This window comes from Bos grunniens, chromosome 9, assembly GCF_055505025.1.
Source record: "Bos grunniens cultivar Pamir isolate PY7600 chromosome 9, Bosgru_T2T1.0, whole genome shotgun sequence".
Classification (NCBI taxonomy): domain Eukaryota; kingdom Metazoa; phylum Chordata; class Mammalia; order Artiodactyla; family Bovidae; genus Bos; species Bos grunniens.
Window position 1 is genome coordinate 15,395,960 of NC_141173.1, and position 72,089 is coordinate 15,468,048.

General features: G+C 39.6%; 1 long non-coding RNA gene across 1 annotated transcript; it reads left to right on the forward strand.

The window, feature by feature from the left end:
* The first annotated feature begins 13,477 nt into the window (after positions 1 to 13,477).
* LOC147365614 (uncharacterized) lies at positions 13,478 to 23,647 on the forward strand. Its single transcript, XR_015132292.1, has 2 exons — positions 13,478 to 13,650; positions 23,339 to 23,647. It is a non-coding gene; the product is annotated as an uncharacterized LOC147365614 (long non-coding RNA).
* The last annotated feature ends 48,442 nt before the right edge of the window (positions 23,648 to 72,089 follow it).

Below are 72,089 nucleotides of genomic sequence, written 5' to 3' on the forward strand. Positions count from 1 at the left end.
CTTTACAGAGCTAGAACAAATAATTTCACAATTTGTATGGAAATACAAAAAACCTCGAATAGCCAAAGCGATCTTGAGAAAGAAGAATGGAACTGGAGGAATCAACCTACCTGACTTCAGGCTCTACTACAAAGCCACAGTTATCAAGACAGTATGGTACTGGCACAAAGACAGAAATATTGATCAATGGAATAAAATAGAAAGCCCAGAGATAAATCCACGCACATATGGACACCTTATCTTTGACAAAGGAGGCAAGAATATACAATGGATTAAAGACATCTCTTTAACAAGTGGTGCTGGGAAATCTGGTCAACCACTTGTAAAAGAATGAAACTAGAACACTTTCTAACACCATACACAAAAATAAACTCAAAATGGATTAAAGATCTAAACTTAAGACCAGAAACTATAAAACTCCTAGAAGAGAACATAGGCAAAACACTCTCTGACATACATCACAGCAGGATCCTCTATGACCCACCTCCCAGAATATTGGAAATAAAAGCAAAAATAAACAAATGAGACCTAATTAACCTTAAAAGCTTCTGCACATCAAAGGAAACTATTAGCAAGGTGAAAAGACAGCCTTCAGAATGGGAGAAAATAATAGCAAATGAAGCAACTGACAAACAACTAATCTCAAAAATATACAAGCTCAACTCCTACAGCTCAACTCCAGAAAAATAAACGACCCAATCAAAAAATGGGCCAAAGAACTAAATAGACATTTCTCCAAAGAAGACATACAGATGGCTAACAAACACATGAAAAGATGCTCAACATCACTCATTATCAGAGAAATGCAAATCAAAACCACTATGAGGTACCATTTCACACCAGTCAGAATGGCTGCGATCCAAAAGTCTACAAATAATAAATGCTGGAGAGGGTGTGGAGAAAAGGGAACCCTCTTACACTGTTGGTGGGAATGCAAACTAGTACAGCCACTATGGAGAACAGTGTGGAGATTCCTTAACAAACTGGAAATAGAACTGCCTTATGATCCAGCAATCCCACTGCTGGGCATACACACTGAGGAAACCAGAAGGGAAAGAGACACGTGTACCCCAATGTTCATTGCAGCACTGTTTATAATAGCCAGGACATGGAAGCAACCTAGATGTCCATCAGCAGATGAATGGATAAGAAAGCAGTGGTACATATACACAATGGAGTATTACTCAGCCATTAAAAAGAATACATTTGAATCAGTTCTAATGAGGTGGATGAAACTGGAGCCTATTATACAGAGTGAAGTAAGCCAGAAGGAAAAACACCAATACAGTATACTAACGCATATATATGGAATTTAGAAAGATGGTAACAATAACCCGGTGTACGAGACAGCAAAAGAGACACTGATGTATAGAACAGTCTTATGGACTCTGTGGGAGAGGGAGAGGGTGGGAAGATTTGGGAGAATGGCATTGAAACATGTAAAATATCATGTAAGAAACGAGTTGCCAGTCCAGGTTCGATGCACGATACTGGATGCTTGGGGCTAGTGCACTGGGACGACCCAGAGGGATGGTATGGGGAGGGAGGAGGGAGGAGGGTTCAGGATGGGGAACACATGTATACCTGTGGCAGATTCATTTTGATATTTGGCAAAACTAATACAATTATGTAAAGTTTAAAAATAAAATTAGAAAAAAAAAAAAAAAAAAGATCCTGGAAGTGCAAATACACATTGATTGAAAGTGTTATTATAAGGCATAAAATTACCAGAGAAATAAAAATAGAAAAAATAAAAATTAAAGTGTAGAAAAATGACAAAAATGTTGTATAGACATATAGGATGTGTTGTTTAACAATGGAAATATTTATGAAGAATAAAGAAGAACATCTGCATGCAAGAGTTGGGTTGTGCCTGTCCAGTGACTTTAAACCAGGTAAACTAAACATGAGTTCCATGAGGACAGAGACCATGTCTGACTCTCCAGTTTTATCTACCATGTCTGGCACATGTGCTGCAAATGTTTGTTGGTTAAGTTAATTAGTCAACCGAAGACAAGGAAATGTACTTGGTCAAATAAAGACATTGTATTTTTTAAATGTATATTTAGAGAATCAGTATCAATGTTTCTTGAAGACTGAAGGGAAAGCTCAAAGGCTGAGCCTGATGGAAGCGCTACCACCCACAGATTATTACTACCACCCTAGAACTGGCCATTGTGGATTTTATTAGAATAATTAATTTAGTGGGTTCATGACCCTTTAAAGTCATCAGAAGAGAGTGTGTGACAGGGTGGTGTTACTTGTAAGGAGCATCCTGCTTCAGTGGTTTTGCAAAGTAGGAAAATCGTTGATTTTTTTAAAGATTCCTGAAAAAAAATTGCCAACCAGAATGATGGAACTTCACTGGTTTATGAATAAGCCAAGAAAATGCATCTACCTGTCTTCATAAGTCCTCATCCCAGGAAGAGAATGAAATCTTAACCTTGCAATCTAGTGACATCTCAACATCTTCCACTACAAGAGACACTTTCCTGTGACTCTATCTCTTTCGAATAATGTCTCAGTCATTCAAATTTCCCACACTCCCCTTCAAGATGGATCTGGGTTAAAGCAAAGGGATAGGAGGCTCACATGCCTTCATTGTGGAGGAAAGGCAGTAGCTCTCGTCCGTCTAGTGGGACCTCTGTCCATCGTGCTGTCCCCAGACAGCCTGGCATCAGCTCCCGGCTGGCCTTCAGGGAGCTGTGTTCTCTTGTAGGCCTACTGTAGCTCTCGCCTGCAGTTCTGTCTCTTGGAAGGTCTGCCTCTGATTTCTACTCTATTCTATCCTTCCTTAATAAGTCTGCCTTTCTCCACTCCTGGAGAAACAACCAATCTCCTATGATAAGCCCTTCTGGCAAGTTCACCAAACTTTTAAGTATATTCTGCTTCCTCGGGAGAGTATGTCAGAATTTCTGGGTCCCCTCCATGAGGCCAGAATGCAAGATCAGCTTGAGAACTCCCAGTTAGACTTGTTTATCTAGACCTTTTTGTCTGCTTATTGCTACTCTAATGGGAACCATACTACCCCTCCGCCACGTTCTCTTCAGACAAAACACTCAGGCAGATTCTTTCTAGGGTCCCAAAATAGGAGTAACTTAATATTCCTCTGGTGGTTCAGTGGTAAAGAATCTGTCTGCCAATGCAGGAGACATGGGTTCAATCCCTGGGTCAGGAAGATCCCCAGGAGAAGGAAATGGCAACCCATTCCAGTATTCTTACCTAGGAAATCCCATGGACAGAGGAGTCTAGCCAGCTACAGTCCATTGGAGTCACAGAAGAAGTCAGACATGATTTAGCAACTAAACAACAATAGATATTCTCTGCTTTAGGTTTTTCTCTTAAACTAAACAACACAATGTGTTCCCTAAGATCTGGGGCTGGAGTCAGAAATCTTGTCACTTACCTGATATACATTTGCCCCTTTCCACAATCACTAGGAGAAACTGTTTGCTCTTCCTTTCTGGGTGAAACTCTGTCTATATCTTACCTTACTTTTTTTGGAGAAAGGACTGCTTGTCTCAGTCTTCATGGCAAAAAGTTATCCTTTCTTTACAATGAGAATATTTTTAAAAAATTTTTAATTGAAGGATAATTGCTTTACAGAATTTCATGGTTTTCTGTCATACATCAACAAGAATCAGCCATAGGTACACCCATGTCCCCTCCCTCCCAGATCTCCCTCCCATCTCCCTCCCCACCCCACCTGTTGCAGAGCCCCTGTCTGAGTTTCCTGAATCACACAGCAAATTCCTATTGGCTATATATCTTACACATGGTATTGTAAGTATCTATGTTACTCTCTCCATACATCTCCCCTTCTCCCTCCACTCCTCCCCCCGTGTCCATAGGTCTATTTTCTATGTCTGTTTCTCCATTGCTGCCCTGAAAATAAATTAATTGGTGCTATTTCTTCAGATTTCATATATATGTGTCAGTACATGATGTTTATGTTTCTCTTTCTGACTTACTTCACTCTGTATAATAGGCTCTAGTTTTGTCCACCTCATTAGAACAGATTCAAATGCATTCCTTTGTATGGCTGAGTAGTATTCCATTGTATACATGTACCACAGCTTCTTTATCCATTCATCTGTCAATGAACATCTAGGTTGCTTCCGTGTTCCGGCTATTTCAAATAGTGCTGCAGTGAACAACGGGGTACATGTCTCTTTTTCAGTTTTGATTTCCTCAGGGTGTATGCCTAGGAGTTGGAATCCCGGGTCATATGGTGGTTTTATTCCTAGCTTTTTAAGGAGTCTCCGTACCATCTTCCATAGTGGCTGTATCGGTTTACATTCCCACCAGCAATGCAAGAGGGTTCCCTTTTCTCCACACCCTCTCCAGCATTTATTGTTTGTAGACATTTCGATGATGGCCATTCTGACTGGCATGAGGTGGTACCTCACTGTGGTTTTGATTTGTATTTCTCTAATAATGAGTGATGTTGAACATCTTTTCATGTGCTTGTTAGCCATCTTTGGAGAAAGTGCGTCTTTGGAGAAATGTCTCTTCAGGTCCCTTTCCCACTTTTTGATTGGGTTGTTTGCTTTTCTGGTGTTGAGTTGTATGAGCTGCTTGTATATTTTGGAAATACAATGAGGAAATGTTTTGATCTGAAATCAGCCAATTAAAGATAAGAATTGAAAGAGACACGTGTACCCCAATGTTCATCACAGCACTGTTTATAATAGCCAGGACATGGAAGCAACCTAGATGTCCATCGGCAGATGAATGGATAAGAAAGCTGTGGTACATATACACAATGGAATATTACTCAGCCATTTAAAAGAATACATTTGAATCAGTTCTAATGAGGTGGATGAAACTGGAGCCTATTATACAGAGTGAAGAAAGTCAGAAAGAAAAACACCAATACTAATTAGTATACTAATGCATATATATGGAATTTAGAAAGATGGTAACAATGACCCTATATGTGAGACAGCAAAAGAGACTCAGATGAATAGCATAATAGATAATATACATTGAAACATGTATATTATCATATGTGAAACAGATTGCCAGTCCAGGTTTGATGCATGAGATGAGGTGCTTGGGGCTGGTGCACTGGGATGACCCTGAGGGATGGGATGGGGAGGGAGGTGGGAGGAGGGGTTCAAGATGGGGGACACATGTACACCTGTGGCAGATTCATGTCAATGTATGGCAAAACCCACTATAATATTGTAAAATAATTAGCCTCGAATTAAAATAAATAAATTTTAAAAAAAGATAAATAAAGGGTTAATATCCAAAATATACAAAAAACTCATACAATGCATTTTTTTTAAATAGACTAAAAATGTGCGGAGACCCTAAATAAACATTTTCCAAAGAAGATATACAGATGGCCAGCAGGCACATGAAAAGATGCTTAGCATCACTAACCACCAGGAAAATGCAAATCAAAACCACAATGACATACCACTCTCATCTCTCAAAGTGGCCATTTTAAGAAGACACCAAAATACAAGTGCTGGTAAGGATGTAGGGAAAATAGGAACCCTCATGGACTGTAGTAGGAATGTAAATTGGCACAACCACTACGGAAAACAGTATTCAGGTTCTCCAAAAACTTAAAAATAAAACTAACATATTATCCAGCAAGTCCATCTCTGGGTAATTTTCCAAAATAAAACAAAAACACTAATTGAAATAGATACATGCACCCCTATGTTCATTAGCATTATTTATAATAGCAAAGGCATGGAAACAACCTAAGTAACCATCAAAAGATGAATGGATAAAGGAGATGTGGTAAGGAGATGAATGGATAAAGGAGATGTGGTAAGGAGATGAATGGATAAAGGAGATCTTTCCCAGCATAAGGAATATATTCAATAATAATTTAATGTCTTTGAATGGTGATAAAAGTGGTCAAAATGTCCAGACTCCTGGTTATACAGTAAATAAATACTAGGAGTGTAATGTATAAAATTTATATAATTAACACTGTTTTATATATTGAGGTTGTTAAGAGAGTAAATCCTGAGTTCTCATCACAAGAGAAACATTTTTCTTTTATTTTTAATTTATATGAGATTATGGATGTTCACTAAACTTATTGTGATAATCAATTCATGATGCATGTAAATCAAATCATTATGTTGTACACCTTAAACTTTTACAGTGCTGTATGTCAAGTATATCTCAATAAAGCTTCAAGGGAAAAAATCTAGTTTATATAGTTCTTATGAAGACTGAACAAATTATGGACAAAATTTTAAAGCAGAGTTCTCAGAGATATTAAGCATTCAATACATAAATGTTAATGACTCTAATCATTAACAATATTAACAAATAAAATCATTACATATAACAAAATATTAACAACTATAAAAAGATCTTCATAAAGAAATTTTTAAATTACTTGAAACTAGGAATTACAAAAGACATACATTTATTAATTATCTGAAAATATTATCCCCACTTTTCCAGTTTTAGAAGTCAAGAAAAAAATCAGTCCTACTTGACACAAAAACTATCTTTAGAAGAAAGCTTCCTATAGCCAGGAGGAGATTATCTGTGAGAAACATATAGTAGATATATGAACTATTTATAAGTACCATAAAACCTTAGATTATATTAGATTGTATGTTACCAGAAGTAATATATAATCTAAGTCAATGGACATGAATTTGAACAAACTCCAGGAGATGATGAAGGACAGGGAAGCCTGGCAAGCTGGAGTCCATGGGGTCACAAAGAGTCAGACATGACCTAGTGAACAAATAACAATATAATCTAAATAGTATTCAATTGCTGAATGCGACATTGCAAAATTAGGAATTTGGCTATCTTTTATTACAATTAGCCTGTATAAATGTTTTCAGTTGTGTCCTAGATAAGCTCTATTTAGCTAAACATAAAGAAATGAAGAAAAGTTCAAAACTTGTGTTGTTATATATGCCAGTTTTAATATTTGGACAGAAAAATATATGTATAGCAATAAACCATCACATTTTGTAACTGTTTACAAATTAAATCATTGGCAGCTAGGGGAAGAATAATAAATTGTACCATTACTGAGAAATAATTTAAAATAACAAAATTCTTAGCCTCTTACAACACAGAAAAAATTAAACCAATAAGGGAAATTATTTAACTCTCAGGAACTGATTATAACCTTTCTATATACAACTTGAAAACTATTGATTTCACCTTTACATTTCTAAGTAAAAGTTTTTCATGTTTCTGTTTTATTTTCATTGTGTGTATTAGACTAAGGTGTATGATGTGTGTATATAAGATGTAGTTTCTAATAAAAATAGTCTTTTATTATTTTAAACAATCTCTCTCTCTTTGGCATGCCGAAAGAGTAACCTTCACTGGAAGTGGAAGTTGCTCAGCTGTGTCCAGCTCTTCATGACCCCATGGACTGTAGCCTGCCAGGCTATCAAATAAGGCCTATTTCACATCTAATCTATAAAGAGCTGGGCTAGAGGATGGAAGCGTTAAGATGATTAAGACACAGTATTATTACCCAGTTATGGAAATATGAAATACAATTTTAAAGTATTTTAATATAAAAGAGCTAAAGGTGACATACATGTGAAACTCATCACTGATGAATGCTCTGGTGAACCCCAGTTGGGTGTTCTGATGCAGAGCAGGAGGTACTGGATTATGGAGGAAGGAAGCTGGTCTTTGAGATCCAATGGGTTGGTATTCTTCCCTGTTCTGCAATTTACTCAACATAAGAACTAGGGTAGATCACTTCATGTCTGTGGGTCTGTCTGTTTGTTTACACAATGGAATGATAACATTCATCAGGGGTTATGTAAGGACTATTAGATGTCGTCATTAAAGGCTATCACAGTTAAACTGGCATAGATGATACATCACTTCTCTCCCCAAAGACCCCATACATGTTATATTATCTATCTTCCCTTCCCATGGATACATAGAGCTGTATTTGGTCCTCTGAATCTGCTTATTCTCTTTGAAAGCATTGTGTAGCTCATTTGTTCTAGACGATACTTGTTTCTTGGGAATCGAGAAGAACAGGACAGAGTGCACTATGGAGAATCAGAGGTTGGAGAACCTCTATGCCAGCATTATACAGAACATATTACAATGCTTTTCTATGGTACTTAACCACATAGTAACCACACACATTGCATTGCAGATGGCAGAGTAGAAGGACCTGCACTCATCTCCTGTGAGAACTCCAAAATTGCAACCCACTGCTGGACAACTGTCAACAGGAGAATGTTGGAGCCCACCAAAGAAAGATACCCCACATCCAAGGGCAAAGGAGAAGCCCCAGGAAGATGGTAGGAGAGATGAAATCAGGTTTAGAATCAAACCCCATACCCGCCAGAGACACTGGGAGGGCTCAAACAAACCTTGTGTGCACCAGAACCCAGAGGCCCCACAGAGACTGAGACAGAGCTGTGTTTGTGTGTCTCCCACAGAGGTATGAGTCAGCAGTGGCCTGCCGCAAGGGCAGGGGCTCTGGGTGCAGTAGACCTGAGTATGGCATAAGCCCTCTTGGAGGAAATTGCCATTAACCCCACCATAGAGCCACCAGAACATACACATGACTGGGGAAATGGACTCTTGGAGGGCACAAATAGAATCTTGTGTGTGCCAGGACCCAGGAAAAAGGAGCAGTGACCACACAAGAGACCGGCCCAGACCTGCCATGAGTGTCCAGGAGTCTCTGGTGGAGGCATGGGTCAGCGGTGGCCTGCTGCAGGGTCAGGGGCACTGAGTTCAGCAGTACATATACGGGACCTTTTGAAGGAGTTCACCTTTGTCTTCATTACCTCCACTTTCCCTCAAGTCAAACAAAAGGGAGGGGACACAGCCCCACCCATCAACAGAAAATTGGATTAAAGATTTACTGAGCATGCCCTCCCTGTCCACCAGCCAAGACCCAGTCAGTCTCTCCCATCAGGAAGCTTCCAAAAGCCTCTTGCCCTTATCCATCAGAGGGCAGATAGAATGAAAACCACAATCACAGAAAACTAACCAAACTGATCACATGGACCACAGCCTTGTCTAACTCAATGAAACTCTGAGCCATGCCAAGTAGGGACACCCAACACGGACAGGTCACGGTGGAGAGTTCTGACAAAACATGGTCCACTGGAGAAAAGAATGGCAAACCACTTCAGTATTCTTGGCTTGAGAACCCCATGAAGAGTATGAAAAGGCAAAAAGATAGGACACTGAAAGATGAACTCCCCAGGTTGGTAGGTGCCCAAAATGCTACTGGAGATCAGTGGAGAAATAACTCCAGACAGAATGAAGAGATGGAACAAAAGCAAAAACAACACCCTGTCGTGGATGTGACTGGTGATGGAAATAAAGTCCGACGCTGTAAAGAGCAATATTGCAATCCCTGAAATGTTAAGTCCATGAATCAAGATGGAGAAGCTCTATACAGTATTGCCAAATTCAGACTAATTGAAGTAAGTAGGGAAAACCACTAGACCATTCAGGTATAACCTAAATCAAATCCCTTACAATTATACAGTAGAAGTAAAGTGAAGTGAAGTCACTCAGTCGTGTCCGACTCTTTGTGACTGCATGGACTGTAGCCTACCAGGCTCCTCCGTTCATGGAATTTTCCAAGCAAGAATACTGGAGTGGGTTGCCATTTCCTTCTCCAGGAGCTCTTCCCAACCCAGGGATCGAACCCAGGTCTCCTGCATTGTAGACAGACACTTTACTGTCTGAGCCACCAGAAGTGACAAATAGATTCAAGGGATTAGATCTGATAGACAGAGTGCCTGAAGAACTATGGACGGAGGTTCATGACATTGTACAGGGGGCAGTGATCAAGACCATCCCCAAGAAAAAGAAATGCAAAGGGGCAAAACGGTTGTCTGAGGAGGCCTTACAAAAAGGCCTGAAGCTGAAAAAAGAAGAGAAGGGAAAGGCAAAGGAGAAAAGGAAAGATATACCCATTTGAATGCAGAGTTCCAAAGAATAGCAAGGAGAGATGAGAAAGGCTTCCTCAGTGGTCAGTGCAAAGAAATACAAGAAAACAATACAGTGGAAAAGACTAGAGATCTGTTCAAGAAAATTAAAGATACCAAGGGAACATTTCATGCAAAGATGGGCACAATAAAGGACAGAAATGGTATGGACCTAACAGAAGCAGAAGATATTAAGAGGTGGCAAGAATACACAGAAGAACTATACAAAAAAAGATCTTAATGACTTAGATAACCATGATGGTATGATCACTCACCTAGAGTCAGACATCCTGGAACGCAAAGTCAAGTGGGCCTTAGGAAGCATCACTACAAACAAAGCTAGTGGAGGTGATGGAATTCCAGTTGAGCTATTTCAAATTCTAAAAGATTATGCTGTAAAAGTGCTACGTACAATATGCCAGCAAATTGGAAAACTCAGCAGTGGCCACAGGACTGGAAAAGGTCAGTTTTCATTCCAATCCCAAAGAAAGGCAATGCCAAAGAATGTTCAAACTACCACACAATTGCACTCATCTCACACACTAGTAAAGTAATGCTCCAAATTCTCCAAGCTAGGATTCAACAGTACGTGAACGATGAACTTCCTGATGTTCAAGCTGGTTTTAGAAAAGGCAGAGGAAAAATTGCCAACATCCACTGATCAAATTGCCAACATCCTCTGGATCATGGAAAAAGCAAGAGAGTTCCAGAAAAACATCTATTTCTGCTTTATTGACTAAATCAAAGCCTTTGACCGTGTATTTCACAACAAAGTGTGGAAAATTCTTTAAGAGGTAAGTATACCAGACCACCTGACCTGCCTCCTGAGAAATCTGTATGCAGGTCAGGAAGCAACAGTTAGAACCAGACCTGGAACAACAGACTGGCTCCAAATTGGGAAAGGAGTACAGCAAGGTTATATATTGTCACTCTGCTTATTTAACTTATATGCAGAGTATATCATGCAAAATGCCAGGCTGGATGAAGCACGAGCTGGAATCAAGACTGCCAAGAGAAATGTCAATAACCTCAGATATGCAGATGACACCACCCTTATGGCAGAAAGAAAAGAAGTAAAGAGCCTCTTGACGAAAGTGAAAGAGGAGAGTGAAAAGTTGGCTTAAAACTCAACATTCAGAAAACTAAGATCATGGCATCCAGTCCCATCAGTTCAGTTCAGTTGAGTTCAGTCGCTCAGTCGTGTCCGACTCTTCGGGACCCCATGAATTGCAGCACACCAGGCCTCCCTGTCCATCACCAACTCCCGGAGATCACTCAGACTCACATCCATCGAGTCAGTGATGCCATCCAGCCATCTCATCCTCTGTCACCCTCTTCTCCTCCTGCCCCCAATCCCTCCCAGCATCAGAGTCTTTTCCAATGAGTCAACTGTTGCATGAGGTGGCCAAAGTACTGGAGTTTCAGCTTCAGCATCATTCCCTCCAAAGAAATCCCAGGACTGATCTCCTTCAGAATGGACTGGTTGGATCTCCTTGCAGCCCAAGGGACTCTCAAGAGTCTTCTGCAACACCACAGTTCAAAAGCATCAATTCTTCGGTGCTCAGCCTTCTTCACAGTCCAACTCTCACACTCATACATGACCACAGGAAAAAACATAGCCTTGATTAGACGAACCTCTGTTGGCAAAGTAATATCTCTGCTTTTGAATATGCTATCTAGGTTGGTCATAACTTTCCTTCCAAGGAGTAAGTGTCTTTTAATTTCATGGCTGCAGTCACCATCTGCAGTGATTTTGGAGCCCAAAAAAATAAAGTCTGACACTGTTTCCACTGTTTCCCATCTATTTCCCATGAAGTGATGGGACCGGATGCCATGATCTTCGTTTTCTGAATGTTGAGCTTTAAGCCAACTTTTTCACCATCACTCCATGGCAAATAGATGGGGAAAGGGTGGAAGCAGTGACAGATTTTATTTTCTTGGGCTCCAAAATCACTGCAGATGGTGACTGTAGCCATGAAATTAAAAGACGCTTGCTCCATGGAAGAAAATCTATGACCAACATAGACAGCATATTAAAAAGCAGAGATGTTACTTTGCCAACAAAGGTCTGTCTACTCAAAGCTATGGTTTTTCCAGTAGTCATGTATGGATGTGAGAGTTGGACTATAAAGAAAGCTGAGCATCAAAGAATTGATGCTTTTGAACTGTGCTGTTGGAGAAGACTCTTGAGAGTCCCTTGACTGCAAGGATATCCAAGCAATCAATCCTAAAGGAAATCAGTCCTGAATATTCTTTGGAAGGACTGATGCTGAATCTGAAACTCCAATACTTTGGCCCCTGGTACAAAGAACTGACTCTGGAAAAGACCCTGATGCTGGGAAAGACTGAAGGTGGAAGGAGAAGGGGACAACAGAGGATGAGATGGCTGGATGGCATCACCGACTCGTTGGACATGAGTTTGAGCAAGCTCCGGGAGTTGGTGATAGACCGGGAGGCCTGGCGTGCTGCTGTCCATGGGGTCGCAGAGTCAGATACAACTGAGTGACTGAGTTCACACACAGGTTACAAACTTTAATCTGTTAAACTATTTCAGATGAAGAATTTAACATTATTTTGTCCTTTCCTTTGCATGTTTTATATGGAATCTGTTCCCTTCTGTTTTTCCCATCTGGGGACTTGGTTAATTCAGTAAGTACATTTGGTTTTTTGAACTGCCTTGTTCACATTTGGTTTAGTCATATAAAAATGTCAGAAAAAAAAATAGATGACTATGTAAAAATACCTAGTGTTTAATAATAATAGTCAAGTAATAAATTAACAATTGATTGATATTTATAATTTTTCACCAGGCTCCCAAAATGATCCATTTGTAAAATTATGGACAAATAGCACTTAAATACACTGAACAAAATTCACTTTAATAAAAACCAAATCCAAGTGAAAACAAAGATCCAGAACCTTAAGCCCAGAATAACATCAAGTACTGCCATTTGAGAATGTCCCTCTTTTTTTTTTTTTTTTCCTCAAAGTGGTGGTTTTACCACCCACTATCTGACCTTCTACACATAATTCTAACACGCTCCCTTAAAGTTATTAGAAAAAAAGAGAAGCGATAAATGCATGTTCCATTGAATTCTATAATTTTTGAGAATTTTGTCATATTTTTATTATGATATAAATCAGTTTTAAGTGTGTGAGTATATGGAGAGACAGTGAGACACACACACATGCACACATACAGATTAATTAAATATACTTTTTTAAAAGATCTAGAAAGATGCACTGTGACCTGTTAACAGCACTCAACTCTGAGGAGTGAGGTTACAGACGTGGATTATTGCCGTATGCTCTGATATTCTTTGCATTTCCTACAAATATTACCCCAAAATATGTTAAGTAAAGGAAAAACATTTCTTGTTGCACTTAACATAACAAAGCAAGTCAAGTTATATTAACACAGCAAGCTACATTCAAGGGTTGGGATAATTCTTCCAAGTTTTCCCACCTCAGAAAATAGAATCAACATTCGCCCTCTTAGGAGCAAAACATAGGATTCATGTTTTTCTTCTCTTTTCTTGACACAGTACTTCCAGCAAGATCTATTAACTGCTTACCTTCTCCACCACCAGCAGCCAGGTCCAAGCCATGTCCTCATCCATGTGGGCTACAGCATGTGCCTTGGAATGGGTCCTCTGCTTCTGCTCCAGCTCTGCAAAATCAGCTTTTCATGCCGCAGTCAGATTGTCCTTGTTTAGAGGTAGGTCACTCATGTCAAATCCCCTGTGCAAAAATCTCTGCACACTTACAAAACCCACATGACCCAGCCCTCATCTTCCCTTCCAGCCCTGCGTTCTACCCTCACTCGTCCCTTTTCTCATCTGATCTACCTGCCATTCATCAGACATACCAAGCTCTTGCCGGGTGATACACTTGTGTTAGTTGGCTTGGGCTGCCAGAATAAAATACCAAAGTCTTGGTGGCTTAAACAATAGAAATTGATTCCTCACAGTTCTGGAGGCTGGACATACAGGATCGAGGTTTGATTTGTTCTGAGGCCCCTCTCGCTGGCTCACAGACACTACCCTTCCCATATACTTCCATGGCCATCTCTGTGTGGGTCCATGTCCCACTTTTCATAAAGACAACAATCATACTGAATTAGAGACCACCCATATGACCTGGTTTTACCTTACTTGCTTCTTTAAAGATTGTATCTACAAATACAGTCACATCCCAAGGTGCTGGAAGTTAGGACCTCAACACTGGAATATGGAAAAGATACAATTCGCCCCATAGCAATGCTCTTTCCTCTGCCTAAAATGTTCTTTTCCAGGGACATTCATGGTTCATTCTTTCATATCATTCAGTTCTCTGCCCAAATCTCATCTCTCCCAGCAAGCTATCTTCTACATTAACTTACAATAGCACATGGGACCTCCCCATCCTGTCCCTTACCCTACTTTAGTTTTCTTCATCTCAAAGCCTTAGAAACATGATATGAGTTTTTTAAATTCTGCATTATTTCTTCACCTTCACTTCCAACTCACATGCACACACTTGCATTCACACACATGGACAATACACTTTAATGTATGTTTTATGAAAGCAGGAACTTTTATCTATTTTATTTATTGCTGTAACTCAGTATGCATGATTCTACCCAAATCATATTCTCAGCAAGGCATATATTTACTTAATGAATTAATAATATTTCAAGGATTTTGCAAAAAAGTATCTATGAGGTCTTCCTAAGAACATAAAGGCATGGAATACAAAAACAATTCCTCATACAGACCATGTATAAGGTCGTTTTTATAACATGAATAAAAATGAGCATGGAACATGTTACAGTTGATCATGCTCCCTACAGTTAATGTGTGCTGTTGGTTATTTAACAACAAATTTAACGGAATATGTAGTTTATTAGCTATGTTCTAAATTAGGCCAGTTGTTCTCATCCACGGTCAGTTTTATTATCCCAGAAGACACTTGGCCTCATCTTATATAATTTTGGTGGTCACAACTGGGGCAGGAGTGCGACTGGCATCTAGTAGGTAGAGGTCAACTGTGCTTTAAGCATTATACAATTTGATGGACTTCTTTCCACAACAAAACTATTCGGCCTCGAATTTCAATAGTATAGAGGTTGAAAAACCCCAATCTAAGGAAATTTAAATCAGAATAACACAGATTCTTTGACTAATTTACCCCTAATTTACCCCTCTGGCAGTTTTTGCATAAATGATGGGTTGTATATAATAAAATGGTAATATATCTTTTTAAATGCCCTATTCCTAGTCAGCTCTAGACAAAACCTTCAGATCAGTGGACTTTGTCCTGGGCTTCCCAGGTGGCTCAGCAGTAGAGAATCTGCCTGCCAATGCAGGAGACACAGGAGATGCAGGTTCAAGCCTTGGGTCAGGAAGATCCCCTGGAGTAAGAAATGGCAACCCACTCCAATATTCTTGCCTGGAAAATTCCATGGACAGAGGAGCCTGGTGGGCTACAGTCCATGGGGTCACAAAGAGTCGGACATGACTGAGCGACTGAGCACACACAGACTTTGTCTTAGGAAGCTTTTCGCATCTTCCCTTGTATTATTCACCTTTTAATACCTCCTTATCCCTATCAGTGTAGTCCCTTAAAGACTAGGATGTTCTCCCATTCAAGCCCACTTGCGGGGAGCCACAGTTTTTCACTAGATACCACACAAGGGCCTATCCTTACATGGGATAAGCCCCAGACACCCACCAAACTTTGTCACTGTCTATGTCAGCTCAAAATGCTAGAACGCTGGAAACAAATCATGAAAAAATTAATTAGAAAGGGACAATATAGAGCTCTGCATTTGTTTCATGGACCAAAATTATGAGGAGATAATTTAGCAAAGGTTCATGTTGTTAAGATCTGAGATATTTTATTTACCCCCAAGTTTAACATAAACCACGACTGTACTGGAAGCTTAATGCCCTAATCCAAGAACAGAATAATCCAAGGATATTTGAGCTGGTAAACTGTACCTGGAATATACAATAAGGTGTTGGAAAGCTACAATCATTATGTGAACATCAGTTTCTAAGTGTACATTGACAAATCACTCCATTCAGTGGAACTGCTAAAGTGCTTAGGAATCTCAAAGCCATGCTTTATTTGGAACAGCTAAAGAAACTTGAAATGATGGTGCAGCAAAAGAGAACACTTCGAATAGATAGAATAATAATCTCCAAATATTTGTGCAATGACTACCAAAAATAAATAAATAAATAAACGTTTTCCCGTTGCTTTAGAAGGAAGAATGAATACTATTGAGCTACAATTTTAAGGGTGAAGTGGCTGACTTTTGCTCATTATGGAAGAATTTTATGACATTTTGGTAAAAAGTGCTGCTTCACAAATAGTGTGTTTCTTATTACTGGAAATATGTGAGCAGAGACCACAAGACTGCTTCTCAGAGACACTGCAAAAGGGATTCCTATTTTGGGTAGAGAGTTAGACTAGAAATCTTTATGTGCCCTTCCAATTCTCGAAATCCATGAGTCTAACCATTCTTTTATTAAAAGCAAAATATTTAACTCTTTTCTCCCAAAAGAAAGCATATTTGAAATAAGCTTTTCTCCTTACTCTCGATAATAACGTTAGTCTTGAAAAGACTGTATTATCTACCATTTTTCAAACAATAGAAGATTATGTCATTAAATAAGTACATTAATTTAAAGTTATAAAAAATTATAACTAACATCACTTTTTCTGACACATAAATATAATTTACTTTGGGTGTTAGAGTAGGATACATATAACTTTTAGTAGCACACTCCTACTCTATTAAAACCTCTTTGATTTTTATTTGAATTTTTTCTTAGCTATATTTTTACATAGGTATAAAAATTATCTATAAATTATACTTTTTAAACAATCATTAGGGAATAATGAAAGATGTTATTAATTGGATACAGAGAAATGGGTTTCTAGTTCTGGTTTGTTCACAGTACTCTATAATAGTATTTTGTGTTGACTTCTCACCCTCTGACCACTAATGACTATGTCCACTATCTAATTAAGAAGTTTCTGGATCTCAATTTCCTCATCCTTAAAATTAGAGTTTTTACTAGATTATACCTGAGATTTCTTTCAACTTTTATTTTTTATTATTTTATTACTTTATATCACAGACTAAGTTGCTACCAATTACAAAAATGAGGGAGGCCAGGAAATCCAAGGAATAGAATAGACCCCAGCCTCCTCCAAATGCTGCTGTTTCATGTGTTATTCAGATCAGATCAGATCAGATCAGTCGCTCAGTCATGTTCGACTCTTTGTGACCCCATGAATCGCAGCAGGCCAGGCCTCCCTGTCCATCACCAACTCCCGGAGTTCACTCAGACTCACGTCCATCGAGTCAGTAATGCCATCCAGCCATCTCATCCTCTGTCGTCCCCTTCTCCTCTTGCCCCCAATCCCTCCCAGTATCAGAGTCTTTTCCAATGAGTCAACTCTTCGCATGAGGTGGCCAAAGTACTGGAGTTTCAGCTTTAGCATCATTCCTTCCAAAGAAATCCCAGGGCTGATCTCCTTCAGAATGGACTGGTTGACTGACATATAAAAGTTGTAAACAGAACTATGGTGTCCTAGTCAATTAATTGCCCTGTTTCGTACGATGGAATCAAAAAGGAGGATGCACATGTGAATAAAATCAAGGGAGATAAACTTATGTTTAATTCTCTTTTCCTTTCATTCAGTTCCACCCAATAACCTCGTACCTGCAGCAGTTGAGAACGACTGAATGTCTTTGGCAAGAGTAAAGAAGTCCATTGTGAAATGTTGATAGCCTAAAATGTCAAACCACATGCTTATTAATACTGGTTAGAATACAGATTTGTGCTTCACATTTGGCTTTCTCCAATGCCACATCAGTGTGACTACAAAACCACGTTGCAGCCAAAGCCAGCACTATGAGCTGACCAGTAAAATAGAAAAAGTCACCATAAAACCTGCTGTCCTTCCCTCTTTACCACACGGGGAAGCTGAGATTGTTTACTTGAAATATCTATGTTATATGAAAACTTTAAGCAAGTTACACTTAAAAAAAACTGTTTATTTATTTATTTATTTTTAGCGATGCTGGGTCTTCATTGCTGCATGGACTTCTCTCTAGTTGCCGCAAGTGAGGCTACTCTTGTGATGCACGGGCTTCTTACTGCGGTGGCATTTCCTGTTGCAGAGCACAGGCTCTACGGGACGTGGGCTTCAGTGGTTGCAATTCCTGGGCTCTAGAGCACAGGCTCAATAATCGTGGTGCACAGGCTTAGTTGCTTGAGACATGTGGGATCTTCCAGACCCAGGGATCAAACCCATGGCTCCTGCACTGGCAGGTGGATTCTTTATGACTGAGCCACCAGGAAGCCTGAAAGTGACACTTTGGGCAATAACAAATTATAATTGTACTCTAACAACTTTCTCAGTTAGATGATGAAACAAAACCATTGTTCAGTTATTTCTTTTCTCCTATAAAGGAAATCCCTCAATATTATGATTTAAATCAATAGTTTATTGGCTATCATCTGCATTGTACTGTCTCATTTTTAAGCAGCAATCTGCAATTTCCCAGTATACGATATGTAAGTGACATTGCTTGAGATTGGGAACACACACTCTGAACTGGTAATGAACTGGACACCCTAGTTCCCCCTCCGTATGAACTCTCCATTCGTCTTTACCCGGCTTTGTAGCCCAGGATGTTGACCTGTATGGACCTGACCAGTGAATTCCAGGACTCTGTTGTCTTTCACTTGGGTTCACCAATGGGGAATTTCATCTAGAGATGGGAAGGAGAGAGTAGAGTGAGGCTAAGATGTACACTCCCTGCCTCTCTCCCTACAGGGTCACTGCAAGCTGGCTTTGACTGCACTGAAAACCAGGGGAGGTGGCTTCTCTGTAGAACTCTCTCCTTCCATGTTCTGGTTGTAGCTTCCTCTCATTGTCCCTTCAAGAGCAAGTAGTGATAACAACTCTATTGTTACTACCTGAAGATACTGGTTACTTTCTTCATTTTTCCTACCTCATGCCCTTGTCTTAGCATTATTTTTTTCAAGCCATCCTGTAATTATCTTACTTTGAGTGAACCATTTGCTTTTTTGCTGGAGCTTGATCTTGTCATATATTTAGGTGAAGTTTAATGGAAATACAAAGTGGGTTTTTTTGTTTGTTTGTTTGTTTGTTTTCAAAAAAACCTGCTTTTGGATTCATTTGTCCTTTCAATAACTGGTCGAGAAACAACAGTTAAAACCAGACATGGAACAAACTGGTTCAAAAATGAGGAAGAAGTAGGTCAAGGCTGTATATTGTCACCCTGTTTATTTAATTTATATGCAGAGTACATCATGCAAAATGCCAGGCTGAATGGTATCAAGATTGCCAAGAGAAATATTAACAACCTCAGATATGCAGATGATACCATTTTAATGGCAGAAAGTGAAGAGGAACTAAAGAGCCTCTTGATGTGGGTGAAAGAGAAGAGTGAAAAAGCTGGCTTAAAGCTCAACATTCAAAAAATGAAGATCATGGCATCCAGTCCCATCACTTCATGCCAAATAGATGGGGAAACAGTGGAAACAGTGACAGATTTTATTTCCTTGGGCTCCAAAATCACTGTGCCATGAAATTAAAAGACATTTGCTACTTGGAAGGAAAGTTATGACAAACCTAGACAGTGTATTAAAAAGCAGAGACATCACTTTGCCAGCAAATTCTGTCTAGTCAAAGCTATGGTTTTACCAAGTCATGTATGGATGTGAGAGTTGGACCATAAAGAAGACTGAGTGCCAAAGAATTGATGCTTTCAAACTGTTGTTCTGGAGAAGACTCTTGAGAGTCCCTTGGACTGCAAAATCAAGCCAGGCAATCCTAAAGAAAATCAACCATGAATTTTCATTGGAAGGACCGATGCTGATGCTGAAGCTCCAATACTTGGGCCACCTAACCCAAAGAGCTGACTCATTGGAAAAGACTCAAACAGAAAGATCAGGGGCAGGAAGAGAAGGGGGCAACAGAAGATGAGATGGTTTGATGGCTTTACCTACTCAATGGGCATGCATTTGAGCAAATTCAGGGAGATATGAAGAACAGAGAAGCCAGTGTGCTGCAGTCCATGGGGTCGTAAGAGTCAGATATGACTTAGCCAATGAACAACAGCAACTATTTCATTAAGTTTAGGTTTTACATCAGTATGTTCCCAATTCCCAGTTTCTTTTTATTTTTAATTTCAGTAAGGTAAGTAGCTCATTATTTTGCTTCATCATTACTTTATAATAATGGTGATATTTAATGTTATAATTTTTTTCCTGAGAACTACTGGAGTTTAGATTTCAATGAACTTGGAAAGTTTCCTTAGTGATTTATAGAAAACAATATTTCTTTTAATTTCCTTTTTGGCTCAAGTGTTGTGTAGCACTATTTATTAATTTTTAAATACTTTAAGCTTTTGATGAGGTCTCCATTTTATATTTATTTCTAATTTTAACACTGCGTATATCCTATAAAATCTCCCCTGTTTTGAATTTAATAAGAACTTCTTTGTGGCCAAGTACATGATGAATTGCTTTATACTTAGATATTTTTTAAAAAAGGATATACGCTGATGTATGGAACAATCTTATGGACTCTGTGGGAGAGGGAGAGGGTGGGAAGATTTGGGAGAATGGCATTGAAACATGTAAAATATCATGTATGAAACGAGATGCCAGTCCAGGTTCAATGCACGATACTGGATGCTTGGGGCTGGTGCACTGGGACGACCTGGAGGGATGGTATGGGGAGGGAGGAGGGAGGAGGGCTCAGGAGGGGGAGCACATGTATACCTGTGATAGATTCATTTTGATGTTTGGCAAAACTAATACAATTATGTAAAGTTTAAAAAAAAAAAAAAAAAAGGATACTCTCTTTTTGAAGAACTGGTTCCAAACAGGAAAAGGAGTATATCAAGGATGTATATTGTCACCCTGCTTATTTAACTTATATGCAGAGTACATAATGAGAAACGCTGGGCTGGAAGAAACACAAGCTGGAATCAAGATTGCTGGGAGAAATATCAATAACCTCAAATATGCAGATGACACCACCCTTATGGCAGAAAGTGAAGAGGAATTAAAAAGCCTCTTGATGAAAGTGAAAGAGGAGAGTGAAAAAGTTGGCTTAAAGCTCAACATTCAGAAAATGAAGATCATGGCATCTGGTCCCATCACTTCACAGCAAATAGATGGGGAAAGAGTGGAAACAGTGGCAGACTTTATTTGGGGGGGCTCCAAAATCACTGCAGATGGTGACTGCATCCATGAAATTAAGAGACACTTAGTCCTTGGAAGGAAAGTTATGACCAACCTAGATAGCATATTGAAAAGCAGAGACATTACTTTGCCAACAAAGGTCCATCTAGTCAAGGCTATCATTTTTCCAGTAGTCATGTGTGTATATGAGAGTTGGACCATAAAGAAAGCTGAGCACAGAAGAATTGATGCTTTTGAACTGTGGTGTTGGAGAAGACTCTTGAGAGATTCCCTTGGACTGCAAGGAGATCCAACCAGTCCATCCTAAAGGAGATCAGTCCTGGGTGTTCACTGGAAGGACTGATGTTGAAGCTGAAACTCCAATACTTTGGCCACCTGATGCAAAGAACTGATTCATTAAAAAAGACCTTGATGATGGGAAAGATTGAAGGCAGGAAGAGAAGGGGATGACAGAGAATGAAATGGTTGGATGGCATCACCGACTCAATGGACATGAGTTTGGGTAAACTCCGGGAGTTGGTGATGGACAGGGAGGCCTGGCGTACTGCGATTCATGGGGTTGCAAAGAGTTGGACACAACTGAGCAACTGAACTGAACTCAAGATTCAGACATCAAATACATCATATTCTAAATAAGTTATTATTTTTCTGCCTAATAGTTTGATCCATCCTAATAGTTTGATCCATTTCTTAGATAAATATTTTTAAAAATCTTTCACTATTATTGTACTATTAGGTTTTCTTTACATTTCCAACAGTTTTTGCTTTGTATATTTTCTCATTGTGTTGTTTGATGTATGTCATTTTATGACGAATCTGCAACTTAGATTTACATCATTGCACAATATGCCTATTTATTCAAGTGCTTTTAACCTTAAATTTCATTTTGTGTGATGTTAATATTGTCACTCTAGTTTTCTTTTGACTTGCACTTCCTCATGCTGCCCTACACCTTTACTGGGAGGAAGGAAAGAAGAAAGGCAGGATGGAAGGAAAGAAGGGAGAAAGGGGAAAGGGAGAGTTGAAAGGAGAGAAGAAGACAGAGAGGAAGAGAGAGAGGGGCAGTTACTTTTTACTCTTAATATGCCCTGCATTGTAAACTCATCTATCTGGAATTTGTTTTTTAGCCCAAAGTAGCCGTTTCTATTCGGAGAAGGCAATGGCACCCCACTCCAGTACTCTTGCCTGGAAAATCCCATGGACGGAAGAGCCTGGTAGGCTGCAGTCCATAGGGTCGCTAAGAGTCGGACACGACTGAGAGACTTCACTTCCACTTTTCACTTTCATGCATTGGAGAAGGAAATGGCAACCCACTCCAGTATTCTTGCCTGAAGAATCCCAGGGACGGGGGAGCCTGGTGGGCTGCCAGCTATGGGATTGCACAGAGTCGGACACAACTGAAGTGACTTAGCAGCAGCAGCCGTTTCTATCAGTGGGTGAATTCAGTCCATTTACATTTGGCACAATATCTTATGTTGTTGATTTTATTCCTTCTACTTCATTGCTTTTCTACTTATTTACACTGTTGTTTCCCTATTTTTCTTCCCCTTGGTCTTGTTAGTTTAATTCAATTGCTGCTTGTTCCTATTTCCCTCATGTTAATTTAAAGCTTCTGGTGAATCTTTCCATTTCTTTGATATTTCTTGTCTCTTTCCCTGCTCTCCTAATCAGACATAAATGTCACTACAGTTGCTTTAAAAACAAGGTATTACCCACATTCCTGTTTTCCCCACTACGATGTTCTAATGCTGCTCTCCCACCTCTTCAGTAGAAAAAGAGCTTTAAATTACTTGATCATCCCTCTCATCCTTCCCTCCCCATCTGACATGGGGAGATGCCCCCACCCCATCTCCTGGGATATTTGTATCTCTCCTTTCTTGCCTCCACACACCAAAGGTCTGCCAGGATTCTTTAATGTTCACCATATGAAAACTTCGCTTATGGAATGTCTCCTCTATCTCAAGAGTGCTTATCCAGCACATATGTTTTTTATTCTTAGACAGTGTTTTCTTTAACTATTGTATGGAATAATAATGAAGTAACATTTACTGAGCAAATACTATGTGCCAGATTATCCTCTGAATATTTTCCATTTATTAACGCAAGTATTCTTTCAGTCACACTCTGGGACAAGCCTTACCATTATTCCCATTCTTTATATTACAGATGAAGAAACTGAGGCAAAGGGGTGTTCAATGCGTGCCTAATGTCACATAAAAAGTGAGTGACACAATCAAGAAATGAAGCCAGGTGTGCCACTTGGACCTTGTGTGTGCAAGTTCTGTACCACACTGAGTCACCATCATGATTGTCTCTTCAAGTCCCCACTTGGGTTGATCTGTTGTTTAGTTATAGTCTTTTTCTCATGCATATTCTATATGGAGGATGTGGGTGGCAGTCAGCCTGAGTCCTTGCCTGTCCCTGAGTTCATGCCTTTCACCCCAATATATAAATGAGTCTTGGCCATGTACAGAATTCTGGGACTGTGAGTCTTTTCTCTATATGTTTTGTCTCCTAATTTTCAAGACTGCCAATGAGAATCCTTCCTTCCCTCACTTGGCTGAGAAACTATAGGCAGGTAGAGAGTACAGAGACTTCTTCAAGGAGCCCTGGGGGAAGCTGACATCCAGCCTGTAGCCCAAAGGCTAATGGATCATCACAGCTGGCTTCCCATCAGTTCCACCACTATTTCAAGCTCCAACGTGCTGGCAGGGATAACTACCTTTCCATGATGCTCCAAGAGCCTAAAAGTAAAGGGTCAGACAAACAATTTGAACACACACTGTAAGATGGAACTGCTAGATGAGACAAGTGATCATCTGAATAAAAATTAATCATGAAAGCTTAATCTAAATCTAATACACATGCTCAGTCATGTCCAACTCTTTGGGATCCCATGGACTGTAATCCGCTAGGTTCGTCTGTCCATGGGATTCTCCAGGCAAGAATACTGGATTAGGTTGACATTTCCTCCTCCAGGTTATCTTCATGACCCAGGGATAAAAACCCATGTCTCCTGTGTCTCCTGCATCTCCTGCGTTGCAGGAGCATTCTTTACCACTGAGCCATTGGGGAAGCCCCAGAGGAGAACCAAATGCAATAGTAAAAACAAAAACAATTTATGGAAATAGAAATAATTTTCAAACTAAGACTAATCAGCAGATAATAAGCAAAGGAGAGTTTGGCCATTGAAAGCCTAGGTCATTAGCCTAATTTTAAGACATATCTTAAAGCACAAGAATGAAAGAAGTAGAAGTCACATGAGAAAAGGTAAAAGGTTGGCAGATCTAGCAAACAAATCATGGGTGTTTGGGGAGAAAAAAGTGGACGTGGAAAAATAATATTCTTGGGGCTGGAAAATCTGAATCTGCACATTGAAATCCAGTTGTCTTCCATGAAAAAAAGCTCACATCTAGGCAGGCTCTGAGAAATAAGAAAAGTACATCAAAAGTTTCTAGATAGGAGGAAAAAGTTATTTATCAGCAGATAGTTCACTCTGAACCTGTGAATAGAAAATTAACATGTTGTCAATGTTGAGAACAAACTTGGTCCTGTCCCAAAATAGTCCACAAAGTTTTTCCTCCTGTGGTTGTTAAACAACATATTCAAGTGAAGGAGATCCATTCTGCAGGCAAGAGGCCCTGTTTATTCAACAAATTAGTGTCATGATAAAAAAGGGACAGTGCTAAATAGAAGACTTAAAGGAGCATAACTACCAAAAGCAAGCTGTGGCTATGAATTGTACACTGGTTTGGATAAATCAGCCACCAAGCTCATTCTGGAGTCAACTGGAGAAATTTAAATAAAATTTGCATATCACATGAAATAAGAATGTACTAAAATAGCAAAATGGAGATGGTTAACTGAAAAAAACAGGTTACAAAGCAGCAAGCCATAGACTCATATATACGCACCTATTTTTCTTTGTATATAATGCATGCATGCTAAGTTTCTACAGTTGTGTCCAATTCTTTTAGACACTATGGACTGTAGCCCACCAGGTTCCTCTGTCCATGGGATTTGCCAGGCAAGATAACTGGAGTGGGTTGCCATTTCCTCCTCCAGGGGGTCTTCTCTGACCCAGGGATTAAACCTGAGTCTATTATGTCTCCTGCATTGACCAGAGGGTTCTTTACCACTAGCGCCACCTTGGAAGCCCTTTTCAATGTGTGTATATACACAAAATATATACAATGTGTATACATATACATAACAACTATATGTATATATGAAAAAATGTATATTTGTTCTATATAGATAGGAGACAAGAAAGGATGTACATTAATGTTTAAAATGGTGATTTATTGTTAATGGCGGTATTTGTTTATGATGTTTATTCATTTTATTTTCTAATTTTTAACAATGCAAAGTACTGCTACCAAGGAATATATGTCTATATACCTATATCTTTATCTACACATGCATGCTCAGTCACTAACTCATGTCCAACTCTTGGTGACCTTATGGACTGTAGCCCACCAGGCTCCTCTGTCCATGGAATTTCCCAGGCAAGATACTGGAGGGGGTTGCCATGCCCTCCTCCAGGGGATCTTCTCAACCCAGGGATCACACCCACGTCTCTTAAGTCTCCCACGTTGGCAGGCAGATTCTTTATCAGTAGCACCACCATAGGAAAAGGAAAAAGGAGAGAGAGGAGGAAAATGAGAAGACGGAGAGGAGAAGTGTAACTAGGAGGAGAGAAATGGGAAGAAAGAAGAGGAGGAGCAAGGAGGGAAATTGTAAAAGAAAATCCAAGGGCCTCCAGGTAGAAAGAAGGTAGAGATTCAAGGACAGGACAACCATGATGCACAAAGAGTGTTGCCTGTGCAGATTATCTCAAATGATTGTCAGGGGGAAATCTAACACTGGGCATTTATGTTTAGCTTTTCACACATCAAAATGTGGCATAAAAGATTTCAGAAAGACACAGCTAGATTCAGTTCTGAAAAAGGAATCCCAAAACATAAATTAATTATAAATGTCCCCAGTTGACAGTGGTTATTTATGCACATGCTAATGACTTGATGAGTTTTACGATCTATGTGTCTCTTACAAAAATATCTAAAATTATTTAAAAAAGAACCTGGTTTTCATTTTGTTGTATCCGTATCCTCAGTAGTTGTAAATATTCATTTAGATGTCACAATTTTGAACTATTTAAAAGTTTAAGCTGGCACAAAGCAATATTTACATAGATTGCCCTCGGAAAGGGATTTGTGGACGTCTATCTTCTAAATAAAGTTGCATGAAGCATGTTTAATTTTCATAAATTACATACTCATTAAAGAACTTTTAAAACTCTATGTACACTGAAGAATCTGAATTCAATTAAATCTTTGTAAATGTCATCAGCAGCTGATCAAGTTCATCAGTATTTTTTTTTCCCTGACTTTTACTGACTATAGCAACTTGACAAAAATAAGCTTGGTTCTCTGTTAATCATTCTGGCATTTAGTCAAGATTAGGGAGCCTTGAATGTTCTAATAGTTAAATATAGTTTAACTAAACTCCAATTAGTTTTTTCTTTATTTCATAAGGAAATGCATTGAGCATGTTGACATTGCTCCACTGAGCCACACTCAGGACTTGCTCCTGCATGTGCTGTGATAACATTCCTCATCAACCTATTACCAAGACTGTATACTATTTTCAAGCCAAATGGTTTGGTGAATTTCTTCCACCAATTGATCCTAAATAAGAGTTCCCTGATTTTTGGTTCTGTAACACTTCATTTGGGGGGTTCCCAGGGACTAACTAGGAGTTTCCCCAGTGGCTCAGGATGGTACACAATCTGCCTGCAATGTAGGAGACCTGGGTTTTATCCCAGGTTGGGAAGATCCCCTGGAGGAAGAAATGGGAACCCACTCCAGTTTCTTGCCTGGAGAATTCACTGACAGAGGAGCCTCGCAGGCTACAGTCCATGAAGTCGCAAAGATGGACACAATGGAGCAGATTAACACTTTCAGGGACTAACAAATAGTCACAAAACCCACCTAAAAATACAAACTGTTGATACTGTTAAACAACAAACTTGATGTATGCACAATGATCTTGCTAATACCAAGCTTCTTACCACCAGTGTCTGGCCCCTGTAACAGCATGAAGAATCTGATTTCATGCTGCCTTTGAGAGTTTTCCTCTTAAGACTTTTAAATTATGTCTATGTGGCAGCATAGAAACCAAACATTCAGTCAACCTTATTTTTTTGCAATAAGTTGTTTTTAGTTTCTTATATAGGTAAGTACTGAGTCATGAAATAATGTTACCTTCAGAGAATTTTGATCCTCTTTCAAGTTAATTGTTATTTGTTAAAATGCATCAACATATAAAGAATTCATTCAGGGTACTTTTCTTTGTATATAAATTTCTTCCGAAGGTATGCAACTAAATATGGTTCTAATGAAATGCTGGCAGTCCTGTCATAAAGTAGCAAAATCTTCCTGGCAGTCTGAGATTTTGTTTTCCAGGAAGCATGCAAAATAAACAGTTGGAATGTATTTGGGGATGAGGAATATCAATGGCATGCTTACACAAACAGAGGCGATAACTTTTCCAGTTTACTAGTATACTAGATCCACAGAGCATATGGGCACAGTTGGCGTTATATCCTACTATCTTACTCGCTGTGTGCTGAATTGAATGCACTGTGCTCTGCCCTAAATTATCAGCTCTTCCCGTTCATGGTTAGTCTGAATACTTTCACCTAGCCACAGAGCCATAGCCGCCAAACCTGCATGCAGGCACACCCTCATAGTCCTCAAATGGATGTACTTACAAATTTCAGGGGCTCCCTTGCTTAATGTCTCAGGATTTTCTGCCGTCAGCCTGTCTGTTCAACTTTAAAATAAGCATGTTCACGTAATTGTTCAAGATTTAAAAGTGTTGGTGTGCCTAGAATCTGGGTCGTGGTTTGCAAGCAACGTCAGTCATTCATTTTTGCCTTAACTGACTGTCATTGGTTCTCATTAGGGCCTTGTTTCAATTTGGAGAAAGGGCAGAACTCTCCCAAAAGGAAGAAGCATGTAGAGAGAAAGACACTTGACAGCCAAGGTTCATGCAACCTGATCTTTGCTTTTTCCACAGTCATTCTTCACTTTCCATTGGCTTTGGCTGATTAGCCATTGGCTTTGGCTAATTTGGCTTGCACAAGACAGGTACTGAGGTCTTTCCTAACTGAAGGTGATGAAACCGGTGTCCGTGATCAGATTTGAGATCCATGACTGCTGACAGGTGAGGTCACATGTGAAAGCTGGGTTGCTGTGACAGACAGAGGTTACCCCAGTTTACTCCAACTGAGGATACCCATGGTCCAGCTGGAACCGCCACCCCCAGGGGCCCAGCAGTCCTTATGTCTGCACGTGAGCTCAGCTCTCATCCACACTCATTGTTCACTTCTTATTCTATGACCTTAATTAGCTAGCCACTCCTCCAGCTGAATAGGGTTTCAGGCCAAGTTGCCTCACTAGACACTGGCCAAGCCTCAACTGGACACAGTTGAGTCAATAGTCCGAATCTGATGCAGCTTGGGTCTGCCTCTGAGGGTAGGGCTGAGTGTCGTTGGTTCGGCAAGATGGAAAACAGCAAGAGGTGAGCACCCGTCTGGCAGGTGCCGCACAGGCCATCAGGCTCCAAAGCTTGATACAAGGTTTTATAAGGTAAGGTGTCCCACAAGACAATATTTTCCACTCAAGTTTTAAGCCACATCTTCTTAGTTACTCTTGCCTTTTATCCAACTGATTTTCAGCAAAACTTGGAATGCCCATCTTGGTGGATACAGTTCCAGTCCTGTTTTCTTATTTTGACAACTTGCATTTTCACTGGCCAGTCTATTGAATCCCTCTAAATGACTTAAACTTTGTTCTTCTGGTACATAAGAAGAATTCCAGATCTTTGAGTAGGGAGGTGAAACTACACAGATACAACACTGCATTTTTTAGCTAGCTTCCACAAAAACCAGACCCCTCTACCAAAAAAAAAAAAAAAAAAAGAGAGATTATACTGAGATAGAAATTCATAAGATGGCATGACAAGAAAGGAACTTAAGGGGAGTTAAGGTTATAGGAGCTATGCCCTCCTTACACCAGGGCAGTTGCCTGGAATAAGTGCCCTTCCTCAGTGTTTTCAGATTCTGTGGCAGAAAGAATGCAAGTGAAAACTGCAGGTTTACTATGTTGGCTTTCAGGACTGTTTGCTCCCCTCTGCAGGTGTGTACATGTGTAGAGGCTGCGTCCACATTTCCTGCTGAAGACGGCATCCCACTTATATAACCAGCTGTTTCAATAAATGTTGCAGATTTTAGAGATAGTTCCAAAGGAGAGCTTGAGGCCCCCTAAGGAAAGCAGATTATTGTGTCTTTATTATTTAAAATGTGATTCCCCAGGCAACAGATATTTTAGGATTAGCTACAAAACAAAGAGATTCAGAGGAAAACAAAATCAACTAGATGAAATGAATTATACCAGGTGAAGGAAATAAGGAATAAATCAATTCTATACCCTGGACTATGATTCAGATGTTGACAAAATAGAGAAGATAAATTCTCTTATATTTCAGAAAGTCACCTTCATTTCTATCTCCATATTTCTTGTATTAGAGCACAGCTATGACTGCACAGGTTTTCACTGCACAACTCTAGAAGGTACAATTCATACGAACAATACTCATATGAACCATGTTATAAAGATAAGCCCCTAGGGACTGTGCAGGGCAGCAGCTCTGCCTTCTAGTCTGCATAACTTAAGAACAATAGCATTATAGGAAACTTGTCTATTTATAGGTTTCTCTATCTTCTATGCCTCATATGATGCAGCATTTCTTTATATTTCATGGGAATTTAAGGCTTCCTAGCTTGTCCAGCCTGGAGAAGGAAATGGCAACCCACTCCAGTATTCTTTCTGGAATAATCTCATGGACAGAGGAGCATGGCAGGCTACAGTCCATGAGGTCACAAAGAGTTGGACATGACTTAACAACTAAACAACAGCAACATGAGCAGCGTGGTTTGCACGGCAATGAGGAATGGAAGTGGAGCAAAGCACCGGCCAGAGCAATGGGGAAGTTGGTGATGTCTCAGTCCTGGGAGGTGGATACACTCACCACAGGGCCCTGACAACCAGCACTGGAGGCGCAGAGAACAGAAGCAAACTCCCTGGGAAGAGAACCAGAATTAACTACAGCCCCAACCAAGGAGGCCTGGCTTAGTCCGAGCCATTGCCAACACAATTAAACTCAGTTCTTGCCAAAGTGAAGACCTGCCATGCCATGCCCTTCTTGACCTGGGAACTGGATTATGTTTACGCTTGAACATAGGCCCAAGTTAGCTTGAAGAACAGGCAGGAAAATAAGCTGGATTCTTTTTGAAACAATTTGCATTTAATGATGCAGGTTCTAATAAAGTTCTCATGCAATAAAGGTTAATATTGCTTTAAAATTTTAAAATAATCAGCTAATGCTATTTTGATTTTGCTAAGTTCTTAGAAGGAAACTAAAAATGGTAGCATATATTTTTCAGTAGCTTTTATCTTTAAAAAAAAAAAAGCTAATTTATTTCCTGCCTACTTTAAGAGCATTGCACAGCGATCTGTTAATATATTAACACTCAAATTTGATTCAGGGATTATATGCACAAGAAACAAACATTTCCAGTTATTTGGTGTTATTCACCTGATGTTTAAAATTTAACATGTGACTCCTCATTCAAATCTGCTGTCTATATGGCTCACTATAAATATTTAAACCAAACAACACTTGAATATCTTAAGATTTCCCCTAGAATTATGATCGTGTACAGAAGCTCCAGATAAACATGGTCCATAAATTCAATTGTGGATTGAACAAAGGCCTCTCTCAAGGACTGAAAACAATGCTGATGATGGGAAAGGGGCAGGAGAGCCAAGGAAAAGCTGATGAGAAGACTGGATAAAACATATATCTGTTTTTACCTTTAAGAGTGACATCTGATGAAGCAACTTCTCATATATAAATGTGAAGTCTCATTCAGATGGAACTGATCCCCTTTTCCAGTTTAAAGGTATTGAAGATGGAGGAAATGACATGCTTACATTCCATCTTGGCTTGTGTAGAATTTTATTGGTTCTCCAAAAGAAAAGGTGGAATGTACTTTGTATCTATCAGATCTGTGAAAGTGAGTGTTAGTCGCTCAGTCGTGTCTGACTCTTTGTGACCCTATGGAGTATAGCCCGCCAGGCCCCTCTGTCCATGGAATTCTCCAGGCAAGAACACTGGAGTGGGTAGCCACTCCATTCTCCAGGGGACCTTCCTGACTCAGGGATTGAACCCGGGTCTCCCATATTGCAGGCAGATCCTTTATATTTGAGCCACCAGGGAATCTACACAGCTGTTAATAGATTTAAGTCACCTTATATGTTGATAGTTCTACAATGTCAGTGGAATTCTTTGAAAACCCATAGGCTTTCAGTCCTAGGAATAAGGGATAATTAAAACCATCAGGGAATTCCAGTAATCAAGGAGATACAGATGCCTGTGTCCAGACCCACAGGATGTCACTGTATATGAGAGCACTTCTGAGTTAGACTGATTACACGCTGAAGAGGACAGACATCACCACATAGAAAAGAGAACACCAGGAGAGGACAGAGGTAGTGCTTGGCACGTGCATCTACAAGCTAAAAGAAAACATGAGAGAAAGTCTCCCCTAGAGCCTTCAGTAAGAACTTGGCCCCACCAACACCTTGATTTTAGACTTCCAGCCTCAAGAACTGTGAAAGAATAAAAGTCGATTGTTTTAAGCCCTCTCGCCTGTGGTACTTAGCTGTGGTAATTCTAGGAAACTAAACCAGCCCTGGCACTTCTCAACCAGGCTACCTAATGAGCAATGCCCCAGCTGAACCCACTCTGCCTGTTCAGCAGTGTCCAGACTTCCTTGCTGTCGGGAGTACTGATAAATGCTCTTTTCAACTGCTACCACTAATTTTTCCCAAGAAGTTCCAGTTACTTTTTCCACGTCTGGCTCATTCCAAAGAGTTCCAGAGGTTTATGAAATGTTTGGAAAACTAGAGGTTTCTTTTTTCAAAAGGAAAAAGAACTCTCTCATCTTAAACCTCTCTCCCAGAATGACCTTTAAAGGCTTGAAATTGTAGATTATTATGAGTACTTTAAAATGGCTTCCCAGGTAGCTCAATGGTAAAGAACCAGACTACCAATGCAGAAGATGCATGAGACATGGGTTCAATCCCTGGATTGGGAAGATCCCCTGAAGAAGAAAATGGCAACCTGCTCCAGTATTCTTGCCTGGAGAATTCCATGGGCAGAGGAGCCTAGCAGGCTAAGTCCATGGAGTCGCGAAGAGTCGAACATGACTGAACAACTGAGCATGCGTCCACGTGCACTTAAAAAGCTCGTATTTGAAGACTTGTCTGGGGAATGTCTCTTTGGGGGACAAAATTGGGGAAAGGAGGTAGGAGACTTTCCTGCTTTACAGTGGCTCTCAGTTGCTGTTTGCTAGGCTCACCCCAGCAACAATAGTCAGGGCTTTCTCTCAGCAAATTAGAGAGGCAAGAAACATTTTCTCAAGTTAAAAACCACTGGCCTAGCAATTGACTCAGAGTGTAGACCAGAGTTCTCTTCCCATATACCTGTGATCTGAGTCAAGCAATACATCCTCTGGATACATTTATGACTTAAGATGTTGAAATGGCTCTTCAAAAGCTCAATTGCATCAGTAAAATCTGATTATTCCACACCTTGTTTGATCAACTCCAACTCCTTAACCTCAAGTGTTTTCACCTGAATTAGAACATTGACTATTTCTTTTCTCCAGCACTGGTAGATACATTTTATCCAACAGCTTGGCTGGTTCTTCAGGCCTCTGTGACTTCTCTGACTTGTACCAGAAGACTGAAGCTCGTAAACTTTGCAGTGTGTGCTTGTGGCTATTATCTCCCAGTTGTTGTCAGCCTGAATGGAAATCACATTTGCATTGCCTTTCATTCTCTACAACCTGGTTAAAAGGTTTTGGATTAGGTTACAATCCTGGCCCATCCCTTCCTTCACCCAGATGAGTAACTTGGAGTGGGACGGGGGTGTGTATGCTACTATACTTGAGAGAAGTGGTGGGTGGAATGGAACCAAAAAGACTGAGAAGCTCACACTAAAGTTTTCTCACACATGCAAAATTCTAGGTTAACTTCTTGAAAGATGAGAGAATTTCACCGACTCGATGGACATGAATTTGAGCAATCTCCAGGAGTTGGTGATGGACAGGGAAGCCTGGCATGCTGCAGTCCATGGGGTAACAAAGAGTCAGACATGACTGAGCAACTGAACTAACTGTACATGTAGTAGCATTGGCCATCCTTCTCCCAGGAGGCACTAGTGGTAAAGAACCAGTCTGCCAATGCAAGAGATGTAAGAGATGCAGATTTGATCCCTGAGTCAGCAAGATCCCCTGGAGAAGGGCATGGCAACCCACTCTAGTATTCTTGCCTGGAGAATCCCATAGACAGAGGAGCCTGGTGAACTACAGTCCTTGAGGTTGCACAGAGTAGGACATGACTGAAGTGATTTAACATGCATAGTAAAGTACTTGAATGAGTAGGGATACCATTCCTCTTCACAAACTGTGCTTAAAACTAGATCTAAATTAGCTGTTCAGTCCAGAAAAATGCACAAGCCCAACTCAGGCTTTTGGGATATATCAGTCTACTAACATAATTCCAGCCACAAGAAAAGCCAGAGATAGTTTCCTGGAAACTAAAGTTCTCTTCCTTTTTTATTGTAGAGTTGCACTTACCAAGATTAGAGCCACTAGTCACACATGACGATTTAAACCTTAATTTTAATTAACATTAAATGAAATTTAAATTTATTGTTTTAGTCTTGGTAGTCACACTTTGGGGATTCCCTGGTAGCTCAGCTGGTAAAAAATCTGCCTGCAGTGCAGGAGACCCTGGTTCAATTCATGAATCAGGAAGATTCCCCTGGAGAAGGGATAGGCTACCCACTCCAGTATTCTTGAACTTCCCTGGTGGCTCAGATGGTAAAGAATCAGCCTGCAATGCAGGAGACCTGGGTTTGATCCCTGGGTTGGGAAGATTCCCTGCAGGAGGGCATAGCAACCCATTCCAGTATTCCTTCCTGGAAAATCGTCATTGGCAGAGGTGCCTGGCGGGCTACAGTCCGTGGGGTCACAAAGAGTTGGACACAACCGAGCCACTGAGCACTCACGCAGTACAGTCACACTTAGAGTGCCCAAGAGTTCCCCATATCTAGTGGCTACTTATTAGCACAGATAGGCTTCTTTGAAGAAACAATAGATCCAATGAGTTCATAAGGCATTCTCAACCTTACATCACCACATGCAGCCTTTTTTCATTAAAAAAATTAAGATCAAGGGACTTCCCTGGAAAGTCCAGTGGTTAAGACTGCATTTCCACTGCAGAGGTGTGGATTCCATCCCTGATTGGGGAAATAAAGTCTCGCATGTCAAGCAGTGTGGCAAAAAAAAACAAAAAGGAAAAGTTAGGGTTAAAAATTCATGATAGTATGATTATGTATCACATTGTCTTCCTATCTAGAAATATATGAAAATGATTTTTATCATATTTCTCATATAAAATATGTTTGTCTTCAATACTTTCCTATTTACTTAGAAACTAAGTGTCCAAGATCATTGTAAAAACACTGGTCTTGGCATTTTACCATGTAGTGAACTTAAGTCTGCTCTGTGTTGAAATACATAGGTAATTTGATTTTTAAAAGTAAGGTATTCTGAAAGTATAATACCATGAAATTAAAACATTTTCAAGAAAATCCTTCCTCCACATGTTTATAATTTCAAAACTGTTTAAATTTCTAAAAGTAGCGTTTTTTTAAAAAATATAGACACACATGTCAGTGAAAAACCATGAAAAATTTTATGGCTATCATAAAATGAGACAATAGCTATATTTATACACATGATGTCATCTACGTAGCATCCCGATTTGTGTTGACTGTATGCTTTGCACCTCACCATACCTTGAACTTTAAAATAGAGTCATGCTAACAATATTCTGATGATAAGGACATACCCAATCCATTTGACTCTAAGAAGCAATAACAATTCTATTTGTAGGTTGTTGGTTGTATTAGCTAAAACCTTAATTTTAAACAAGCCAATTCTTCATATAGATCTGACTTAGAAATATGGGTAGAAAGAGAAGTCATGGTTTTTGAAAGTATGACAGCAGTACCAGTGATTTGTGGTTGCCCTTACTTAAACTGTGAGGTTCCTGATACTTAAAATTACACCCAGACACCCTCTCTCCCAGTATATTTTCCATTGAATGTGTAGATGACTCAAAGAAACTTATTACCCTTCTGGTGTGTTCTCTGGACACTGACTCAGTAGCTGCTTCTTCCTAAGTGAAATAATGTGTTTCATTTGAGTCACTTAGAGGCTAACGCATGTCAAACAAACTACAAATAGACTAAAAATTCATGTAAACATGTTGTCCTGTTCATGTTTCTCCTCAAAGAAATGTTCTCTGTAAAAACAGTATAATCTTTAGTGAGTGTTCAATGAGTGTCCACAGAGAGCTGACTCACTCTTTTGCATTTAAAAACGGTGTAGACCACTAGTATGGTATGTGTATTTAGACTGAAAAGACTGATCTGGGACCAAGAGATTAAAGGGAGACTCTCTGAGTGAAACTCATTTCAATTTCAACTAATATTAAATAACAAATTACTGTATGTGGGACATACCCTACAGGAGAGGGTTGGGGGCTGGAAGTAGGTGAATAAAAGGTAAAAATTAAGAAGCCATAGAGACAATGGGCTTCCCTTGTGGCTCAGCTGATAAAGAATCCACCTGCGATGCCAGTGGGTTGGGAAGATGCCCTAGAGAGGGGAAAGGCTACCCATCCCAGTATTCTGGCCTGGAGAATTCCATGGACTGTACAGTCCATGAGGTTGCAAAGAGTTGGACACCACTGAGCATCTTTCACTTTCTTCACTTTCATAAAGACAATATGAATTTCTATCCCATGTGTCTAAGTCAGCTTGATTTTTTTAAAACTGTAAACAGCTCTTCCTACTAAACATGAAAAAATGCATACTATCTAGTAAATAAATGTCACTTATCTGAATTATATTTCATTTTTCCTTCCATAACTTTTCATTAAAAAGTTAGAGAGGTGGCTAGAACAGAGTCTGCAAGGAAACCCCAGATACATCAAAATAGATCATGCTGCTCTGCTTTTCCATAAGTTGCCACATTTGGAAGCCATGCTTAGAACTTTTGCTAAGCTAGCTTTCATAGTGATTATCTACATGGTTATTTGTTTTTATTAAAATGCACAGTTTAAAGTATCACACACATGGAAGATGTTTTAAAATACAAGAGAGATTCGTTACAGATAATATATAATAGAACTTTTTTTCATCCAAAATGATAATGTCTACTGTATATGTGAAGTGAAATATCTCCTGCCATATCAATAAACAAGGATGTAACAGCCTTCAGTGATTCGGTCTTCCAAATGTGAATTGCTAAGCTCAGAGGGCCCTCAAGAGGGAGAACAATACTTGCAATCCAGCAGCTGCCAGCTGACATCATTCTCTACAATAAACAAGAACTTAAGGATGTGAATAATCAAGAAGTAGGATGCTGGCCCCAGATAGCTGAGATGCACATGAAAGAAATTATTTCAGTGCACCCAGACACTTGCATCTTCCCATATATAGAAGAGCGCTAAATTCCTTAATTTGAGATATCTGATTTTCTTTGTTTAATAATAATCTTTTGATATTCAGATTACCTGCCCCTTGCTGCAAACTTGTATATAATGCAACTCTTTCCCTTACCTACTTGGAGCAGTTTCTCATGGCTACTTGAGATGCTGCCTCCTGGCCTTGAAGTCCTAAGAATTCCTACCAAATAAAACAAAGCTTATACTTTCAGGTTTTGACTATTTCTTAAGTCGACATATAGCACAAGGCAACCCTACTCAATATTCTGTAATAATCTATATGGGAAAAAAACCAAGAATGGATATATGAATATATAATCACATTATATTGAGTAAATTAAATGTGTCAGCAAGGTTTTTGCATGCTCCAAGGCTATGCGCCTCAAACTTTACTATACATGTGAGTCACCCAAAGATACTTTAAAATGCAGATTCTGACTTCAGAGGTCCAAGGTGAAGCCTGAGGAAGCTACATATCTAACAAGTTTCCAGATGAAGCAAGTGTTACTGTACCTCCTCACTTTGAATGCTACTTATCTAAAAACTGGGGCTTCCCAGGCAGCACTAGTGGTAAAGAACCTGCCTGCCAATGTGGGAGACACAAGAGACATGGGTTTGATCCCTGGGTCGGGAAGATCCCCTGGAGGAGGGCATGGCAACCCACTACAGTATTCTTGCCTGAAGAATTCTTGCAGGACAGAGGAGCCTGATGGGCTACAGTCCATATGGTCTCAAACAGTTGGACATGACTGAAAAGACCAAATATGCAAACACATCTCAAGAGTACTTTGATTAGCAATGATCACAAGCAAGATCCTTCTCTTGTAGACTTTATGACAGAGTAACTTAAAATTTTTGAAATTTCACAGTTTAATTTCAAAATTAAGATCTCAGATTATCTGTGTGGATGGACAACACACTTGTCCATGTTTGTGATTTCAGGGCCATTAGAACAAACTATCCCACAAGAAAGAAGGAAAAAAGACACCGATTATAGAGGATAGCATGTCATCATCAGAAATTGTGTTATTTAGTTTAAAGTAGTTTTTTTTAACTTGCCCCAGAATAATAATTCCTGAGGTGTTTATGTAAAATACAGGTCCTCAGAGCCCATTCTGGACCACCTAAACCTGAATGTCCAAGGATGGGATTAGGAGGCTGGACAGCCTTGGTGTTTCTTGCCATCGGGCAGATTTGGGAAACAAAAGATTGCTTCCTCAAGTGTTTTATTTAAAATGCAAATACCACAGAGAAAAGTCACCTAGTAAACTGGTCTCAGTTATAATTTATCCAACCGCATTTCATGTGACAATTAAGATTGTTGATGAGAAAAAAATTGGATTAGGAGATGAATAGGTCACATTGAAGTGCTGGCAAGCAAAAGCTATACTGAGCAAGGTATCTCAAGTGAAGATTTCTGTTGTTCAGTCGCTGTCATATCCAACTCCTTGTGACCCCATGAAATGCAACATGCCAGGCTTCCCTGTCTTTCACTATCTCCCTGAGTTTGCTCAAACTCATGTCCACTGAATCAATGAGGCCATTCAACTATCTCATCCTCTGTCACCCCCTTCTCCTGTTGCCCTCAACCTTTTCCAGGATCAGAGTCTTTTCCAATGAGGTGGCTCTTTGTATTAGGTGACTAAAGAATTGGAGCTTCAACATCAGTCCTTACAATGAATATGCAGGGTGGATGTCCTTTAAGATTGACTGGTTTGATAGCCTTGCTGTCCAAGGAACTCTCAAGAGTCTTCTCCAACAACACAGTTCAAAAGCATCAATTCTTTGGTGCTCAGCCTTCTTTACTCTCATATCCATACATGATTATTGAAAAAACCATAGCTTCAACTAAACGAACCTTTGTTGGCAAAGTGATGTCTCTGCTTTTTAATATGCTGTCTAGGTTAGTCATAGCTTTTCTTCCAAGGAGCAAGTGTCTTTTAATTTCATGGCTGCAGTCACCATCTGCAGTGATTTTGGAGCCCAAGAAAATAAAGTCTGTCACTGTTCCCACTTTTTGCCCATCTATTTGCCATGAAGAGATGGGACTGGATTCCATGATTTTAGTTTTTTAAAAGTTGAGTTTTAAGCCAGATTTTTCACTCTGCTCTTTCACCTTCAAGAGGCTCTTTGGTTCCTCTTCACTTTCTGCCATTAAAATGGTATCATCTGCATATCCGAGATTGTTAATATTTCTCCTGGCAATCTTTATTCCAGCTTGTAAGTCATCCAGCCTGGCATTTTGCATCATGTACTCTGCATATAAGCTAAATAAACAGGGAGACAATTTACAGTCTTGACGCACTCCTTTCCCAATTTTGAACTAGTCTGTTGTTCCGTGTTAGCTTCTAACTGTTGCTTCTTGTCCTGCATACAGGTTTCTCAGGCAGTAGGTAAGATGGTCTGGTATTCCCAACTTTTTAAGAATTTCCCACAGTTTGTTGTGATCCACACATTCAAAGGCTTTAGCATAGTCAATGAAGAAGAAGCAGATTTTTTTTGGAATTCCCTTGCTTTTTCTCTGATCCAATGGATATTGGCAATTCAAACTCTGGTTCCTCTGCCTTTTCTAAATCCAGCTTGTACATCTGGAATTTCTTGGTTCACATACTACTAAAGCCTAACTTGAAGGATTTTGAGCATAATTTTGCTAGCATGTGAAATGAGTACAATTCTACAGCAATTTGAACATAAGCAAACATATCAAGAGAGGCTTCCCTGGTGGCTCAGAGGTTAAAGCATCTGCCTGCAATACGGGAGACCTAGGTTCGATCCCTGGGTTGGGAAGATCCCCTGGAGAAGGAAATGGCAACCCCCTCCAGTATTCTTGCCTGGAGAATCCCAGGACAGAGGAGCCTGGTGGGCTACAGTCCACGGGGTCACAAAGAGTCAGACATGACAGAAAGAGCGACTTAACAACTTAACAAACATGTCAAGAGAAGTGGAGAAAGAGAACATGGAATTCAGAGCTCTCCCTTACTAAGAGCCCAGCACCATTCTTAAGTGTCACGTTCAATAACTCCTTTTATACTTACAATGCCAATAGAAGGTTCAGTTCAGTCACTCAGTCATGTCCGACTCTTTGCGACCCCAAGGACTGCAACATGCCAGGCCTCCCTGTCCATCACCAACTCCTGGAGTTTACCGAAACTCCTGATCATTGAGTCGGTGATTCCATCCAACCATCTCATGCTCTGTCGTCCCCTTCTCCTGCTGCCCTCAACCCTTCCCAGCATCAGGGTCTTTTCAAATGAGTCAGCTCTTCCCATCAGGTGGCCGAAGTATTAGAGTTTCACCTTCAACATCAATAGTTCCAATTAACACTGAAGACTGAGTTCCTTTAGGATGGACTGGTTGGATCTCCTTGCAGTCCAAGGGACTCTCACGGGTCTTCTCCAACACCATAGTTCAAAAGCATCAATTCTTCGGCCCTCAGCTTTCTTTATAGTCCAACTCCTACATCCATACATGACTACTGGAAAAACCGTAGTCTTGACTAAACAGACCTTTGTTGACAAAGTAATATCTCTGCTTTTTAATATGCTGTCTAGGTTGGTCATAACTTTTCTACTAAGGAGTAAGCGTCTTTTAATTTCATGGCTGCACTCACCATCTGCAGTGATTTTGGAGCCCAGAAAAATAAAGTCAGCCACTGTTTCCACTGTTTCCCATCTGTTTACTATGAAGTGATAGGACCAGATGCCATGATCTTATTTTCTGAGTGTTGAGCTTTAGCCAACTTTTTCACTCTCCTCTTTCACTTTCATTAAGAGGCTCTTTATTTCTTCACTTTCTGCCATAAGGGTGGAGTCATCTGCATATCTGAGGTTATTGATATTTCTCCCGGCAATCTTGATTCCAACTGATGCTTCATCCAGCCCAGCGTTTCTCAAGATGAACTGTGCATATAAGCTAAACAAGCAGGGTAACAATATACAGCCTTGATGAACTCCTTTTCCTATCTGGAACCAGTCTGTTGTTCTATGTCCAGTTCTAACTGTTGCTTCCTGATCTGCATACAGGTTTCTCAAGAGGCAGGTCAGGTGCTCTGCTATTCCCATCTCTTTCAGAATTTTCCACGGTTTATTGTGATCCACACAATCAAAGTCTTTGGCATAGTCAATAAAGCAGAAATAGATGTGTTTCTGGAACTCTCTTGCTTTTTCGATGATCCAGTGGATGTTGGCAATTTGATCTCTGGTTCCTCTGCCTTTTCTAAAACCAGCTTGAACATCAGGAAGTTCACGGTTCATGTACTGTTGAAGCCTGACTTGGAGAACTTTGAGTATTACTTTACTAGCGTGTGAGATGAGTGCAATTGTGCTGTAGTTTGAGCATTCTTTGGCATTGCCTTTCTTTGGGATTGGAATGAAAACTGACCTTTTCCAGTCCTGTGGCCACTGTTGAGTTTTCGAACTTGCTGACATATTGAGTGCAGCACTTACACAGCATCATCTTTTAGAATTTGAAATAGCTCAACTGGTATTCCATCAGCTCCACTACCTTTGTTTGTAGTGATGCTTCCTAAGGCCCTCTTGACTTCGCATTCCAGGATGTCTGGCTCTAGGTGAGTGATCAAACCATTGTGATTATCTAGGTCATGAAGATCTTTTTTGTATAGTTCTTCTGTGTATTCTTGGCACCTCTTGTTAATATCTTCTGCTTCTGTTAGGTCCATACCATTTCTGTCCTTTATTGTTCCCATTTTGCATGAAATGTTCCCTTGGTATCTCTAATTTTCTTGAAGAGAGCTCTAGTCTTTCCCATTCTATCATTTTCCTCTATTTCTTTGCACTGATCACTGAGGAAGGCTTTCTTATCTCTCCTTGCTATTCTTTGGAACTCTGCATTCAGATGGGTTTATCTCTCCTTTTCTCCTTTGTTTTTCACTTCTTTTCTTTTCACAGATATTTGTAAGACCTCCTCAGACAACCATTTTGCTTTTTTGCATTTCTTTTTCTTGGGGATGGTCTTGATCCCTGTCTCCTATACAATGTCATGAACCTCTGTCCATAGTTCATCAGGCATGCTGTCTATCAGATCTAGTCCCTTAAATCTATTTCTCACTTCCACTGTATAATCATAAGGGATTTGATTTAGGTCATACCTGAATGGCCTAGTGGTTTTCTCCACTTTCTTCAATCTAAGTCTGAATTTGGCAATAAGGAGTTCATGATCTGAGCCACAGTCAGCTCCCGGTCTTGTTTTTGCTGACTGTATAGAAGGTTCTACTTTTAGCCCTATTGCACAGATGAGGCAAAGCAGGTAGAAAATGGCAGTGCCAGTTTTCAAACCTAGATTCTTTTGCCCACACTTTATTTATCATGTTAATTCCCCTCAGAATATCTTCTGGAGCTCAGGGCCAACCATGCTTATCTGGGTTAATATCTGAGAAAGGAAATGACTTTGAGCCAGTCACAAAAGTACATTGACTTTTTGGGGTCAAAAATAATATAATATTACAAATAGCTCAATCTACATTAAATGTCTTAGGCAACATTTGAGTATTCCTCAAGCACTTACTTTCTGCCTTGTCCTCCACTTCTTGCAACTGCATTATAAGGACCACTAAGCCCACTTCTGCCTACCAGTGCTGACACTCTATGTGGACAGACTGCAAGGGGATTACCCTGGAGTCAATGGTTATTTCGCGCTCCTGTGATTGAGACCCACACAATTCCAAGGCTTTAACTCATTACCATTCTCTCTCTCAAAAGCTTCACTCACCTTCTGTAAGTCACTAACACAAAGGAATATGACACTTTTCTCCCTAAAGGGTTTCTTGAGTAAAAGTAAGACAGAAACCTTCACGTCAGAAAGACCACCCAACCTGACACACCATCTCAGATTTTGCAACCTGTTGACCCACAGGTCAATTATTAACTAGAAATATCTTTTAGTTAGCCGACACAGTATTTGTTTGAAACCATGTTTCAAATACCAATTAAATACCAATGTTTCACATGTGAGAGATGTTTTCACATGAACAGCTGGATTGCTGGCTCCTCTGGAAACCGTGGGAGACCAGGCATGTCCACATCTCACTGTGACAACAGAGGGTGGCAGCTGATCGGTGGGGGAGCTTTAGAACTCTGGTACTCTTCTCCCCAGCGGCTCCCTCTTGTCTTCTAGACCTGCAGAGGTTTTGAGTTTTGGAGTTTGAGTCTCCCTGTTCTGCCTCTCCTTCCTTAATGTCTTCTGTCTCCTAGAAGAGCTTTGAGCAATCCCATCCTTTTACCCTCCCAACAATGCCTCCGGGGACTGTTCGCGGGACATGAAAGATATGGGAACACCGGCTTTGGAGGAAGATTAACTAGAGTTCAAGAACCTCCAGAAATGTCTCATGTGATAGCAATTTCACTCCCAGGTGAGTCACAGAGACAAGCTGGTTCACAATTCTTTTTCGTTTGATCTTTTCATAATTCTATCTTGTTCTCCCCTTGCTTCTTCAGTTTATGCAAATCTTTGTTGAACCTGGAAAGTGTTTTATTGTTTCATCTTTCATCTTATTTTCCTACCAAGACAGAATGTTTTCCCTACCGTGCCTTTGGCCTGGGTTGACAGTTACTCCTTCTCAGCATGACCAATGGTATCTTTAGTTTAATCAGGACTATTCAGAATCAGCAAAATGTCAAATGTGTCTGTAAAGCGGAAAGGTTATTCTTTGATTTTTATTTGTTTGTTGGTTCCACTGGGGATCCACATTCCTAACAGAAACTACAATGAGTTTGGTTAGCACTGTACTAAAGTTTTACAGTCAAAAGGAATTTGTGTTTTCCTACACTATTCTTGAATTATTTTCTCTGCATGTTTCTCCACCTACATACAAAGATCCTTATGGACAGAGATGATTCTTCTGTGTCTTCTGTGCATCCTTGGGCACTTCAAACAGGCCTAAAATAAATATTTCTTGGTCACTGACTCAGATTTCATCATTCCATTTCACTTGCTTGGAATTTAATGTGTATGCTTTAAGATAGTATTGTATTTTATTTACTTAAAATATAACCAGTAAACAAAATATTATGAAATCACATCAGGAATTTCACAGATCTTCTACTTTTGTTTGGGATTTTAGTCTGGATCACAGCTTTGGCATTCCATGTCTGTTAGAAATAATGCCATTAGACACTGAAGCTTATGAAAATAAGCTTATTAAAAAAAAAAGTTTATGAAATACAGACCAAGTAAACACTTTGGCCTTAAAAAAATAGACATGATACTTACAACTGGCAAACACCAATCAAAGAAGCTATATTGGCATGAATTCCATCTACATGTAGACACACATACTTGAATATACTCAATAATTCGTTGAATATATATATATATTTTTTAAGTTTTTTAAGTGTTGCTTCTAAGGGAAACTCAAGACCAGAAAATCAGGAAAATGGAATTAGGCAATGAGACAAGGAAACATAAGAAATCAAGCAAGAGTCACAAGTTGGGAGGGGTGGGAGTGGTGGTGGATGGAGGTGGTAAGATTCAGGATTAACTCTGCATTCTGCCATGTTTGCCAGGATGGTCTGCATTTCTGCTGGTTCTGCTCTGCCCATTGCTAGGGGACACAGAGCACACAGACTCTGCTGAGAATGGTGCATTGAGGTGCATAACACAGAGGCCCTGGGCGATCCTGCAGAAACCACACCAGTCCAGACCAGTAAGACTCATTTGTCTATTACCAGAATAAGAGCCACATAAGATGAAAGTGAAAGTGAAGTTGTTCAGTCACGTCCAACTCTTTGCAACCCTATGGACTTCAGCCTGCCAGGTTCCTCCATCCATGGGATTTTTCAAGGCAAGAATACTGGAGGGGATTGCCATTTCCTTCTCCAGGGGATCTTCCCAACCCAGGGATCAAACACATGTCTCCTGCGTTGGCAGGAGGATTCTTTACCGCTGAGCCATAAGGGAAGCCCTGATAATAATATTAAACCCATACTAATACATCCTGAGATAACCTTAGAATTTCTCAGAACTTCTTTTTCTCTTTGTTAAATATATACTGACTCTATGATCAGAACTTGTCTTTAATTCCTATAAATCTCATATATTAGTTGGGAGCAGATTTCAATCTGGAAATTCATGTTCTGTTTCCAGCATTTCTCTATTTATTGAGTAAATAATTTGCTGAATGAATTGTTTATTGAATGAACCAGTTAATTTTGGACTAATGCTGGAAAAATCTTGATCAAATGGATTTTATGAAAAGATTTTTCAAAGCTTTTGTAAAATCAATACAGATGATAGGAATCAAATTCCTTTAATTCTCAAAATATGATTCTTGGCCTGGCAACAGCAGCTAGGAACCACCTAGAATTCAGATACTCTGGCCACATGCCAGACCTACTGACTCAGAAATTCCAAAGACAAAGCCTATAGACAAGCTGTCTAGTGATTCTGATTCAAAAGTTTGAGGGCAACCATCTTAGTTTATCAGACCAATTCTTCTGATGCTGTTCCTTTGATTTGATGTCTTCACTGTTAGGCAAGTCTTTCCAGGTAACAAAAAACCGTAGATTTGATTTCAAATTTATTCCATATATGTGCAGGGTTGTCTTTAGCAAATTAGCTAGACTGTTAGATCTACTCTGTCATCATCTACAAAATAAACACAATAACAACAATCTTGCAGCATTACAGGGAGGACTAAGTACAATATGTACATAAAACCACTAACTATTTAAGGTACTTAACACATATTTGCTCTCACTCCCTTTCTTCACCCTTTCGATATATTTTCATATCTGCAGAATCACACATTCCTTGATGCTCCATCTTAATGACACAATCTGATTTTGAGAGGCATTTCCAAATATTTACTGTTTATAATTCTCATTTAGCTAAATTTCCATTTGGTCATGAAGTTTCTATTCTCTCCTACTCCTGTGATTTTATATTTACATCTAGGAAATAACTTTTAAGGAATGCATGGATGTAGACTGGATATTAGGGTTATACTTTCCACCTAGAGCTCAGCTTCAAAGATCTAAGCTCATTAACATCACTTTTCATGGGGTTCACCCAACTGGAGTCAACAAGTCTTTACTGAATCCTCCCTTTGGGCGGGGCTTTCAGCCCTGGGTTCTGGGGAAAGGATAGTGAGGATGACACAATCCCTTCCCTCAAGGACTTTATCTGTTAAGTTTATTTCTTACAGATAAACCTGTAAGGGTTTATCTTATTTATCCAGCTGACCCCTCCTCTATACCAGAATTTAGTTTTCTGGAGAGAAAAGCTCTCCAGAACTACCATTCAGCAACAGAAGAAGGGAATCATGATGGAGATAAAAGTGTAACTAAGTCCGAGAAGGAAAAGACAGCCAGAGTGTCTCAGAAAATAAAACCAGGACTTGAAGCCTGCCCTTCATTAGCCTATACTCACTAGAAGGATTTTCAGTTGTACCAAATGCCAGCCCTGCCAGGACTGTCTGGGAATATAAACTTTCTTTTCATTGCTACTCAAAGTGAAAAGATTCTGTTTAGAAAAAACTTGATTAATTTCAGTGTTCTAATCAAGATTTTTGTCAAATGTATTAATATTACTGGGTATTCAAAAGTTTTTAGTGAGAAATCCAGTGGTGTCTCTGTGAACTTGATTTGCTCAACCTGTGCATATCGTAAGTTTCATGAGGAAAAGTAACAGAGTTTTGTCTTGCTCACAAATCTTAGCACAGTGTGCAACCCACAGAAAGATCTCAGTAGGGGAAAAGTTATAGAAGATGGTAGTGGTTTTTCAGCCAGAAAGTAATCTAAAATGGACCTGCTGGTTCCAAGGATATGCTCATTTGAAATTTTTAATAAGTATAGATACCCTATCCCCAAGAAAGGTGATACCAATTTACTTTCTTCACTAATGGAAAAAATGTTCATTTCCTCAAACCCTCACAGCGTTCAATTCTGTTAGTATTTTCAGCCTTTGCCAGTCTAATCAATGAAGCATTGTAATTTGATGTTCTTATTTGTATGGCATAGGTATAAGGTTGATTATAATTTTGCATTTATATCAATCTAGTATTTTTCCTTCTATGAAGTGTCTGTGTTCTTTCTTAATGATATGCTTACACTTTTGCTATTGGTTGTATTACAGTTTCTGTAGATATTTTTGTAAATTTACTGTGTATGTCTTTATTTTGCATTTGTACTCCTGTGCTCACTAACAGAGAATTTGTCTGAGTAGAGGATAATACACGTATACCTTGGAATATTACATAGCCATTAAAAATAAGGATGTAGATCTTTATTCATGTACGAGCACATGTTCATTACATATTATTGAGTTTACATGAAAACACAATAAAGACTGGTTGGAGTTTTGTTATCTTGTTTGTATAAAGTGTATTAATATATGCTGCTGCTGCTGCTGCTAAGTCACTTCAGTCGTATCTGACTCTGTGTGACCCCATAGACGGCAGCCCACCAGGCTCTCCTGTCCCTGGGATTCTCCAGGCAAGAACACTGGAGTGGGTTGCCATTTCCTTCTCCAATGCATGAAAGTGAAAAGTGAAACTGAAGTCACTCAGTTGTGCCGACTCTTAGCAACCCCATGGACTGCAGCCCACCAGGCTCCGCCATCCATGGGATTTCCCAGGCAAGAGTACTGGAGTGGAATGCCATTGCCTATGAGTAAGTGCTAAAAGGTCAACCTTTTCTATATTTTTTGGTTTTATTTTCTAAAAAGGAATTCCAGTGTCATAAGTGTGAGAGCTACTGCATGCTAAACTTTTCTTAGTGGTTCTCACAGCATAATCAGATATTAAATGTTCTGAGGATGTCTGCATCAGAGAGACAATGCTTAACATTGTTCAACCTAGCATTTCTCAGACTTAATTGATAACTAAGTCTTTTTCATTAAAAAAGAATGTATTAATTGAACCAGAGTCCTGAAAGCACAGTTTGAGAACTCTAGTATGGAAAACAATTTGGTCAGAGTTGTTATCGCTGGATACTAGAATTTAGATAACTTTTACTTTGTTTTAATATTTTTCTTAAACGTTGGGATTTTCATGTGTATTATTTTACAGTTAAAATAAATAACATAAGTTTTTTTCCTTTTGGAAAATAAAATCTTAAAAGAAAACCAAATTTAGGGATCTTAAAAATTAATCACCATCAGTTTAACTGTTTTGTCATCAGAAGTTTAATGACAATTTTTTGTAAACAAAGATGTTATCAAACAAACTGGAATTGTTTTTCCAGTTACATGGGTGGATTTGAGCTGATTCTATCCTACTCATTTCTCATACTAGACAGTGTGTGTCTGTACTGATACAGCTAGTAGTTCCCCAGCAAAGAGCTGCCCTTCTGCTAGGCAAAAGGATAGGAGACAGAAAGATGAGCAAGGAGTGGGTTGAAAGATAACTGGCAGATTAGGATGTCTATGGACCAGTGTCCCTACCCCCAACTTGATGTCCAGCATCTGCCCACTTCCTTAAGGACTGTGTTTGTATAACCTCATTATAATGACCAAGTTGTTTTAAGAAAGGAGGAAAGAAAGGATGGAGGAGGAAATGGCAACCCACTCCAGTATTCCTGCCTAGAAAATCCCATGGACAGAGGAGCCTGGTGGGCTACAGTCCACAGGGTCACAAAGAGTCGGACATGACTTAGCGACTAAACAACAAAAAGGGATATCACTCAAGGAAAACATATCTTTGCCATTCTTATAAAATGTCTCACAATTTTTGCTTACAAAAGCTTTTTTTTCCAGCTTCAGCTTGGATGAAAATACAATTGAGCCTGAATAGCCTGAGTTAAGGAAGACGTCTCTTCATCAGCATCTGTGAACAAAACCAAAGGCACAATTTTGCAAGAGATTTTGGTCATAAGGCATTGCCTCCTTGGGCAAGCAGCAACTTGGAAGGAGTCATGGTGATTGAAGCAAAAAAAAGGTTTTCTTAAAAGTATAGGCAAACTACAAATGGTATTCATATCAGAAGGAGTGCTGCCAAAGGCCCTTGGGGCGAGAAAAACAGTGCAGGGTGGCACCGCAGTCGTGTGACTCAAGCTTAGTCAAAGAGTTTTGTCAGTCTTTCAAGGTTACTTAGGGAAAAAAATCTATACATCTGGGGGGAACAATTGGTTCTAGACAATGAAAATATTAGAGCTCAAATTTAAAACAAAACTAAGCTTCCACTTAAGAAAGTCCAATGAATCAAGAGCCCAAGACTCTGAGACAGAATTGTCAGCAGTAATCCCAGTAAATCACTCCACATCCCTGGCACAGAGGGGTTTTCACTGGAAAATGCAGCTAATTTTCAAGATGGCGGAATGTGCCAGTTCAGCCATCAGAGACTAACTAGCACAGAGCTGAGAAAATTGTGTAATGCCACACTTATTTACTTCTAACCCAGAACTTGGAATGGATTTCAGGGAGAATTCGTGTTCACATTACACTATTTAAGACCATCTGTATGTTCTTGAAACCCAGTGCTGCATCTGTCTGATTTTTCCTATGGGAACGAAAGGTAAATTGTGATAATAAAGACCTCTCAAACCTCCCCTAAGAAGCTTTTTCAGATTCCCTTCAGGGTTACTTATTCCTCTCAACTCTTTAATACTTTCTTGATATTTCCATTTGGATTTGAACACATAGATCTAATTTTTCTTATCTCTGTCCCTCTTTATATATTTTTTTACAGTGGAAATTAAGGGAAACAATGAACATCATAAGTCAAAGAACAATGTGACTGAAGTTGTTCTTTTCCATCTCTAGGCAGAAAGTCACTTAATCTATTCAGAACTATGTTAGGTAAAGACCACTCAGGAAAGTTGCCTGAAATACAACGAAGGTGACTCTCCCTATTTGCAAGTGTATTTGTTCCGCCTTTTTTCAGATTGTAACCAATATTTATAATATTGGATTGAATTATAGATAGTACACTTTTTTAACTTGAAGAAACTTGAGCAGTTATCAAGTAATAATGAGTCAACACTTACATTGTACTAGGGGCTTAGTAGTTATTACTCATGGAATCCTTACAAAAATCAGACGTCTTGGTTACTATTACTACTGTCATTTTACAACAAAGAAGCAAAGCACGATGCTTTGTCACATGCTCATAGTCATGCGATTAGTAAGCGACAGAATCAGGATTGGAATGTAGACTGTCTGGTCACCCAGGCGGTGTCCCCAGAGCATCCTCCTGTATTTTTGCTCAACTGATCCTTTTACAAATAGACTCAGTGGGATTCACGGACTTCCTAAAGACATTCCTGCACCCAAGATCAATATTCTTGTTTTCTAAATTTGGGTACAACCCGCTCACTTACCAACAAATAATTTCCCAGAGATGGACCATGGTATTTATTAACAAACCTCCAAAGAACAGCTTTAATAATGTACAGGAATGTATGACAGCCACACTGGCAAATCATTCTTGTCATCCAATCTGGTCGCTGCTTCTCCAATGCCTTCACCCTCCAAGGACTGAGGACAGTATCCCTCTGCAGAGCAGCTCTTCATGGGGTGCCTAACAGGGGAAGGGGAAGCAGCCCTGAATCAGGCATCGATGTATCTGAGTTTCAGTTCTGGGTCTACAATGACCAGGTTTGTCAGTTACGGAAAAGATTCAATCTCGTGTGGTATAATTCCTCACCTGGAAAATAAATGTCAGATAGATTGCTTTAAAAAATGAATAACCCTCTGTTTTCAATAATTCATATGATAGAGTACCTGGTACAAGAGTATGGGGGCTAAACAACTTTTTATTGCACTAATAAACATTGGTCAGACATTTAGTGTTTGAGCATTATTCTGTTTTTACACATTCTTGTCTTCCTTCAGTCATTAATTATGTTGGTTCAGTTTTTGAGCTGGGACATCCTCCTACAGACAAAAGAAAAGGCTTATATAAATGCTAGTGGGAACCTCTCAACTTTCCCAACCGCATCGGTGACATCAGTAACCACCCCTTATCTCAGAAAAATAACTGTGGATAATACTACTAATAATGTTTTGATCCAAATATCTACCATGCTGATTGCTAATCAGCTAATCTTCTAAATGCTTTGGGAGTAAAATGATATCCTTGAGATGATCCAAACCCTAGCTTTCCCCTCCTCTTAGAAGATGCTAAAGTCCTGGGAATAAGTGTCCAGTTGGCACAGTGTGTGGAACACATGTCCACACACCGAACATCTCCAGGGCAGAAGAATAATCTGGCTGCTTTGACGGTTTGTAATAAGAGGGAAAACTGGGAACCCCTTAATATTGAGGCCATTTACAATAGTAATTCCTCACCAGGAATTCCAGGCTCTTCTGTAAGTAGAAAGGAACATTGGGAAACCAAAGAACAAACAAATGTGCACTGAAAATATTAATGCATATATCCCTTCAGATTTTCTGTAACAAAGTCAAAGTGACCAATCATTTGTTATTTCTGATGTAATATGACCTGACATATTCTTGCCAGATTTAATAGATTACAATTTTCCTGCTGAACCTGAGGATAAAAAGTCTGGACTGCACTGAAATATTCTTATTAAAGAATCCAGCATGGCTCTTTTGTTCATTGTTTCCAGATTTTCCTTATAAAATAATCCTGTTTGGAATTTCACAATCACACTAGTATATTAAAATCTGTGTATAATTCTGCATAAAAGAAACTTGTTTCACCGGGTTTAATTCATATTTACCTAACCATGGAATGATAATTTTATTTTTATTTGACTGTGCCTGTGTGTGTGCTGGGGTTTCCCTGATAGCTCAGTTGGTAAAGAATCCACCTGCAATGCAGGAGACCCCAGTTCAATTTCTGGGCTGGGAAGATCCGCTGGAGATGGGATAGCTACCCACTCTAGTATTCTTGTGTGTGCTAAGTCGCTTCAGTTATATCTGACTCTATGCAACCCTAAGGACTGTAGCCCACCAGGCTCCTCTGTCCATGGGATTTTCCAGGCAAGTATACTGGGGTAGGTTGCCACGCCCTTCTCCAGGGGATCTTCCCAACCCAGGGATTGAACCAGCATCTCTTATGTCTTCTACATTGGCAGGAGGGTTCTTTACCATGAGCCCCACCTGGGAAGCCCAACTGACTGTACTTTTTCACAAAATAGATACCATTTCAAAGAAGTATTTAACAGGGAATGCATATCAAAGTCATCTCTGGAATTTTTTTAAATGTATATGTAGCTCTCCCAACTATATTTTGTCGGGGGTGGTGGGGAGGGCGGGGGGCGGGGACAGATGGAATAGAAGATATCTGTACTTTTGAAATCTCTAGGAGTGACACTCATTTCCCAGTTGGAAATCAAAATGCTAGAAGAGGGCAAGAGTCCTGGAGAACCCAGCATGAGCCAGGCTTCTTCAGCTGATGTGTGGGAAATACTAGCCATTTTGCTCTTTATCATTCAAAACACAGATTTCTGTTCTTTTAGACTGAAGATCTCCCTGATAATCTGTATATTCTAGTGCTATGCATTAGAAGGTATGCTAAATGATAGCTATTTTATAGATAACATATAGCCACAGAGGAAAGAAATCTGTAGTAAGATATGATGTAGTAAACCTGAGTTGCTATTTCTCATTTAAAAGATTATCACTTGAAAATGTAAGGTGACCTACTCAATCTGCTTCTTTTTATTTATTTATTTATTAATTTTTTTGGTCAGTGGAAGTTTTATTTCAATATTTAGTTGAAGCTTTTTTTTTTTCCTTTTTTTCTTTTTTTTTTTACTTTACAATATTATATTGGTTTTGCCATACATCAACATGAATCCGCCACAGGTGTACACGTGTTCCCAATCCTGAACCCCCCTCCCACCTCCCTCCCCATACCATCCCTCTGGGTCATCCCAGTGCACCAGCCCCAAGTATCCTGTATCCTGCATCAAACCTGGACTGGCGATTTGTTTCTTATATGATATTATACATGTTTCAATGCCATTCTCCCAAATCATCCCCCCCTCCTTCTCCCACAGAGTCCAAAAGACTGTTCTATACATCTGTGTCTCTTTTGCTGTCTCGCATACAGGGTAATCGTTACCATCTTTCTAAATTCCATATATTCGCGTTAGTATACTGTATTGGTGTTTTTCTTTCTGGCTTACTTCACTCTGTATAATAGGCTCCAGTTTCATCCACCTCATTAGAATTGATTCAAATGTATTCTTTTTAATGGCTGAGTAATACTCCACTGTGTATATGTACCACAGCTTTCTTATCCATTCATCTGCTGATAGACATCTAGGTTACTTCCATGTCCTGGCTATTATCAACATCACTTATTATCAGAGAAATGCAAATCAAAACCACAATGAGGTACCATTTCACACCAGTCAGAATGGCTGCGATCCAAAAGTCTACAAGCAATAAATGCTGGAGAGGATGTGGAGAAAAGGAAACCCTCTTACACTGTTGGTGGGAATGCAAACTAGTATAGCCACTATGGAGAACAGTGTGGAGATTCCTTAAAAAACTGGAAATAGAACTGTCATACGACCCAGCAATCCCACTGCTGGGCATACACACTGAGGAAACCAGGACTGAAAGAGACACGTGTATCCCAATGTTCATCGCAGCACTGTTTATAATCTGCTTCTTTTTAGAGTGAGGAGTATTAGAATGAATTCTCAGGGTTTTGTGGACTCGTCAGTATGGCTCCTGGGAAGTACTGTGGGTTTAGGAGCCTTGCCACGCTGGAATAATGTTTCTTTCTTTCACTGTAACTCTTTGAAGCATGAGTTTTGTCCCTTTCTGGTTTTGATTGCAGTTGTGGACTGTCTTAGCCTTTTAAATTTCCTTTGTTATTGTTATTTATTTTATTATGAATTGGAGCAAGAAGATTCTAAAAGGCAGATTCATTTTGGTATCTTATCCAGAAAATGTCTCTTAAATGTAACTAAGTTTATGAAATCATTTATATTTAATTTTATATTAACTAGTTCTGTCAAACTCAATTACTTTTCTGAAATCTAGGCACAGAGTTTCTTACGCTTAACTTCTAGAGACTGTAGACCTTTCATTTGAAAGAGGAAAAACATGAAACCAGAAATCTGAGTCTTCTTTTGATAGTCAGCTGTAATTTTTTTTTTAATTGTGAAGCCATTCATCATTCATTCTGAGGGAATTTATTTTATTCCAGTACTGTGACATATATATCTCTTCTCTTTGCTGGTGAGAGAAGTTTTGAGGATACAGAATACATATGACTCAGGCTACTAAACTAAAGACTTTTCTAACTGTGTTCTAGTGCAACTGAAATTATTTTCTGCTGTGTTTTCCCACTACTCAGCATAAAGAAATAAGGATTATATTGCAATTAAATTCTTTTAATATGAAAGACTTCTTTTAGACAACAGCTCTATAAACTTTAAAACTTTTATATAAGTGTAAAGAATCATGAAATATGTTTTATGTTATTGTGGTAACTCACAAACTGATGACAAAAATGTGATATTTAATTTTTGATTTTTCTCCCCAAAGCTATACCCTCTGTTCTACAAGTACCATAAACACGACTATGTTAGTTTCAGTGTTTGAAACAGCAGCATTTTGCCTCTACTCTGATATCTTTAAAACAAAAATTGCTTCTAAAGTCACAAATCTTGGAGCAGACCTCAAAACTTCATTTTTCCACAAGGTCAATCTGTAGAGAAAAAAATTATTATTATTTCCTTCTCCCCTCTTTGCATCATATATTCTTGTCTCTTTATTTATGCTCATCCTCTTTTATGTGAACTTCTCAATGCCTATAATTTTCTACTCCCTGTTCATAGTGGTCAGGTCATTCCAAACCCCAACAAGGATGCCGAATAGCATATAAAACTTTTCTCTGACTTCCAAGGAAAATCATTTAGAGCAGCATGCTACAAATGGTGTTATTTTTCCAAACTTTCCTATTGTATTTCTATTGGCCCTATGTAAGTCTTGTTCTGTCTCCTTATCCTCAAATAAAGAAAGTCCTGCGAAGACCTGGTGTTTCCAAAAGACCTAGTACATAGCAACTCTTTGGCCCTTCTTATCCTTTATTTGGGTGCTGGTCAAACTTCCATCCATCAGCATTCTGTGGAGAAACAGGTTGTTAACTCACACAGTTTAGAATCCAGTTCCCAGTGTCTCTGAGGTTAAATTTAGGTGATTATGTTCAAATCCAACTCCCTAGATGTCTGATATTCCTAACAGTTTGTGTGCATTTATAACCCACAGCATCTACTGAAACCAGGACTCTTTCTAGTTCTATCCCATCCACTTCAATTTTAAATGTGCCAGGATGCAGTGAACACACCCCCTCCCCATTTTTTCCTTTCTTCCTAACCTGTGTCCATAGAGCTTAACTATCAGAATGGAGGAATCAGGCCACAAGTGTCAACATGACTTAGTAAAGGAAGATAGAGATGCAAATCAATAAATAATTTCACTGATGGCTTCAGTAAGTTCATGCAAACCAATGTATTTTTTTAACCTAAGCAAACAGCTTGCTTATTTTTATTTATTTATTTAAATTGGAAGCTAATTACTTTACAACACTGTAGTGGTTTTTGCCATACATTGACATGAATTAGCCATGGGTGTACATGTGTTCCCCATCCTGAACCCCCCTCTCACCTCCCTCCCCATCCCATCCCTCAGGGTCATCCCAGTGCACTGGCCCTGAGCACCCTGTCTCATGCATCAAACCTGGACTGGTGATCTATTTCACATATGGTAATATACATGTCTCAATGCTATTCTGTCAAATCATCCTACCCTCGCCTTCTCCCACAGAGGCCAAAAGTCTGTTCTTTACATAACAGCCTGCTTATTAAGACTCACTCAAGCTCATAATTCCATTGCATTCACAAATGCTGAACTATTATGTCATGAACTTTCAATCCTAATACATATGCTCCCCACCCTGAAAGACTAGTTTTAAGCCACTTTAGCCTGGACACTAACACCCTATAAGTATCCTTCCCTGACCTCCCTCTTCAGAGACACTAAGATGACAAAGGCAGTGTTTTCCTTTGATTGCGTTAGGTCTAATAAATACAGTTTTGATTGATTATTAGGCCTTCTGGTAGTCTTCAGAGAGTTGACATCTTCTGAAGATACTTCTCATCCTAATGAGTTTGCCATTTTTTAAGAAGGAGAAAAAATGGGAGGAGAAGAACAGTATCATGCTCCTCTAAAAGCATAAGTAGAATAATCCCTTGCCTGGTTTTCTAGTTGATTCACCACCTGGATCTGATTTTAGACTAGTAAATCAGGGAGATGTCTTCCATTATTTCAGGTATATGAGGTTTGTTTTGTAACAGTAAGCTAAATACAGCTAGGCTAGTTTATTTTTATCAATCCAGATATTGACAGTCTTATAATCTTGGGATTTTTCCAAAAATTTGCAGTAGATTATCTCTAAAAGTTACATGTAGGCTGTGTTTTGATTTTTTTTCCTACAATTTAATTTTTTTTTAAATTATTTTCGAAGAAATTGGAAAATACTCCACAGTTTTTAGGCAGGTATCATTTTAAACCACAGCTTCCATGGTGGCTCAGTGGTAAAGAATCCACCTGCCAATGCAGGAGATGCAAGAGACATGGGTTCGATCTTTAGGTTGGAAAGATTCCCTGGAAAAGGAAATGGCAACCAACTCCAGTATTCTTGCCTGGAAAATCCCATGGACAGAGGAGCCTGGCAGGCTATTCTCCATGAGGTCTCAAAAAAGTTGGACATGACTTAGCAACTAAACAACAACAACATTTTAAACTGCACATTTGTCCTCCTTTTCGAAACAAAATATCTGTGTCTGCTATTCAAATTGGCCATTCACTTGTTTTTGTTTTTCTTTTCCTCTTTAAATTAAAGTACTACTCTGGGCCAAGCACTAGGAAAGAAGTTAAAGATTTGCCTTCCCCACTCTCAGGGATAATACATTAGAATAGTCCTATACAAGACAGCTTTTATCTACCTACCATTTATGTGAGCATAGATTTTCTCGTTGAGAAGAAAAAGATACTACATAATGAGAAATGGGGTTGAATGGTAGAGATGAGCAGAAGGTATTTTTTTAAATTCCAGCTATTTAAGCTAGAAAAAGGGTTTTGCCTCAAAATTAATTTCAAAAAGACTACATTCTAGAAGCTGACCCTGACTTCACTCCACTTCCTTTCACACACCTCCTCACTGGAAGCAGCCTAGCCTGTAAAAACTATGATGGAGAACTTGTGTTCTGTGTATTTACTGGAAATGATTTTCAAATGAATTCTGTAATCATATCCTCAAGTCCACTTACAGTCTTACTGAAGTGAAAGTGAATTCAAAGAATTTTTAATAATGTGTTAGCTTTCCCAACTTATGTTTGACCAATTTTGAGAGTCGATGTTAGTAGCCTAAAATCTCTGTTAACTAATAACTGATTTTTTAAAAAATGAGAAGGTAATGTTAGGCAGGATTTTGACTCAGAATCAATACAGAAAAAGTCAGATTTATGAAGATACAATGGATGACCTCTGCTGCTGCTGCTGCTGCTGCTAAGTTGCTTCAGTCGTGTCCGACTCTGCGACCTCATAGCCCACCAGGCTCCACTGTCCCTGGAATTCTCCAGGCAAGAACATTAGAGTGGGTTGCCATTTCCTTCTCCAATGCATGGAAGTGAAAAGTGAAAGTGAAGTCGCTCAGTCGTGTCCGACTCCTAGCGACCCCATGGACTGCAGCCCACCAGGCTCCTCCATCCATGGGGTTTTCCAGGCAAGAGTACTGGATGACCTCTAGCGTGGAATAAACCATTGCCTTAACTTCTCCAGGACAATTTCTAGTTCAAGTTTTTGTTTTGTCATCATATGAAGACTGTGTAAAATAGTTTCAAGTCAGAAATTATGATCCAAGTTCCTATACTGTATAATTTCTGCAGAGTGGAGTCTGCTACTTAGCATTCTACCTCCCATACTAATGACAGATTGAAATGTCACGAAAGGTTTCACAGTTGCTTTATTCAGCAATCCTTGCTGTGAATAGTCCTAGTAGTACTAACCTACCGTGGATGCATTTTTCATCTTCTCCTGACCAAGTTTTTTAAAAGGGTAGTGGGGAAAATATGTTAGAGTCCTCGGTACATGAGAGTCTGGGAATTCATATTAGAGAATACTAGAACAGGGCCCAGACATGGAGATTAAAGTGATAAAAACACATATTTTGTCTCCTCAGAATTTGCCTAGATTTGGCCCTGCATGCAATGGCTTCTCTTTTCAAGAATAGTAAGAGTTCCATATCAGTTATCTTCTCAATTTATTTCATTTACTGTGCATATCAATAGCTATTAATAGGGGAACATTGTTCTCCTTTTTCTGAATACAGACAGGAGAAAGAGATTTTTATTGGTAATCTAATACCAAAGGTGATTTTGAGGAAAGAAAGGTATTTTTCTACCCCTAGTAGTTACTCAACTCTATCCCAGCTTTAGGAATGTTTACTGAGGCCAGATTCCACAAGTTAAACCCTAGTCTTTGCACCCAGCATAAAAACCTCTGTAGGCCAGCCAGTTCTAAGGCCACCTTGGAATTAAGGTTCAGAATAGAGTTTGCTGAAAGTAGACCTGAGGAGTTCTTAACAACCCAACCTCTGAAATTTGACCTGGGGCTGAATCTGGAATTCCTAGTCAATTTCAGTGTCAAGTTACCTTCTGAAATGAAAGAGACAAAAGGATTTGACACCTTGTCAGTTCATATCATCCATATGCACCTTTAAACTGCAGGAAGAATCTTAAGAGGTATCATTAAGATGCTAGAGAAGAGGTTATAAAATTCCCATTGGCAAAGAATCTGTGTGGGCCGAAGTTTGCCTTGGGGGAGGAAATGGCCCTCTGAAAGTCTGCTCCAGACCAAGATGTTTCAGTACCTAACATTAGCCTCAGGCTGTACTGAGATTGTTGTGCTGCTCATGGTCATAGTCTAAGTGTTTGTGCTTTTATTTAATGGAACAGGAAATACCATAATGGACAAAAAACAACAAGATCAATGTAATTCTCTTCCATCACCTGGAAGAGTGATAACCATGCAGAGGACAAAGAAAGGAAACAGGAAGCAAAGGAGGTACCCAACCAGGAAAGGAACAGAAGCTAAAACAGATGAGCAAGTGACTTGTAAAAAAAAAAAAAAAAAGCTTAAATTGAATGCCCCAACACTGATGTGATAAGCAAGTCTTATTAGTTTCTGTTTTGCACAGAAATGTGGCTCTAGGCTGACCAAGGGAATGGAGGAACCAGAGCCTGAAAGGAAGGCACAGATTTGAGGAGGAAATAGGAACAGAGGCTATATATTATCCGCTTGTAATCTTCAAAGGTACAGAATCAAGTTTTCTACTTGTAGATGTTGATGGGAGCCAATCTGCAAATTCTCAAAATAAGATGTTCCTGGAAGCAGAGGGAGGAGATTGGTCATGAAAGAGGTGGAGGAATTTTATTAGCCAAAGAAAAGGCTTTCTGCAACTTGGAATTCCCTTCAGGTTAAGTTGGCATGCCAAGAACAAATTCATGCCAAGGTCTTTTCAAAGAAGTTTGCAGTGAAATAAAAACACCTGTCGTGACTATGGTGAACCCCTCTGGACAATTTGGCAAAAAGAAAACCTCTTTCTCTGTCATGGAGAGAGTGCACCCAGTTCCATGCTGTAATTATTGAGTAATTTGTTAAATGGAAGGCTTCTCAGGTGGCATCAGTAATAAAGAACCTGCCTGCCAATCAATGCAGGAGACTCAAAAGACATGGGTTCAATCCCTGGGTTGGGAAGATCCCCTGGAGAAGGAAATGGCAACCCACTCCAGCATTCTTGCCTGGTGAATTCCGTGGAATGTAGAGCCTGGTAGGCTACCGTCTATGTGGTTGCAAAGAGCTGGACACGATTGAACATGCACACACTGTTATTAAGAAAGCAGACTGTATCTGTAACCTGCTTTCAAAGACTGACACTGGCCTGGCTCCTGAATAGTGGTATTAAATGCTATAGCCTGCAGCCTTTCTCTGTCTTTAAAAGCATGAGAAGGTCTTTTCAATTCCTGTGACCTAGTTGGGAAGGCTGACTACAACAGACAGTGCGGCACCAGCTTCACCACCTCCATCCATGTGCCTTCCACAAAGGCATGGACCCCATGCGTGATGCCTGCAGAGTACACCAGTGAAGTCTACAATCAGCTCACAGGCTCTTCCTAGGCAAACTCAGAAAGTAAGCAAAATTAATCTTTTTCTACCATTTCCATGAGGGAACAGTTGCCTCACTCACTCAAGGCCAAAATTACATGACCGAATGGACCTGGCAGCTTCCATTATTCCAGATCATTACACCTCCTTCCCCTAAAATCATGACGAAAGTCACATCAACTGGCTGCAAGTCTATAGATAAGTTAATCAGCTTGCAAGCCTTGGATCACTTCATGCTTTTAAATGCTCACTGGGCTCCCCTGGTGGCTCAGATGGTAAAAGAATCTGTCTGCAATGCAGGAGACGTGGGTTGGGAAGATCCCCTGGAGAAGGAAATGGCAAATCACTTCAGTATTCTTGCCTGGAGAATTCTATGGACAGAGGAGCCTGGAGGGCTACAGTCCATGAGTTGCAAAGAGTTAGTCACAACTGAGTGACTAACAAAAATGTCCATTGGTTTTATACATTCTATTTTCTAGGTAAACTTTCATTGATGAATGAGATCTATAACTCTATTGGTATTCCCAATTGCAGGCAACAGAAACCTGCTAAAAAAAGAATTTAGGAAATTTATATAAAGGACCTAGCTCCTAGGATCTTTACTGCCAAGTCACTTCAGTCGTGTCCGACTCTGTGCGATCCCATAGACAGCAGCCCACCAGGCTCTGCTGTCCCTGGGATTCTCCAGGTAAGAACACTGGAGTGGGTTGCCTTTTCCTTCTCCAATGCATGAAAGTGAAAAGTGAAGTCACTCAGTCGTGTCCGACTCTTAGGGACCCCATAGACTGCGGCCCACCAGGCTTCTCCATCCATGGGATTTTCTAGGCAAGAGTACTGGAGTGGGGTGCCACTGCCTTCTCTGATAGGATCTTTAAGATGGCTGCAAAACCAGGAGTGCAAGCTACACGGCCAGAGCAATGCCTGATATCACAGAGCAGAGCTGCTCGCTGCTGAAGGAACACAACCAACACCAGTTCACCCACTGACACCACCAAAACGCACTATACCATCATCCTGCACCAGAATGGATTCCACACAACCCCTTAGTCTTCTTGTCACTAAATTCTTGAACAATTATAAACTGTTTTTATCATCCTAATTCTACTTATTTTTGGTCATTAGAAATAAAACTAAATCTATTTTCAAATAATTTACAATTCAGATTTTCTTCAATTCTTGACTTCAGTTCTTCAATTCAAGTCATATTGGGCTTTTCCTCCTATAATTTATACCAAATAACTACTTTTACCTATAATTGAATAAATGTAGTTACCATCATAAAAAATAGACAACAGAGTAAGTCCACAGCCTTCTATAAAATATCATAGAAGGCAGAAAGATAAGAAAGGTTTGAGTTTTTAAAAATCAGTGCCTGAACCATTGCTGTTGTTGTTCAGTCTCTCAGTCATGTCCAGCTCTTTGCGACCCCATGCACTGCAGCACGCCAGGCTTCCCTGTCCTTCACTGTCTCCCGGAGTTTGCTCAAACTCATGTCCATTGAGTCAGTGATGCCATCCAACCATCTCATCTTCTGTCTCCCCCTTCTTTTCCTGCCCTCAATCTTTCCCAACATCAGGGTCTTTAAGCCATTATCATCTCAATTCAAAATTATGATGATTTGAGAGAAAACATGAAGTAGCTGACCTAAAAAAATTGATTTAGGTATACATTCATGTGTTCATGAAAAACAATAGTTTGCAAAATATTCAATGATATGATAAAATGCTTATATTTCTTGTTAAACATAGTAGCATGACTATTATGACCTTAATTTAGTGTGTGTGTGCTTCTATACATAGACAAACACACATATTCATGCATACACTGTGGGGATGTGTTCCAAAATTCTTAATGCTTTTATTTTTAAAACTTAAAGTAATTTTATCTCAAAATATGTCATCTCTGAGTGATCTAGTATTAAGCAGTAAGTGTACTTTATCCTCATGAATTTACTTTGAAAAGTCATTAAAACATAGAAATCAAAGAATAGGATAGAATCAAAGAATAAAACATAGAATCAAAGAATAAAAAACATCAAATCAAAGAAAAAAAACATCAAATTAAAGAATAAAAAGTAGCCAAATTTCTCTCCCGAATTGCCATGTTCATTCCAGGCAAGCCCACTGTTTATTTTCACATTTTCAGTTCTCTCTCTGATGGTCAGCCCAGCAAAACTACTGCGCTTCACCAGCTAGATCCTTTCTGGTTTATCTTTTGAGAATGGCTTTCTCTTTGTCACTTAGAAAACAAAAGAAAGCAAGAAATTCAACCTTATCCCTTATTATCTCTATTATGTCAGTATCCCGACATACTTTTTCACTAGAAATTCATGGAATTTAGACTTCTTTTAAGTAACAGGAAACTAGTCCGCTCCTTAAGAATTTGGAAGGACTTCACGAAACTGCACGCAAATTTCTCAGTTTTCTCTCTGCTTTGCTGCTGTCTCGACCTCTCTTCATCCTGTAAATAACCATATTTTCTAGGAAATCAATTTCTCAACTTCTCTTCTTGCTCCATACCTCCCCTTAAATGATCCCATCCACCACTCTTCATATATCCAGAACATTCAAACCTGTATTCCCTGACCTCTTGTCCTACCCCAAGACTTACATCTGCAGTATCTCTTTCAGTCTCTTCCTCAGTCACCTAATGGAGTTCACCGTTTCACAGACCCCCTTCCCCTACTGTGTTCTTCCTTTCAGGAACTACGATCACCTATCACCTAAGCCAGCAGCATAAAGGTCATCCTTGACTCCTACTCCTCCCTATACTCTTTTCTTGTATACAATCAAATACCGTTTCTGTGAATTCTACCTCCTAAAGCATGTGTCAGGTCCTCCCCTCCACTCTAAATGTGGTAAATTGATTGCAGGCCTCTCGGCTCTCACTGGGGACCACCCACTCACCCTGTGTGCAGCCTACTTGTTCTGTTCTCTCTACTTCCAGAGTGACATTTATAAAATGAAAGCCTCATCATGTCTCTACCCATTTTAAAATCTCAGTGGCACTCTATAGCTTTCAGAACAATAGCCACTATTTTAAGCATTGATGTCCATAGTTCATATTATCCTGGTCACTGCCTAGCTCTCATTTTGTATTCTGCTGCTTTGAAGAATCCACTACAGGGAGCAAAACCAAAAAACATACAGCTCCTCAAAAATAAAAAAACTCGCTTCATATCACATGCTTATTTCCTCTCTGTCTACTGTGCTCATCTTTACTCTTCCCCCATCTTCACGTTGGGCTTCCCAGGTGGCTCAGTGGTAAAAAAAAAAAAAAAAAAAAAGATCCACCTGTCAATGCAGGAAATGCAAGAGACATGAGTTCAATCCTTGGGTCAGGAAGATCCCCTGGGGGAGGAAATGGCAACCCACTCCAGTGTTCTTGCCTGGACAATTCCATGGACAGAGGAGCCTGGTGGATTACAGTCCATGGGGTCACAAAGAGTTGGACAAGACTGAGTGACTGAGCACATAGGCACATCTTCATGCTGTGTGTATCCACACAAATGGCCAATGTGCCTTTCTTTTGTGCTTGCAGCACCTTTCCCATAACTTGTAATAACTACCTTCACTCTGTGTTGTAGTTTTTCTTAGTTTTCTGACTGCCTAACTTGAGTAAGAACTTATTTGAGCCCATGGACTGTGTTACAACAAACAGTTAAGAGCGGAAATCTCTTGGGTTTGAATCCTGGTTCTGCTCTTATTAACTCCCTGATCTGGGCAAGTCATTTAAATTTCCAGTTTCCTCACTGGTAAAATGAAGAAAATAATAACATCTTAGCACATAAGATTATTGAGGAAATGAACTTAGTTAATCCATCTTAGATATTTTGAAGAATGGTACTCTTCATTATCACCATCATACCACCTCTACAAATCCAGTATCTAGCTAAGCACACAGCACATCAGATATGCACAAACGTGCAATAAATTCATAATTAACAGTCTTCATGGAAGTAACAGCTAGAATACAAGGATGCTACTTTGCCCCCTGGGCTTCCCCAGTGGCTCAGCAGTGAAGAATCTGCCTGCAATGCAGGAAACGTGGTCTTGATCCCTTGGTTGGGAAGATCCCCCGGAAGAGTGCATGGCAATCCGCTCCAGTATTCTGGCATGCTATGGTCCTGGGGTTGCAAAGAGTCGGACACGACTGCAACAACTGGGGTTGCATGCAGGCATTTTGCCCTCTGCCATCCCAAAGACAACAAAGGCAAAAGTATAGAGAGCCAGTGAGTCCTGAAACGTACTCATGATTAGCAGAGGTGATACAGGCTCACGAGAGCAGAGGAAGAGGCTGTTTTGAAGTAGAGGTGATGAGGTTTAGCATGTCGGGTACAGGTTCAAGAGACAGAAAACTGAAGCAAGGCCATTTGGATCAGGGCAGTTTCAGTGTAATGGGCCTGATGAGAGAGTCATGGCTGCTGGAGGTGGGGAGGGTGAGTGAGTGGTGAGGAAACCCGACATAGGTGTAGACCAGCTCAAGAGATCTGACAGTGCACAGGAGAGAAAAATAGGACAAAGATTAAGGGGAGAAAGAATGCTAATGAGGTAGTTTCCCAAAAACACCAGTTTACTGGTTTTCCCTTTTGAGGGGATAAATGTTGCCTTAACCAGAGGAGAGAACTTCTCACTCTGTGGCCAACTCCTCTATTTGCTAATCAACAGCGTCTTGCCAAGAATAAAATAGATGACAAATTCTATGGGAATGTCTGATTTTTACTTTTTTTAACTTTTTGCATTGCTCCATTTACTGGAAGAAATTCATTGTTCCACTACTCTTGCCACATTTTAAAGCTGAAGAGATAAACATGAGAAAGAAGAGCAAGGATGTTACCTGCTTGCTGAAACTTGCAAGGAATGAATTAAATGTTTGAGTCAGAGATATTCATCAAGCCATTAGTCAACTTTGCATAGTTCATCATGAGACACTTAAGTTCAAATTCTCCAAGTAAACTAATCTTATTACCAAAGTAAATATAAATTTTTAACTTTAGTATGTTTCTCCTTATTAACAAACTTCATGTGGAAACTGTAAAAATTGTAAAATATAAAAAACAAAAATTAAAACTCCTATCATCCTACCACTCAGAAAAAAAGTACTATTGACCCTTTAATATATTTCCAAACAGCTTTGTTCCCTATACATATGCATACATGCACATACACACACACACACATATACACACACAAGCAAATTCTTAACAAAATTTATAGCATATTCTATATAAATTTTCTGTACAGTCATGTTTCACTCAATATCGGGACAGTCCATGTCTCGAAAATTCCTTGAAAACATAATTTATAATAACTATATGATATTCTATTTATTTTATTTGATCATCTTATTTTTGTTGGGGAGTTCTTTCCAACTTATTTGCCACTATAGTGAGGCAAAAGTTCTAGTTGTTTATTAGCATTTGATTCTAAGCCTTATAGTTTCTTAAGAATGGTTTCCCAGAATGATTACAGTGTTAAAATGCTCCTCACCAGAGAGCACACATTGCTATACACTTTTTCTAGAATTAATAACAAGTATGGATGTGAGAGTTGGACTGTGAAGAAAGCTGAGCGCCGAAGAATTGATGCTTTTGAACTGTGGTGTTGGAGAAGACTCTTGAGAGTCCCTTGGACTGCAAGGAGATCCAGCCAGTCCATTCTGAAGGAGATCAGCCCTGGGATGTCTTTGGAAGGAATGATGCTAAAGCTGAAACTCCAGTACTTTGGCCACCTCATGGGAAGAGTTGACTCATTGGAAAAGACTCTGATACTGGGAGGGACTGGGGGCAGGAGGAGAAGGATGAGATGGTTGGATGGCATCACTGACTCGATGGACGTGAGTTTGAGTGAACTCCGGGAGTTGGTGATGGACAGGGAGGCCTGGCATGCTGCGATTCATGGGGTCGCAAAGTTGGACACGACTGAGCGACTGAACTGAACTGATACCAACAAAGATGTATTGTATAACACATTGAACTCTGCTCAATGTTATGTGCCAGCCTGGATGGGAGGAGGGTTTGATGCAGACTGGATACATGTATATGTATGACTGAGTCCCTTTGCTGTTCACCTAAAACTACCACAACATTGTTAACTGGCTATACCCTAATACAAAATTAAAACTATAAAGTTAAAAAAAAAAAACACCAATTGACATTTCTACCACTGACATGGGTTGGGGCCAGTCTCCCCGTACATGCCCTTCGAAGCATTCTTAGTAGCATTTTCCATGTGATTTGTAAGAATCCAACTTTTCTTGCATTTTCACTGATCATTGAATTTGAATCTTTATAGAACTCATTATATCCCATTTATATTTCCTGTTTTTATGTTGCTTGACCATTATTTTATTGAAAGCTTGATGTTTTTCTTAATGACATTCCCTGTAGGAAAGATATTAATTCTGTCACATTTATTTATCTTTTAATTTTCATGTTATTTTACATTTTTTACATAACTAAAATTTTGTACAGTTAAACTTTATACATCAGAATGTTAATGAAGTGTAAATATTTGGCACTTTTTCATGGCTTTTATTCTTTAGAAAGATTTCCCTAATCTTAATCAGATGAGTTTTATTCATAATTTTCCTTTAAAACTGGTTGTATATTTTATATTTAAATCTTTTAATCCATCTGGAGTTTACTTTGAAATATATGATGAGGTAAAATTTTACCTTTGTATTTTCTAAGTATTACTTAATCATCACAATGCAATTTTATTAACCTATAACCCAATATTGCCTTCTACTACTTATTTGTGAGACTGTTTTTATGGATAATACACAGTTTCTGTCTCTACTAAGATCTACTTTTCTATTTTTTATTTTATCTGTTGATCTGTTTATGGATTCTATTAGCAAAGTAACATTATAATGACTAGCTTTTGAGAATGTTTTGGTGCTTCATAGGGCATTAGTAGTTTTTTGTTTTAAATCTAGAACTTCCAGTGCTTTTATTCCCCAGGGACAGACTCTATTCCCCATACTGAGTTCTCAAAGCATCTAGGGGAAATACAAGTGTTTGATTCCAAGTGATGTCATCAAAGATTCCTAAGTGACCTCTTGGTTCTTAGTAAACATTCCTTCCCTAGTGATAGAGTCAGGGGAAGATAGGGCCCAGATATCTTCCTAATAGAGGTGGTTAAAGAACAAGTCATCCTGGACTAGGAAAGTATCATGTCAAGCACACTGCTTCCTAACCTATACATGGAAAAGATGTGAATGACTAACTTTCAAAAGGAGGATCTGTAAGTTTTCAATAAAAACTAAACCAAACAGATATCATTTTGATTTTGAGCCCTCCTATCATTAACCTTAATTGAATAAGAAAATTCTTCCTCTTCATCAAGCTATCTAACAAAATACATTCAGTTTGTTAATTGGTCCTATAAAATAAGAAGGTGAACAGTGTTTATACTATTATGATTATAACTTGACTAATATAGTTCCCTTCTTTAGTATAAAGAGCACAAAACAGTGATTCCTACTCATTTCTCTGCATATAAGTTAAATAAGCAGGGTGACAATATACAGCCTTGACTTATTCCTTTTCCTACTTGGAACCAGTCTGTTGTTCCATGTCCAGTTCTAACTGTTGCTTCCTAACCTGCATACAGATTTCTCAAGAAGCAGGTCAGGTGGTCTGGTATTCCCATTTCTTTCAGAATTTTCCACAGTTTATTGTGATCCACATAGTCAAAGTCTTTGGCATAGTCAATAAAGCAGAAAGAGATGTTTTTCTGGAACTCTCTTACTTTTTCAATGATCCAGCAGATGTTGGCAATTTGATCTCTGGTTCCTCTGCCTTGTCTAAAACCAGCTTGAACATCTGGAAGTTCACAGTTCACCTATTGCTAAAGCCTAGCTTGGAGAATTTTAAGCATTACTTTACTAGTGTGTGAGATGAGTACAACTGGAACAACAGACTGGTTCCAAATAGGAAAAGGTGCCGGGGACCAGCCCCGGCTGATCCAGGGTATTCGAAGGAGAGACGGCGTAGGCGAAGATCAGGAAAAAACTGCTTAATTAAACGTTAATTAAGGATATAAAGAGTAATAGAATAAGGATAGCTCAGTGAGGAAATTTCAGTGAAGAAAAGAGGCTGAAATAAGGATAGCTCAGTGAGGAAATTCAGTGGAGAAAAGAGGCTGAATAATTCAGCCAGAAGGTAAGAGAAAGAACGACATGGTGAGACCAAGTTTCGGTGAACAAGGCCCGCACTTTATTTTTCAAAGTAGTTTTTATACCTTAAGTTATGCATAGAGGATAATGGGGGAAGCGGTAGAGTCTTGCAGCAAGCCAGGCTTTCTTCCTGCAAACTTATCATATGCAAAAGCTTAGGTGATTTGCATCATCTTCTGGCCCGGAGGCCTGTTAACATTTTAAGACCCTTTCTTCAGAAAACTTATTTTTCTCTAAAGGTGATAAGTCAAGCGCCACCCTCCAAAAGCATTAGATAAAGTTGCATTCCTACAGGGCAAAGGTGTGGTGGGCTATAACAAGAAAAAGAATTAACTCAAGGGTCCCAGGTTACAAACATTAAAGCTACTATTTACACCAATTATGTTAATCAGTACACTGCCAGGGACACAGCAGGTAAGGGATATGGAAACTTAGCAGCAAACATTGGCCCAACAAGTGAAAATCCCTTCACCAATACAATTTCTAATCAATCTTTTAACTGCTCAAAGGAATCTATATTTAGACAGTTTAGAACATCTCATGCCTCTCACAGTTGGGAGGCTCTGAACAATCACATGTGGCCGGAAAAACCTATTCAGGCAGGCTAGAGGATTTCCAAAGGAGTTTGTAGGTTAAACACTGTCACACCCAGGAATTATTAACTGGAACTGTAAGCTAACTCTTTTTTCAGAGAGAGGTAGTGGGGGACAGCCCCCTGTAAAGTCAGAGGTGTAGGTGAAAGCTCAAAGCAGAAAGTAGGCAGACTCTGGTTTTGGGGGTATATGCTCGAGAATTTCCAGGGGGACGCCTGAGGCTTGATCCCGCCTTTGCGTATGCCAAGCCTCCTTTCTCATGACCTTTGCCAGGGGCGGAGCTCGCTCCCCGCAAAAAGGAGTACATCAAGGCTGTATATTATCACCCTGCTTATTTAACTTATATACAGAGTACATCATGAGAAACACTGGGCTGGAGGAAGCATAAGCTGGATTCGAGATTGCTGGGAGAAATATCAATAACCTCAGATATGCAGATGACATCACCCTTACAGCAGAAAGTGAGAAGAACTAAAGAGCCTCTTGATGAAAGTGAAAGAGGAGAGTGAAAAAGCTGGCTTAAAGCTCAACATTCAGAAAACTAAGATCATGGCATCTGGTCCCATTACTTCATGGCAAATAGATGGGGAAACAATGGAAACAGTGGCTGACTTTATTTTGGGGGGCTCCAAAATCACTGCGGATGGCGACTGCAGACATGAAATTAAAAGACGCTTACTCCTTGGAAGGAAAGTTATGACCAACCTAGACAACATATTAAAAAGCAGAGACATTACTTTGTCAACAAAGGTCCGTCTAGTCAAGGCTATGGTTTTTCCAGTGGTCATGTATGGATGTGAGAGTTGGACTATAAAGAAAGCTGAGTGCCAAAGAATTGATGCTTTTGAACTGTGATGTTGGAGAGTCCATTGGACTGCAAGGAGATCCAACTAGTCCATCCTAAAGGAGATCAGTCCTGGGTGTTCACTGGAAGGACTGATATTGAAGCTGAAACTCCAAGACTTTGGCCACCTGATGCAAAGGGCTGACTCATTTGAAAAGACCCTGATGCTGGGAAAGATTGAGGGCGGGAGGAGAAAGGGCAGAGAAGGCAATGGCAACCCACTCCAGTACGCTTGCCTGGTAGTCTGCAGTCCACGGAGTCTCAAAGAGTGGGACACAACTGAGCGACTTCACTTTCACTTTTCACTTTCATGCATTGGAGAAGGAAATGGCAACCCACTCCAGTGTTCTTGCCTGGAGAATCCCAGGGATGGGGGAGCCTGGTGGTCTGCCATCTTTGGGGTCGCCCAGAGCCGGAAACGACTGACGCAACACAGCAGCAGCAACAGTAGGAGAAGGGGACAACAGAGGATGAGATGGTTGGATGGCATCACTGATTCAATGGACATGAGTTTGGGTAAACTATGGGAGTTGGTGATGGACAGGGAGGCCTGGCGTGCTGCAGTTCATGGGGTCACAGAGTCAGACACGACTGAGTGACTGAACTGAACTGAACTCATTTCTCAAGTTGCTACTCACAAATGGAACCAAGTTGATAGTCACAAATTGTATTAAGAGGCTGTTCCTCCTTGGAAATAAGAATAAACCCAATGGGGAAATTCTCTTACACTCCAATGGTTAGGATTTCTCTTTTCAGCACAAAGGGTACAGGTTCAATCTCTGGTCAGAGAGCTAAGATCCCACATGCCTTGCAGCAAAAAACCCAAAACATCAAACAGAAGCAATATAGTATCAAATGCAATAATGACTCTTTTTTTAAAAAGGAGGAACACTATGATTATTTACTAAAAATATTAGTTTACCAGCTGTAAAATATTATTTACAGCTCTCTCAGGTTGATGACTATTCAGAGGAGGGGACTCAGGTAATTTCAAGAAAAAAAAATTTACATTCATGGCCATTTTTCTAATAACAATAGCAGTAATAAATACTCTTCTTCAGATAGCTTCATGTTTAAACTTTGCCAAGTCACTTCTTTAGCTTCATTGGCTAGTACACAAACTAAATTTTTTCTTCCCTCAAATTAATCCAGTCTAAACATATCAGTGACTAACTCTGTAGGTGCAATCTAAATGTCAGCATTCTCCACCAACTTAGTAAAGGGCTCTTGTGTAAGGAAATCCTAAGAATTCATATTCCAGAGAGATTGTTTTCATCTAAAAACATTAACATTGATTAACTCAAAATAACCCTGTGTTTGAAAGGAGAAGAAAAGATTTTTGGTTTTACTTGAGAGGTTTGTGGCCTGTTTTCAGGTACTCTAATAAATCATCCTAAGACTTATAAATTATAAAAAAAAAAATGTGACATTATTTAACTGAATTCAATAAGCTTCTTTTCATTTTATTTGCAAGCAATTGAAAGAAAATTAGTTCTGTCTATTAAGAAAAGAAGATTAAATTCTCTCTCATGATCCAATTTGTAAGTCTTAGAAGAGACCTTGAAACTATATTTAACATTTCTTGTCTGCATGTTTAATGCCTTTGTTTACTCAATCCACAACTTCAAAGCCAACATCACTGACCAAATCAGTAGCGATTTGTAATTTATTTGGATTGACTTTGACTTTTACTTAATAACAAAATATCCTATAGTTTCTTCTCAAATAGCATTCAGGTTGACAGTTTGCATAAGAACTTACAAGAGATTTATAGTGACCTGAAAAATATAAGCATTGCATAGCACTGGACAGATATAAGTTTGAAGAATCAATTATTAGAATAAGTTGAACTAACAGTGCTTATTAGTTGCTCAGTCATGTCCAACTTTGTGACCCCATGGACTGCAGCTGGCCAGACTCCTCTGTCCATGGAATTCTCCAGGCAAGAATACTGGAGTGTGTTGTCATTCTCTTCCCAGGGAATCTTCTTGACCCAGGGATCAAACTTGAGTCTCCTGCAATGCAGGCAGATTCTTTACTGCCTGAGCTACCAGGGAAGCTCAGGAGGATAGAGATGTTAGATAAAGGAATATCTGGTGCCCAGAGCCTAAGATAACAAGGAAACAACGGGAAAATAGTCAACAATGAATGCATGTATGTTAGGTATGTTGCTGCTGCTAAGTCGCTTCAGTTGTGTCCGACTCTGTGCGACCCCATAGACGGCACCCCACCAGGCTCCCCCGTCCCTGGGATTCTCCAGGCAAGAACACTGAGTGGGTTGGCATTTCCTTCTCCAATGCATTAAAGTAAAAAGTGAAAGTGAAGTTGCTCAGTCATGTCCGACCCTCAGCGACCCCATGGACTGCAGCCCACCAGGCTCCTCCATCCATGGGATTTTCCAGGCAAGAGTACTGGAGTGCGGTGCCATTGCCTTCTCCGATGTAGGTATGTTAGGGACGGGGCAAAGGTAGAAATGAGGG